Source organism: Moschus berezovskii, chromosome 27 (genome assembly GCF_049115385.1).
Source record: "Moschus berezovskii isolate FMDL1 chromosome 27, NW_MosBer_1.0, whole genome shotgun sequence".
NCBI lineage: Eukaryota > Metazoa > Chordata > Mammalia > Artiodactyla > Moschidae > Moschus > Moschus berezovskii.
The window spans coordinates 6,692,386-6,750,762 of NC_142486.1; the positions used below are offsets into that span (position 1 = coordinate 6,692,386).

The following is a 58,377-nucleotide window of genomic DNA, read 5'->3' on the forward strand; positions in this document are numbered from 1 at the left end:
AAGAATTCGCCTGCAACACAAGAGTGTCAGGGGATGCGAGTTTGATCCCTGGGTCAGGAAGATCCCCTGGAGGAGGGCATGGCAACTCACTCTAGTGTTCTTGTCTGGAGAATCCCATGGACAGAGGAGCCTGGTGGGCTCCAGTCCATGGGGTCGCAAAGAATCAGACACGACTGAAGCGAATGAGCACTCATGGATGCACTGCTTTGGGACAGCGGGCCATCAGGCTGCCCCTGCAGTGGGGAAGGTCTCCCCAGGGCAGACCGGGGGGGAGGTGAGGCCATTTCACAGAGAGGAGTGGCAGGGACCACAGTCAAATCTGAGTTCAGATCATATGGTGGCCCCAGCTGCTCAGAAAGACAAAAGGACACCATCAGAAAACCCAACATGGGACCCAGTTCCACTGGACTTTGCCTCCGCTTCTAATCCACACCCAAACACTTAGAAGGTTTCCCTGGTTTGGGAAACAACCCCTTAGTAAGTCAGCCCTTTCTGTTTCCAAAGTAAAAATGTGCCCCTTCTTTCCCCAGCAGGACTCAGAGCTGCTCCCAGTCACTACCCTGGAACAGAATGGCTTTTCTGGAATGACCTCAGAATCATTCAGGTCCAGGGATGGGGACAGAAGTGGTCACGTCCTCGGCAGGGCCCAGGTGGTCCCAGAAAACAGCAGGGCCTTTGTGGCCGAGACCTGGCAAGGAGAGAGCAATAGCCCACGGAGGGAGGGATGAGACTCAGCTGAATGGCTGGAGAGAGGTCAGGCAGCGGGGCACCTGGAGGGCAGGTCCAGAGTCCTGCCGTCTCTGGACCTGCTGCTCTTCCAACTTGGGGCTTGGCATTCCCAACCCAGACTCCCAGGACCTTGTCCGCCTGTGGCCCCCAAGGGTGGAGTGCAAGTCACTGGGGTCTTTCTGGTAGTCGGAGATAGCCTGGGGACTGGACTGCTTTCTGCATCCAAGGGACAGCAGGCATAACTGCTCTTCCTCCCCGCGGCTAACCACTTTCTCAGGGACTCTGGACCAGACTAAGAAAGAAAGCCATAAACAAGAAGCAGTGACAGATGAACAGTCTGGTCCTGGGAACGGGTCGGTGACCCTAACTTTCCAGTTGAGGTTTCCCCTTCTCTCCCTGTTACCCGCACCCCCACCTGGATCCCAGGAGCAACGGAGAAAACAAAGGCGGAGGCAGAGTGAAAATGGGAAAGCCCTCCAGCTGTGGTTGCCCTTGGTATCTGTTTACTGAAAAAATCCAAAACAAACATCCCGACACATCCACCCACTTCAGCTTCCTATGAAGCTGCTGGCGGCTGTCTCTATGGATACCCCCAGTTGAATCCCACCACCCACACAAAACATGACAGTGTGTGGACCCTCAAGTCAAGGGCACCCAGTCCCCCAGGACCCCTTCAGCCCCACCCTGTCCATGACATCCAGCTACATAGCCAAGGGTGCCTGACCCCACCAGAGTCCTAAACGCAGCAGCCCAGTCCTACTCACTAGCCTCCAGCCAATACCCATCATCTATAGAATTTCTTGGGTCATTTTTCCACCCCAAACTCCAGTGCCTTAGCAGCACACTCCACACACCCTGCCATGAATTAACGTTCTTTATCTCATCCCTACTCTTGCCACTCCAGCCCTCCCAAAGTCTGCATCTGGAGGAAAAGGTTAAGAAGTATTCCTCCGCAGCCGCAGCAGGCAGTTCATTGAAATGAAACCTACACACTGAGCTCCTGATCCCCTGCCAAGGCTTTACCCTTCTGCCCCGGTAAGCCACCACCCCACCCAGCACACCTCAAAACCCAGCCAGACAGAGCTGTTGACACAAAGAGAGCCCCAGGGGCACTGGGAGAGTCTGGACACGTGGGGGAGTCAGCCCTGCATCACCCAAAGGCGGGCAGGCGGGCAGGCACTTGGCAGAAAAGAGAGAAAAGACGGGAGGGAATCCTCATGTCCTAGACAGTCAAAACCCAGACAATCAACAAGGCATGCTCTGTGCCCTCTGGCTTCTGGGATGCAGCCAAAAGGAGGGTGGGGTGTTCTTCCCAGTTTAACCAGCGATGGACAAGGAATTTGCAGGCCCTTGAGCTTCTTTGATAATTATGCACTGATCTGATTCTCCCAAGGACAAAGAGGAAGTGTAAACTCTCCCCACTCTGAGCTCTGGGGAAGGTAAACACCGGGTGCCAGGGGTCAAACTGGCTTAACATCCTGAGACCGAGGGCAGCAAGATCAAGGGTGGCCCTGGGGCCCAGGCAACCAGGGTTGGCTCAGTTGTTCCAGAGCCCTCTCTCTCTCTCACGTACACACACGGATGCCTCAGCAAGTCCCACAGAGGGAGGCGCTGAGGGGGCCCCCCCGGGCGGCCCGCCGATCAGACGGACTTCCCCAGCCAAAAAGTGGGCGGTGCCGAACCATGAGTTAATCGACTTCCGGCTCGCATCTGGTATAAAGGGAGGCAGCAGCCTGCCGTGGAGTAGAGCTGCTTCTGCCTGAAGGGCCCAGAGCACCGTCCAGAGAGCCACACCCCCTCTCCAGTGGAGGAAGGGCTCCCACCGTCGACACCCGCAGCGGCAGCAGGAACAAACCGTCCATCCCAAGGCACTTTGAGAAGTTCAGGTAAGAGCAAAGCGAACCGTCTCCATCTCCGTACCTCCAGCTAAGGCAGAGAACTCCCGTCTGCAGAGTCCCTTCTGTCCGTGGTCCCCAGTGTTCCTCTTTCTGCCCCCGACCCGGAGACCTGCAGCCCTGAGTTGACCCCCGTTACAGCGGTGATCACAGGGGAGCCGGGAAGGTGGTCAGGACGCCCCAACAATCCCACCACCCAGAAGCAAGGGCCTCGCCTCTCTAGGACCCTCTGCATGGAAAACATTACCCCCTTCCCAGGTCAGGAGAGGGGTTTTTCACACCTGCTAACTTGAATAAAACAACAATTGTGAAAGCATTATAAAAGAATTAGGAAGGAAGCATCATGTAAATCACAGATATTATTATAAGTTAGCCTTTCAGCCTCCTGGAAGGGAAGGGAGATGCCACCGGGCTCCAGATTCCCACAGGTGAAAACACACTCAAGATTCCCCAGGGCTGAGACAGAGGGGGAAAAGGCTCAGGATCTAAACCCACTGCGGTTTCTATCTTGCCCGCTTGTTCACGTAGCACATGCCAGCGGCACACATGGGAGCCTGGCCCTGGCTGAGCTGCCATCACCCTCCTCCCTCTCTGTCCTTTCAGAACTATCCACTTCATCCAGTCTTTTCCCACTGATTCCAGGATGCGGATGTCTCCGGTGTCTGCTTGCCTCGCCCTGGGCCTGGCTCTCATCTGTGCTGAAGGGTCTGCCTCCTACCAGCGCCAGTCTCCGGTGGCCAGCCTGGCCACAGACTTTGGAATGAAGGTGTTTCAACGGGTGGTGCAGGCCTCCAAGGACCGCAACGTGGTTTTCTCACCCTATGGGGTGGCCTCAGTCCTGGCCATGCTGCAGCTGACCACAGGAGGAGAAACCCGACAGCAGATCCAAGAGGCAATGCGATTCAAGGTTGAAGGTGAGAGATGACGGGGCAGAGTGGGAGGCAGGCACTCAGGGAGTCTTCCCAGGACAGGGGTGTAACGAACCAGAAGCAGAGGGAGGTCTCACCCCGGCTTAGTGAGCCAACTCCTGTCCTGCCACAGGAATGGACCACTGCATCTTCTTCCCACCACTTCCTGTGTCACTTGGCTCTTGGCTAGTCACAAGGTGTATGAGCCAGTGGATCTGGTGTAAAGTGGCCCTGCCTCACTACTCCTGCACTTTGTGATCTTAACCCTGCTGAGCCTCAGTTTTCTCATCTGCAAAATGGGGACAGAGTATCCACCGCATGGGGCTGTTATAAGGATTAACTCCAAAATGATGCCTGTGAAAGGCCTACCTAGCATAACTATTACTGTTAGTAAAAGAAGAAGGTTAGGGTTTATAACTTAAAAGCACATAAAAATATTCTAAGCCAAAGCAAGGGTTAGGACTCGTGATTTTTGAGGAAAAGAGGGAGATGCAGGAGGGATTAAGATTTGGAATGAAATCTCCCTTCAGAGACCTTTGGGGGAGCAGAATAGTCCTGTCCATGTGGTCAGGTTTGGGGGAAGTTGGCCCTGCTGGGAGCCCTGGGTTCAAGAGGAGCTTAATGTGTCTTTCCCTCCCTGTTTTGGCCCAGAGAAGGGCATGGCCCCTGCCCTCCACCGACTGTACAAGGAGCTCATGGGGCCGTGGAACAAGGATGAGATCAGCACGGCCGATGCCATCTTCGTGCAGCGGGACCTAGAGCTGGTCCCTGGTTTCATGCCCAACTTCTTCAGGCTGTTCCATACCACGGTCAAGCAGGTTGACTTCTCTGAAGTGGAGAGAGCCAGGTTCATCGTCAACGACTGGGTGAAAAGACACACAAAAGGTGAGCAGGCAGAGAAAGGAGGCCAGTCCTGAGGGCCTGCAGAGATTGGGATTCAAGGCTCAAGTGTCCCGACCCCTCCCTTCCAGCACCTTCTGCTCTGTAGACAGAAGGTCAAGTGCTTTAAGAATCAAATCATCTTGTGTTTTCCATAACTAGACTTGCCCTCTGAACCACCTCTAAAGGCATCCCTAAAAAGTACTGTGAGATGTTACAGGACCAGTAATAACCCATGGTGTGGGGCAAACACAGTCCTTCAAGATTACAGCTTAGGGAACAAAGTAAGGGGAGACTTACGTTTCCAGGTCTGATCCTAGACAGGATCCCAAGACCAAGACAGTATGGTGAGCCGGAAGGCTTTCTGGGACACTTAGGAAGATGGAATGGGTTGAAAGCAGCTAGACCGGTTCATTAAACCTTACCCAGTCCATCTTCGGACGGGATCCCTTCTGACACACGTCCGTTTGAGGACTGGGAGCTCAAGGGAACCATCTAAAAGGATTAAAACAATATCCAGCCTCCTGATCACCTCGATTTCCCATAGGCATGATCAGCGACTTACTTGGTGAAGGGGCTGTGGACCAGCTGACACGCCTGGTCCTGGTAAACGCCCTCTACTTCAACGGCCAGTGGAAGATGCCCTTCCCAGAGTTGAGCACCCACCACCGCCTCTTCCACAAGTCCGATGGCAGCACCGTCTCTGTGCCTATGATGGCTCAGACCAACAAGTTCAATTACAGTAAGTGCAAGACTCTCCCTTCCCCAGGTCCCACAGTGACTGAACCTCATCCCTGGGGTGGTCCCCTCCAAGGGAGGAGAAACCCTAGAACACACCCCAGCTGCGACGAAGACTTCCCAAGTAGGCGATGTGGGGATTATCGGAGCGGCAGAAAGTAGCTTGTATCTTGTGCAAGATGAAGCTGAAATCCAGAAATTACCTTAGGATCCCACTTGACCACTTGATACCATCTCTCATCGTCATGTGGTTCTGCTGTGATAACCTGGGCTTCCCAAATCCTCCTTGGGAAGAGCTGTGTGAAGGCTGAGATTCAGGAGTTGGGGATCGGAATGAATCCATAGCTGGAGATTGGGGAGAAGGGTGTGAAGGTAAAGAAGGCCAACCAGAGACAGAGAACTCCCAGGAGACACAGTGAATTGGCAGAAGAGAAGGCAAATGGAAATAAAAACACTGAACAGGGCATGGTGGTGGGGGTGGGTGGGTGGGGAGCCTCAAAAGCCAGGATGGAGAGCAGGCTTCCAGAGAGGATGGAGGGGCCAGGAGGACTAGTGGGAAAGCCATCTCCGGGTTAGAATCAACAGGAGCCGGGGCTATTGCCAATGCTCCATCTTGGGATCTTTCCCAGCTGAGTTTACCACCCCCGACGGCCGTTTCTACGACATCCTGGAATTGCCCTACCACGGGAACACTCTCAGCATGTTCATTGCCGCCCCCTATGAAAAAGAGGTGCCGCTGTCTGCCCTCACCAGCATTCTGGATGCTGAGCTCATCAGCCAGTGGAAAGGGAATATGACCAGACTGACCCGCCTCCTGGTTCTGCCCAAGTAAGCCACTCCTCGCACTAGTCCCCTCTGCCTCCCCCTCCCTGCTCCTCTGGCGCCCTGCTGTTGCCACACACTCCCCCCCACCCCCCGCCCACGTGGAGCTTCCCAAACCTGACCTTTGCAGGGCAGCGAGCTGCTGTGTGGGTGTGGATGGGACACGCTCTGGCCTGGGTTTGATTAAGATTCCGCTCATCTTCCCTCTTGCAGTGGAGGGCAGCGGGGGTGGGGGGGGAGCTTTTCGAGACCATGCCACGCCCACCACCCCCTGAATACCCAGCAAAAGCTAGCCAGAGGAAGAGCCGGAGAGATGATGAGAGGTGGGGGCCGGGGAATACATTGGTCCTCACCCTTTTATGAACAGCCCTCACTCCCACCTCCATCTCTTCAACATCCACACGATGGAGACAAAAGAAATCACTTGTGCAGATGAAGCAAACCTGAACTCTGGCTTCTAGCTGGCTTGCCACGAAGCAGATTTTAAAAACTCTTCTGCAGAAGTGAAGAGGGTGCTGGAGGCTGAGGCTGGGTCCATTCCAGAATCATGGGGAAGCCTCCCACTATGCCGACCCCACATTTCCAGATGCCATAATGCCAGGCTTAGGGAAAGAGGACAATTTAGTTGGTTAGCACGCCCTCTCTTTCTCTCTCTCTCTCAAAGAACGGAGGTAATTAGTCGTGCCCTGATGGGAGGCAGAGCGAGCTCCCCAAAGCCTCGCTGCTGGAGTCCTCTTTGGGCTCAACTCTCAGAAACACAAGCTACAGACTAGGTTTCTGTTCAGCTAGCCTTTGCAGGGGAATTTGCCCTTCCCCACTCCCACCCCAGTCAGACTGAACACAATTGTGCTGCAACCACTGCCTCATTTGAGGAAAGTAATTAGTCAGAGGTTTGAGGGGGTGGGGAGCTTGCAGAAGAAATGTTCATTAGTATCAGTACCTTCCCAGCAAGGAGAGAGACCTTGCCAACAGATTTGAAAGAAAAACAAGCCTCCCACTTCTGCGTTCACATCAGTCCCCCTCCTGTCGGTCTATGTGTGTGTAGGGGACCAGGGATACCCAGTAAGGCTAGAGGTGGCCTGAGCTGGAGCTGTCTGCTGTCTGCAGGTTCTCCCTGGAGACTGAAATTGACCTCAGGAGGCCGCTGGAGAACTTGGGAATGACCGACATGTTTAGGCCAAGCCAGGCGGACTTTTCCAGTCTTTCAGGTAAGAGGTTTCCTTTTCCCTTTCTTCCCCTGGTGGACAGTGGGGTCCCCCAGAGGACAGAGGAGCTTCCCCTCCCCACCCCCGAGGACCAAGGCTAATGCGCTCTGGCGTCCACCTCCCTTTCAGATCAAGAGTTTCTGTACGTGTCGCAGGCGCTGCAGAAAGTCAAGATCGAGGTGAATGAGAGTGGCACGCTGGCGTCCTCCTCCACAGGTGAGCCAGGCTCAGCTGAGGCCTGGCGAGTCTCAGCCCCAGGCTTCCACAGGGGCCATGATCTGGTACTCACACCCGGGGTGCACCGGGAAGACCCCACTGCCCTGGTCTATCTACCAGGCCTCTCCTGGTAGAACAGGGCTTCCTGTGTGGAGAGCATTACCATTACCTGATCCCACTAGAAAATGGGCCTGCTTTCCCAGGACCCCTTTCCCTCCCCACTGGCTCTGAGGTCCCCCTGAATGGGAGGTCCTGGCTTGCTCTCAGAGTGGCCAGTCGACTTAAAGGTGCTTGCTTCTGACATGCCTTGAAAGAGTTTAGATGAACCTGCCTTCGAGTGAGCGGGCTTCCCTTATGGTTCAGCTGGTAAAGAATCCGTCTGCAATGCAGGAAGCCTGGGTTTGATCCCTGGGTTGGGAAGATCTCCCGGAGAAGGGAAAGGCTACCCACTGCAGTATTCTGGCCTGGAGAATTCCATGGACTGTATAGTCCTTGGGGTCGCAAAGAGTCGGACACGACTGAGCGACTTTCACTTTCACTACTTGAGCGAATAGCTGCTAGATCTCTACCCAACTGCCTTAGAGGACATCCTGACACTGTTAGGGTTCATATTACGGGCTCAGTAGTCATGGCATATGAGCTCAGTTGCTCTGAGGCTGGTGGAATGCTCCTGGACCAGGGATCAAGCCCGTGTCCCCTGCTTTGGCAGGCAGATTCTTATGCACTATGCCACCCAGGAAGTCCCTCCTTTGATTATTTGGCTTCCCAGGTGGCACAGGGGTAAAGAATCTGCCTGCCAATGCAGGAGACGCAAGTTTGATCCCTGGATTGGGAAGATCCCCTGGAGTAGAAAATGGCAACCCACTCCAGTATTCTTGCCTGGAAAATTCCATGGAAACAGGAGCCTGGTGGGCTACAGTCCACCATGGGGTTGCAAAGAGTTGGATATGACTGAGCACACACGCACCAGGAAACAACAAAGCCTCCCAAACCACCCACCCCCAGCACTTGTGACCGATCCAGGCGCCAGCACCCGTGTCCCTCTGTTCTAAGATTCTGTCCTGTCTCTTCCAGCCCTTATGGTCTCAGCCCGAATGGCCCCCGAGGAGATCATCATGGACAGACCCTTCCTCTTCGTGGTGCGGCACAACCCCACAGGTGAGCCAGGGACCCGAGAGACCCCGCCACTCTCGGCACCCCCTCCCCATTTTCCTGGACTCGGGTACCATCCACACAGGTGTAGACGCCCCCACTTCCCCCAAGAGGACTCCAGGCAATGAATCACGGCTGTGTTCCCCTTCCACTTCTTGGAGGGGAGTGCTGTCTCTCCAGACAGGGTGCTCGTCTGTCCCTCAGTCCCAGCTTAGTCACTGGAGCAGCTGTGACTCTGAACACTCACTCACGTCCCCATTATCTCCGTCCACCCATAAACACCGAGCTGGGTGAGCTGTCCCCCGCCTCCCCCCAGTTCTCATCTCCTGTGATGCTTCCGCCTTCAGGAACCGTCCTGTTCATGGGCCAAGTGATGGAACCCTGACCATGGGGAAGGCAGCCCTCATCTGGGACAGAACTGGAGATGTCCAAGAGGAAGAAAGTCTGGAGCAAAGAATTTTTATTAATTCATTTTTCTGGAAAAAGAGAAGATGGTTTTTTTTTTTCCCATGGTAAATTCTTTTGAATCTGCCTCTTAGACCTAACTTTGGGCTCTCTCAGGAGGGGCAAAGAGGACCTTTGAGTTAAACCCTCCAATGGAGACCCTGGGAGAGACTGGGAGGCATAACACCCAACCGGCCTCCCAACTGGACTGCAGGACTCCCAGGATCGCTGGCCCAGCTGCTTCTGCCCATTGCTCTGCCTGTTCGGGTCTTGGGTCCTGGATCCCATCCGAGGCCCTGGTAGGATGGATGGCATCACAAGGTTTACACGAAGGAGCTTTTGTGCGCTCGCTAGAAATGTGTGTCCGGTCACATTGCCGTCACTCTTGCACTGTCTGCCACTGCTGAGAAGGCTGGCAGCAGGCCCGAGAAGGCCAAGGCAAGAAACACCTTTTCATGCCAAGGTCCATCCTCCCCCAGCTCTGAGGTTCGAGACCCACCCAGGCCTGGCTGCTCCCTCCCCAGGAAACAGTGTGCATATATTATTTTGGAGTGCAGGTGACTTGTTTACTCAGAGAAGCAGTTTTCTGCTTCCCACAAACTTTATATCGCAGAAACGGAAGGAGAGAGACGAGGTGTGTGCCTGGTTCTTGGCTCCCATCTCCTGGTGGGGAGGGTGAGATGCCAGGGGTGTGCCTGGATATTTATCACATCCTTGTCCTTGCGCGCTTGGGAGAGAGAAAGTTCTACCGAGAAAACATGGTATTTAACCTTGTTCACCGTGTTCCCTTTGGGGGAGTTTGTCACTGCCTCTCAGGAGAGGCCCCTTGACTGGTCCTCCCCTCCACCAGGTGGCAAGCCTCACGGGGCTCACACTGCCACCTGGTGGTGGCCCAACGCCCCCGCGCCTCTCCTTTGCTCGATCTTCCACCCGATGGAGCCGCAGTCCCTGGCAGGACCATCCAACTTCGGCTCACTTTTAGGGACCCAAAGGATCTGGCGGGTGAAGGGAGACGGAGTGGTTTCAAAATTTTCCAATATATTTAGGAGCAGGAGTGCAAGGGGCTCCACGACCTAGCAGGACAGAACTTTCCCCAATTACAGGGTGACTCACAGCCGCACTGGTGACTCACTTCAATGTGTCATTTCCGGCTGCTGTGTGTGAGCGGTGGACACGTGAGAGAGAGGGGGAGAGACAGCGAGCTCAGGCTTAGTTACCTCCGGCAGATGATCTTTCTGAAAGCCAGCTAGCTGAGGGGGTACAGACAGGACCGATTTATTGAAGAATTGCACGTAGATGTTGAATGGATGTAACCTAATAGAACCCTAATCATCCCGCTGTGCCCTTCAGTGAAAAATCTTCCTTCTTTGTGTGTATGGTTTTTTTTTCTTTTTTCATGATGCACTGGACAGTGACAGCCACACTCAGTACCCCCACTTGTGGGGTCCATGGCTCTTGAAATTGCTTTTTCACTTTTGATATAGAAGCAAGTAAAAAAAAATGTTTTTATTTAAAAAAATGATAAATAAATAAAAAGAATATTCCAAAATAGTCCCTGGCCTTGACTTTCCTTGTTTCGCAGAGCATAAAATCCAGACCCTATCAGTTCACAGACCTGATGAACTGGGATCTTTAGGAAACGCATACCCACAAGGGGCAAGGCACACTGACCTGTCCTGGGTGAATCTGCAGGGCTGGCCACCGGGGCCTGCAAGAAGACCCCGAGGGACACATCGTGTAGGATGTGCTTCTCCTTTTGGGCCTCATCCTCAAAAAGAAAAGAGGGACTTCCTTGGTGGTCCAGTGGTTAAGACTCTGTGCTTCCACTGCAGGGGGGATGGGTTCGATCTCTGGTTGGAGAAGATCCCACATGCCACCTAGAATTGGCCAAAAAAAAAGGAAAGAGTGTTCCCCAGACACCTGCCACCCACCCAGACACCCCTTTTTACTGTCCCTGTCACTTCCTATTCTGTTCATTTTTTTCCCCCACCAAATGTTCCCATCCTCCCTGTACCTACCCTACTCCCCATGTCTCAAAACAAACCAAATCCCTTTCCTCCACCCTGGATTCCCAGTGGATCCAGTCAACATCGTCACTCTCTACTTGGCAAGCACTCCCCTTCCTTTTTCCTGGCGTGTAAGAGTGCGTGCATGCATGTACGCTCTTTAATTCGGGGTATGTTATCCTCCCCACCCCGTCGACATACCAGGTTTTTTGAAAAAAGGCTCTTTTGTTACATAGATTGTTAATATCCTCCTTAAAATGTTATCCTGAACAGTCCTTTACTGTCTTCTTCCAATATCTTGAAGGCTCTTGCCAGGGGACTTTCTTCCCCCAATTATTTTCCATTTGTATATTCCACAGGAATTTTTAAATGGAAAAAATGCCAAGAACTAGCTGTCACAATTGTGTGCTCTCCAGCTCCAGAGCCCTAAAGATGGGACTGATAGACCCAGCCCCCCTGGAAGCTTGGATCATGTCTTAATAGGAACCCATTCTTGTCCGGGGGCTGTTGGTCAAAACATTGTCTGATAGTTAAGCAGTAGTGAGCCTTCCATCACCGGATGTGTTCAAGGACAGCCAAGATGGACCTGCTAGTGGGCATCATTCAGCAGTCAGGGTAGAGGAGGTGATTTTTTTTTTTAATGATAAGGAATTCCTGCTCATACTAAGACATTTGAACAGTTTGAAGGGGTAGAAGTGGACTACTGATTGACATTTTGTTTGCTGGCTTAAAAAATATATCATTGTTGTTACCACCAATGCGGAGATGGACATCCTTGTACCTTCATCCCCGTCCATGTGAGCTCCCACATCCATAAGATAACTTCCTAGCAATGGGATTAAGTGTCTTTTAAGAACCTCCCAATCCCACAAGTGTGTGATTCTGGTCACACAAACATCTTCAAATAGTATACAAAACAACTTAAAGTGACCATTTTGCCTGGTACGAATCTTACCTTTTCTGAAGCTTAAAAAATCCTTCACAACTTTTCTAAATAAGTGCACTGCCATGAATAAAGACAGACTTTAGGACTTTCCTGGTGGTCCAGTGGCTAAGACTCTGAGCTCCCAATGCGAGGGGCCTGGGTTCGATCCCTGGTCGGGGAACTAGATCCCACATGCCACACCTAAGTTTGCCTGCCGAAACTAAAAAGATCCTGCATGCCGCAACCAAGACCCAGCGCAGCCAAATTAAAAAAAAAAAAAAGATAAGACTTCAGACCTTGAACTAAAAGAAGCGTCACATTATAATTTTCCCTAAAATTATGTTCGCCGTGGAGCAAACTTTGATAATAATGTTTTGGAGAGTCAATCCAGAAAGGGTCTTTATTCATCGCCTTCCTCCTCAATCATTCAGTATGTACTAAGGCTTTCTCGCTACCCTTCCCCTGCCTGTGTCCCTCCCAAGGGTCAGTCCAGGGGCATCCTTGGGTGCCTCCAACACAGTGTACTAGCATGTTCCGAGGAGATGTGGTTGTCACGTCTCCTCCTTGTGGATCCCTCTCTTTACATTTCAGGCTGTCTTGTCTCCCATGAGGCTGTTGCAGTAAGAGGGGCCCCACAGTGCAATCGAGCCTGGAGGGGAAGTCTTCTTTTCTCTTAAAAAAGCCAGCGGGAATCAGGGCAAGACCCAGAAGAAAGAGGCCAAGGGTGAGTAGCTCCCCAAACCTACTCTCAGCTTTATTCCTGTTTTTTATTAAAATTTATGTTACTAATAAACTTGTTATTTCTGGCTATGCTGGGTCTTCGCTGCTGTGCTCGAGTGGGGGCTACTCTCTATTTGCATAGCACAGACTCTAGGCACTCATTTAGTAGTTGTGGCACGTGGGTTTAGTCACCCCAAGGCATTTGGGATCTTCCCGGACCAGGGATTGAACCTGTGTCCTCTGTACTGCAAAGCAGATTCTTAACCATGGACCTACCATGGAAGCCCTTAAAATTTATTTTGTCATTTATTTGGCTCATTGGGTTTTAGTTGGGACTTCCCAGGTGGTGCTAGTGGTAAAAGAAACCATCTGCCAATGCGGGAGACAAAAGATGTGGTTTTGACCCCTAGGTCAGGAAGACTCCCCCTGGAGGAGGGCATGACAACCCCATCCGGTATTCTTGCCTGGAGAATCCCATGGACAGAGGAGCCCGGCGGGTTATAGTCCATGGGGTCACAAAGAGTCGGACACGACTGAAGCGACTTAGCAGGCACGCACCGGTCTTAATGTGCACGCCCATGTGGCACATGGGAGCTTTCCTTGTGGTGTGCAGGCTTCTCTTTACTTGTGGCACATGGGCTCTAGAGTGGGCTGGCTCAGTAACCCCATGGTATATAGGATCTTAGTTCCCTGACCAAGGATCGAACGCGCACCCCCTGCATTGAAAGGCTGATTCTTAACCAGCTGGACCGCCAGGGAAGTCCCTACTCTCAGTTTGTATGAGAGATTCTCTCTTTTAACCTCACTGACTTCTCCATCTTTCCTTTCCTGTTATCACCGTGCAATTGACAAGCCTGGCAGGGCCGAGATATGACTGCAGAACTAGCAGGGAGAAAAGGCCATAGAGGTCATTTGGCCTCTTCCGAGCTGGCTTAGACCACAGACACAAAGCCTAGACGTGGCGTCATTTAGTTAACAAGATACTTCTATAATGAGACCTGTGCCCCAAACTTCAGCTGGTGCCAAAGCATCCCTCCTACTTCCTGCCTCCTAAACAGATCCTGCTTTGGGCTCACAGTGGGTAGCTGCGCTCATGAAGGCAAAAGTCCAAGAATTCAGGGCACCAGGATCCAGATTTATCTTTTGTCCTCTTTATACCCTGAAAAGATGACCGATATCAGGCGCTGGGCTAGTTGTTGAGGAGTTACCCATCTGAAACAGATCTGCTTAGAAACCACACGAGCCTCCTTTTTCTGCACAAGATGCTGCTTCCAAAAGCAGGACACACTGTAGCCTTAATTCTGCAGGATGTAGTTCAAACACTGTCCATACACGCTGAGAAGGCTCAGAAGAAAAGAGTCCTTCAGAAAGGACCTCTTCACCACCAAGGGAGTTCGCTCCAGGAAGTGCCCCAGTTAACAGCCCCTTTTGCTCTTCTTGGATATTTTGAGGACAAAGAGGGGATGCAGCCTCAGAGTGCAAAGCCAGCCCTCCTTGGCTTCACCTGGGCCCCCTCCGTGGCTCTTCCAACCCACCCTTCCTCTATTTCTAGGGATGAAAACCCACAAGACCTGCCCTGCCTCCATCGTTAAACTGCCGATTTCCTGCTCATCTCACCCAGTGGAAATTTTGTCTGCCCTCGTATAGGCAATGGCTATGGATTCTATAAATCCCTCAAAAGTAAAATGACTCTGTCAGCGGGAAACTTGTCAAGGAGACACCATCTGTTTTCCAAATCATTTTTTAAAGGCGGTTCCTCAAGTGAGTTTCCTTGTGCTAACCGTTGCAGGCACTTCTGAGAGAAACAGGAGTTGAATCACTCGCCCCAGGCTTCCGGGCATTACGCTGCACCGCCTCTCTGTGACATCAGTGAACCCAGGTTGTCCTGAACACACAGGAGGGCTCAAACACAGCCAGGGTCCAGGCTGCTGCCCTCATGTGTCCGTCACCAGGGCATCCCGCCGGCACACCTGTGCCTTTCCAGCTTGAACACCAGCGTCCTGAATGCAGCCTTTTGTCCCCTGGCCACCAGAGGTCGCTTTGACTCCAGTGGAAAGTTTCTGAAGCAAAGCAACTGTGGCTTCCACCATCATCTTGCCAAGTTTGAACTGCAATAAATTTAACACGTTTTTCTTTAAACGTGTCTGTATACTGGGGGCTATGAAGCACTTTTTTGTGTGCGAAGCACTTTTAAAACTGAGCACTTTTAAAACTGTTTCTTATTATCAAGGTACAGGCATACCTTGGAGATACACACCGTAGGTTCCAGAATCTCGAAATAAAGCGAGTCACACAGATTTTTCCGGTTTCCCAGTGCATGTAAAAGTTATAGTTATACTGTGCTGAAGCCTATGAGGTGTGCAATAACATTACGTCTAAAAAAATGTATGGACTTTACACAGTTAAGGACATCTTGCTGTCTGTGACAACACGGACGGCAGGAAGTTGAGGGTATTCTGCTAAGTAAAGTAAGTCAAAGAAAGACTAACACTGTATGGTTTCCTTGTTTGTGGAATCTAAAAAACAAAACCAAGAATAAATGAAAGGAAAGAAAACAAAACAACACTCACAGACACACAGAGCAGATTATCTATTTATGAGAGGGGAAGGAATTTGGAGGGGAAAAAGATTTAAGGGGGTCAATTTTATGGTGGTGGGGCATTAACTAGACTTATTGTAGGGGTCACTTTGTCGTGTGTGCCAATATCGAATATTATGTTGTACACTTGAAACTAACATAATGTTGCATACCAATTCTACCTCAAAATAAATAAGAAACATGTATGGACTTTATAAATACTTTATTGATAAGAAATACTAACCATCATCATTTTAATCTCTCTGCTGGTGGTAGGTCTTGCCTTGATGGTGATGGCTCCTAACTAGTCAGGGTGGTGGTTGCTAAAGGCTGCGACGGCTGTGACGATTTCCTAAAATAGGACACCAACGATCAACTGCATCGATTGACTCTCCCGTTCACAATTTCCCCGTAGCATGCAATACTATTTGACTGCACTTCACGTACAGCAGAACTTCTTTCAGAATGAGAGGCAGTGCCCTCGAACCTTGCCGGGGCTTTATGAGCTAAGTTTATGTAACACTGTCATTGCTTTCTTGTCACTTCAGCCTTCTTCACAGCGGCAGCACCAGGAGTAAATTCTGTCTCAAGAAACTATTTTCTTTGCTCACCTGGAATAAAAGACTCTTCATCCATTAGTTTTATCGCAAGATTATAGCAGTTCGGTCACATCTTCAGGCTCCGCTTCTAGTTCTCTTGCTTTTTCCACTGCATCTACAGTAATATCAAAGGTCGCAGGTCACCAAAACAAAGATCATAGTAATTTAGAAGTTTAAAATATTGCAAGAATTACAAAAATGTGACACAGAGACGCGAAGTGAGCAAATATTGTTGGAAAAATAGTGCTAATAGGCTTGTTCAACATGGGGTTGCTATAAACCTTCAACTCATTAAAAAAAAACCTCAGTATCCGTGAAACACAATAAAACAAAGCATAATAAAATAAGGTCTGCCTGCATCTACAGAGAACAGACACCTAAAAGCTGAAACGTTGCGCGTGTACTGTGTGATCAGTCGCTCAGTTAGTCGTGTCTGATTCTGTGCAACCTCATGGACTGTAACCCACCAGGCTCCTCTGTCCGGGGAATTTTTCCGGCAAGAATACTGGAGCGAGTTGCCATTTCCTCCTCCGGGAGATCTTCCCAACCCAGGGATGGAACCTGTGTCTCTTGCATCTTCTGCATCAGCAGGCCTCTTTCAACTGTGCCACCTGGAAGTCACTGCAAAAATGGTTGAAAGGAGCATTGTAGAAATAGTCACTGGGGTCTAGACTGGAGTGCAAAGGGTCATCAGGACTGGCTGCTTGGTTCAGACTTATAGGAGGAATAAGAGGGATTTGGGTCTGTTGGGAGGGAATGGCAGGGCATTCCAGAAAACAATGTGAACAAAATCACAAAGAAAAATAAGTAATAGCAAGGTAGGTTCAGGTCACCTGAGAATGAAGTCCCAAGTCACCAGGGTGGTTTTCAGACTGCTGCCTCCCTCCTCTGATAACCTAGCCAGTAGATTTCCCTTTTCTTCATACACATTCTCATAGTCTAACCAAGCAGTCTGATCTTTGTCCCTTGAACAGCCATGCTTTTTGTTACCCTTCATGTCCAAGGCTTAGAGTCTGCAAATTGAGAAAAAGGTAGCTGGGAAAACAAGAGATGGGATGGTTTCAGGGGAAGGGAGAAGGAAGGTACTCATTTGTGGCAAAGGAAGTTTGAGATGACAATGGAACTTTTCGGTGGGGGAATCCAGTACATTTATTCAAAAAATGGTGGCACCTGCTGCGTACCAGGCACTGTGCTCGGCAAAGGAGAAACAGAAAATGAAGCCCTGGTGGTCCAGTGGCTAAGACTCCACGCTCCTAATGCATGGAGTGGAACCGAGGTTCCACCTCAGGTTTAAGGAACTAGATCTCACCTGCTGCATCTAAAAATACTGCCTGCCATAACAAAGAGCTGGTGCAGTCAAATAACCATTTTTAAAAGAAAAAGAAAATGAAGACAGCTTGTCTTCCAGCGGGAATAATAGATATTAGATAGGTACTACTATTTAGAAATTAGAATTTAGCATATTTGGGGTGAGAAGTAAGATGTAAATGTCTAGGACTTCCCTAGTGGTCCGGTAGTTAAGAGTCTACCAGCTGCCAATGCAGGGGACTCAGGTTAGATCCCTGATCTGGGAAGATCCCATGTGCTTCGAGACAACAGCCTGCGCACCAAAATTACTGAGCACGAGCTCTGGAGTCTCTGAACCACAACTGCTGAAGCCCGAGGGCCGCAACAAGAGAAGCCACTGCAATACGCACCACAACGAGAGGAAGCGCCAGCATAGACAAAAATAAGTGAATAGATGAAAAACATTTTTAAAAATCTAGATGAGGTAACCAGGCACACCAGTCATAACTGAAGTCAGTCAACCAGCACTGTGACAGGTTGTAAAGAAATAAGAGATGAGTAAGACGCCATCCCACGAGGCGCTTCCAAACCAGCTGAACAGGTGGGGCCAACTCACATGTGTGGTCAGCGGACGATACAACCTGATTACCAAGTTTACCAATCAGAGTCCTGGGTTACCGGGGACTGAAACCAACTCTGGCTAAATGAAACACAAAAGGAAACTGGGGAGCTCAAGGAATTGTCAGGAGGGCCAGAGAACCAGCAGAAGGTCTCATGCTAGAGACAGTGGCCCAAATCACAAATCATGGGATGCCTACGTGGTACCCCTTGCTAGCACAGGACGCTGCCATCTATGCCACTCCACCTGCGCCCTAGGTTTTGTCCTCTGACCCTCTGCCAGAATTCAGAGGTATTCAGGACCCTTCAGAATTCAAATTCAATACTTTGAATTCAGAATTCAAAGTATTCAGGACCCTAACCTGTCCTCATTACCCCATCCCCACCTCATTCCCTCCTAGATCAAAGTCCAGGTTGGTGCATGGATTGGTCGAGTCCAGCAGACAGGCTCATGCTGTGGGCACAAAAAGCAAATTCAAATGCTACACTGCGAGGTTGTGCTGTTTCCCCAGGCATCATAATGTGAGGATTCCCAAACCCTAGGAAGGGGGTTTAGAGCCAGGGAAGTGAAAAGGAATGGCAAACATCTACCACACAAAGTATTCAGGACTCTTAGGAACAGCATACGATAAGGTCCCAGTTGCTTAGTTAAAAAAAGAAGAAGTTAAAAAAAACCCCAGAGATGACTCCAAATGACATCATCAGAGAACAATGACTACTTACAGAATGAGCCAAAAATGGTTGCAGGGAGCATCATCATAAGACGGAGACAGACAGATCACAGACTCAGAAACGAAAGGCTTCAGGGGCCATCTGGATCCGCCTTACACCCACTACAGGAACGACTTCTACAACCAGATGAGGGAAGGCTCAGGAAGGTGTCAGCATGGGCTTTGCCAGATAATAATACAAACACCAATCATACCTATGAAGGAGAATCTCACCTCTTCTATTTTTCCATTTATATAAATGGCACCACTAATCCTTCAGATTCATCTTTGATTCTTCTTCCTTCTCTACTTAGATGAGTTCGCAACTTCAATTGATTGGCCCATTACAGGTATCTCTCAAATTTGTCCAACTCCATGGGCTTCCTTCATAGCTAAGTTGGTAAAGGAGACCCCGGTTCTCAATTCCTGGATTGGCAAGATCCACTGGAGAAGGGATAGGCTACCCACTCCAGTATTCTTGGGCTTCTCTTGTGGTTCAGCTGGTAAAGAATCCACCTGCAATGCAGGAGACCTGGGCTCAAACCCTGGGATGGGAAGATCCCCTGGAGAAGGGAAAGTATTCTGGCCTGGAGAATTCCATGGACTGTATAGGCCATGGGGTCCCAAAGAGTCAGACACAACTAAGTGACTTTCACTTTCACTTTTCATTTCATCTTTGTGTCTAGATTTCAAAAACTGCCTCCTAGACTGGTAGTCCCCAACCTTTTGGGCACCAGGGGCCAGTTTCATGGAAGGTAATTTTTCCATGGATGGCTAGGGGTGGTTTCGGGATGATTCGTGCACGTTACAATTACTGTGCACTTTATTTCAATTATTATTACATCAGCTCAATGTAATGTATTATTACATTACATTAAATCATCAGGCATTAGATCCTGGAGGTTGGGGACCCCTGTCCCAGATGATCTTGAAGTCTTCCATTTGTTCTTTCAAATTGTCCCTATATTCAGTTCAGTTCAGTTCAGTTGCTCAGTCGTGTCCGACTCTTTGCGACCCCATGAATCACAGCACGCCAGGCCTCCCTGAGTTCACTCAAATTCATGTCCATCGAGTCGGTGATGCCATCCAGCCATCTCATTCTCTGTCGTCCCCGTCTCCTCCCACCCCCATTACTATAAGATTAACCTTTTGAAAATGTTTTTACCAAGTTATTCACCAGCTTGGACAATCATAATGACTCCCAACTTCCCACTGCATCAAATCCAAACTTAGCTGCAGATACAAGTTTTTTGGAGCCACTAACTCATAGATTATCTATGTATATCATTCACTAACAATGAAGAAACGTAGTCCATCTTCTAGCTAGTTTAAAACACTTAGGTCTATGATTCTACATGAGCAAAACCCATATGTCTAACAATTCTCTCATGAATCTTATCTTCTCTGAAGCTAGGCACAGCATGTTGAGATAAGGAATTCTAGAAAATGCCATCTTTTCAAGGAGTGTCGGAGCTTACATCTCTGGGTCTTCCCCACTTCTTCGGGCTGTTGCCTAGATCTCTTCTTTGCCTTATTGCTTATTACTTCTTTATAAACAGCCTTCTCTTCTCCCCCATGAGCGCATTTTATTATTTTGCCTTCTGTCCTTCTTACACACTCTCATCCCTTCTTTTCACTCTGTAACAAAGTACCCTTTCTAACTCTAACAACTTACCTTATTGATGTTATTTCTGACCTAAAAAAATAACACCAAGATAGTTCAGCCAACATCTATGCCATTGGCAAGCCTATGACATAGGCAGAGGAGAAAAGGACATGAAAAAGAAAGGATGACGAAAAAGTACTAGAAGAAAGAAGTTGGGAAAAGCAAATAGTAGTAATTACTACTTTTATTGATATTACAATATCAACTATTGACAATGTTTCAGATACTTTCTGCTGCTGCTGCTGCTAAGTCACTTCAGTCGTGTCCGACTCCGTGTGACCCCATAGACGGAAGCCCACCAGGCTCCCCCATCCCTGGGATTCTCCAGGCAAGAACACTGGAGTGGGTTGCCATTTCCTTCTCCAATGTGTGAAAGTGAAAAGTGAACTATCCAGCCTCAAATCAGACCTGCAAGGTTGGTATTGCTATCTTCATTTTTTAAATGAGGAAATGGAGGTTTAAATGACCCACCTGAGACTGTACATCAGGTTAGGGTCAGAGACCAGATTGCATCGCAGGTGAATTAAGCCCACCCTCTTGCAACTAAAGCATATGACCTCCATAAAAAAGAGTAAGAAGAAAAGAACACAAAGTGGAGACAGATAGGGCCTCACCAACAATTGCTTCAAGTGCTACTCAAAAATAATAGCATCATTGCTGCTGCTGCTAAATCACTTCAGTCGTGTCCGACTCTGTGTGACTCCATAGACGGAAGCCCACCAGGCTCCCCCTTCCCTGGGATTCTCCAGGCAAGAACACTGGAGTGGGTTGTCATTTCCTTCTCCAATGTGTGAAAGTGAAAAGTGAAAGTGAAGTCACTCAGTCGCATCCGACCCCCAGCGACCCCACGGACTGCAGCCCACCAGGCTCCTCCATCCATGGGATTTTCCAGGCAAGAGTACTGGCATCATTAGTTACCAACAATTGTCTAGAAATATACCATTAAGCTTTTGGCATGACAAAATTTAAGATTTCCTCTTATCCATGTATATGCAAAGTCCTTTAGCGTGTGGACACAAACACTCACACTTGCAAATCCTCTCAAAACACATGTATTGCAATTTACCTCCATCTCATCTTTACACTCGTGTCTGGGTTACACTGTCCCTTTTTAGCTTTGACCCAAGCTAACTTTTCAAGATTTTCTTTATTTCTTCCTCTTTCTTTCCTCTTAATCATGTTTCTCATCCTCTTCCTTCCATCACTTTCTATCAGCTTCTCCTCTTCTCTTTCTATTTCTCGTCTGCCTCATTACCTACACCTTTCGCTTATTTTGAGTGTTGTTGCATCTAGCAGGTTCTCAGTAGATATCTATTTTGAGCTCCATACTTTTCTCATACCTGCCCCAACACCACCTTTTGTCTTTGCCTTCCTCGTCATTCCTCCTTCTCTACAGATAGTTTCCACCCTGCTCCCTCTCAATCGCCCACATCCCTTCCATTAAATCGCCCTGCTGCTGCTGCTGCTAAGTCACTTCAGTCGTGTCCGACTCTGTGTGACCCCATAGACGGAAGCCCACCAGGCTCCCCCGTCCCTGGGATTCTCCAGGCAAGAACACTGGAGTGGGTTGCCATTTCCTTCTCCAATGTGTGAAAGTGAAAAGTGAAAGTGAAGTCGCTCAGTCGTGTCCGACCCTTAGCGACCCCAAGGACTGCAGCCTACCAGGCTCCTCCATCCATGAGATTTTCTAGGCAATAGTACTGGAGTGGCTTGCCATTGCCTACTTCCTCACAAACTCCAGGGATCATCTTATCCACCTCTCACCCCTTTTCCCGCCTTTTTCCCCCTAGGTTCTAAAGCTCGAGGACCTCATTGTCCTCCTCCCCCATCTTCCAACCAGCCCACAAGACAGCCTTGTTACCATGACGACAGGGCTACTCGAAGCTGAAGTCAAGGACCTGGTTGCCATGGCCACCGCTTCTCCGACTCCGGCCCCGCCCGCGCGCCCCGCAGCGTCGGCGCCTGCGCAGTACGCAGCGCACGGATTCCCGGCGCCCCGGCGGACGGGGCGGGGCTTCAAGCGAGAGGGAGGGAAGGAGGCGAAAGGGTAAGAAAGGGAGTGGAGCTGGCGCCTACGGTGGCCGAAGAGGGACGCGCAGGGCCGGAGGCTGCAGGATGGTAGGCTGTGCGAAGAGGGAGGGGAGGGGGGACCGAGGGGCGTGGGCTGTACCTGCAGGGGTCCTTGGGGGCTGCCCTCTGTGTGAGCCGCTCTTTTCCTTCCTCCAGTTCTCAGAGGCCCTGACTTACCTGGGCGGGTGGGCGAGCCAGCCTCGGAAGGAAGAGCAGCTGGAAATGGCTTTCGGGAGAAGCGGCGGGGAGTGGGCGCATTTGTAGGGCCAGAGGGAGGTGACTAGAGGGCAGCGGGACCATCCGGAGCCAGGGGGAGCGCGCGAGTCGCGATCTCAGGGGTCCGATTCACTGCCGCAGGGAACTCGCGCGAGGAACGGGGGCTCGGGGGCCTGCTGGCGGACGGAGGCGGCGGGGTCGCCTGTCTCCGAGACCCTCCGTCCACGTGCAGCCCAGAGTGGAGCGGCGGCCGGCGGGGAGGGCGGTGTGTGGGAGGGGATCGTTCCGGGTGCGAGGAGTGGACGTCCTGCCTCGGTTTGTCGTCCTGCCCACCTGGAGGCGGGGATGAAGTGGGGGAAGCTGGGTGGGCTCGAGTTTTGCTCTCTGGGACCCAGGCTTTGGCTTCCCGGCTCCGGTGCTCTTGGCTCTCCGCCCCCCTACCCTATCGTCTCTCCGGAACGCAGGCCTTCCGTCTTCCTGCTCCCTGGCCCACCCTCCCATCCTAGCCTCCTTTGCACCACTCTTTTGCCCTCCGGCCACGCTAGCAGCGCTTCCCCTTCCCCGCTAGCAAAAAATACAGTTCTCTTGAATTCTGATCTGTAGCCGTCTAGACTAGTAGTGTTCCACACACCCAGGACTCCAGCCCTGGTGGCATACACGGAGAGAAGAGCTACAGGGGGAGGGAGATGACTCCAGGATGTGGCCTGGAGCCCCCACCCCCTAGAAATGGGAAACTGGGGGTACACGGGGTAGTGAGAGCTCTGCACGTCTCCCCGCTCCACCTCCTGTGCTTGTTCCAGGAACATTCCCTAGGCGAGCCACCCAGAATGGCTGGGTCCAAACTGAAGAACTGAAAGGGAAATTGATCACCTGGTATCTGGGAAAGTGTGGGCGTGTTAGGGAGGCACCCTAAAAAGAAGGAAAAAGGAATACCTCTGGCTGTATGCCTGGATGGCTGAGTAGAGTGGAGGGTGGTGGAATCTAGGGGGTCCTGGTATCAATTGCTAACATGAAAGATATCGCTGGGCATAGGAATGGAGGGCAGAGTGTTGGGGACATTGGCTAGGGTGTATGGCTAGGATGGGGCAGAGGGCTGAAGTAGCTTCTTGGAAAAAAAATACCTGATTTTAGGATGGTGTGGGTAGAAAGAGCAGGAAAGAAAGCAAACATTTTGGCATCAACTAAGGGGTTGCTCATCACTGTGCTAGCATTTTACCCACCTTTGGAGACCAAGTTTAGGAAACAGTGGAGTCAGGGAATAATAATGACATCATCATCATCATAATCATAATAATAATGACATCCAAGGTGTTATAGTGCTTATTTCGTGCCAGGTGCTATTTCCTATGTCAGTTCCACCTAACAACTCTGTAAGGTGGGTACTTTTATTATTTCCATCTGACACACAGGGGAACTGAAGCCCAGAGACATGAAGTAATGCCCAGGGCAAATTTCTCAACTAGTAGAGCCAGGATTCAAACCCACACGACAGACTCAGAAGCTCTGACGCCCCCTCCAAGGAAAGGCACTTGCTGATGGGAATACCCAGTTGATCAGAAGGGCTGATGTTTTGAAGAAAGTAGGGTCTGTGAGGAGAGAAGAGTTGAATGGGAAGAGTTTGGGACTCTGATTTTGGAGGAAACAAGCTCAGAGAATCAAAGCTCTAAACCTTGGCTCTGACTCCTCCTTCCTCTCCCTACCCACCCCCCACCCCCACCCCCAGATGCGATTCATGCTGCTGTTCAGCCGGCAGGGGAAGCTGCGGCTGCAAAAATGGTACCTGGCCACCTCAGACAAGGAGCGGAAGAAGATGGTTCGGGAGCTTATGCAGGTGGTTCTGGCTCGCAAGCCCAAGATGTGCAGCTTCCTGGAGTGGAGGGACCTCAAAGTTGTCTACAAGAGGTGACTCCTCACCTACTTTCAGACCTGCCTGGATCCTACCTGATTGGGGTCTGGGATGGGTTCACCTGGCTGAGAAATAGACAGTCCCGTAGTCTGGCAGAGGTTCCCTGGTGGCTCAGACAGTAAAGAATCTGCCTGCAATGCAGGAAACCTGGGTTCTATCCCTAGGTTGGGAAGATCCCCGGGAGAAGGGAATAGCTATCTGCTCCAGTATTTTTGCCTGGAGAATCCTATGGAAAGAGGAGCCTGGCAAGCTACTGTCTAGAGAGTCGCTAACACTAACTAACTAGGTCTGGGAGAGCTGAGAGCTAAGGACATCTGGAAGGCAGTGATGAACTCCAGCCAGCCTTTACTTTCCAAATTCACCTTGAAGAGAGTCTTGTTCCCTGTTGGTTTTGCTCAAGCCTGGTGCCTACTTCATGCACCTACCTCTGTCTCAAAGGCCCGATCGTACTGATTGCACACACCCCTTTGCAGCCTCACTGAACAATCGTGGACCCTATGCCACTTTCCCAATACACACACCCACAGACACACCAACCCTTTGTGGTTCCTCCTCTGAGCAGGTGAATTTGTTGGCTCAGGTTTTTGCTGAGTCAAACTGAATGGGTCAAAGGTCAAGAGGGAAAGAGCTTGTGTCTTTGCCTGTGTTTATGAGAGGCACTAAGAGACACAGTGGGTTATTATTTGCTTACCCTGGAGCCACCCCGCCTATGTCCAGTAAGGACACAGATCAAGAATGGGGGAAATGGGAGGTTCGGGCACAGAATGCCTGGGTCCCGAAGCAGCCCCGGCTGCACTCCCAGCCATCCATCCCTCCTGTGTCCCTGTCCTCAGATACGCCAGCCTCTACTTCTGCTGTGCCATCGAGGGCCAAGACAATGAGCTCATCACGCTGGAGCTGATCCACCGATACGTGGAGCTCCTGGACAAATACTTTGGCAGCGTAAGTCTCTCCACCCACCCCAGTTTCCGCGCCAGCAATCCCCTTTTTCTACCAGACTCTGGGACCCTTCCAGTCTCTGTCCTGACTCGGGAGAGGGGAAGTTGGAACAGTGAGAACAGTAATTAATCTCCCTCTTTAAGCCTTAAGCCTATTAGCCATGCCTCTTAACCAGCCCCCCTCGGGAGAAGGGTGGGAACCAGAATCTGCCACTTAAGCAATCCATCAAGAGCTCAGCTCAAACTTTCCACACAAGGACAGAGGCCACGTTCAGATAGTATCAGTGGTTCCTGACCTTGAGTTTGCTTTGGAGTCTTCTGGAGAGTTTTTTTTTAAACAATAGTGATGCCTGGGTATCACCCCCAGAGATTCTGAATGAACTGATCTGGGCTACAGCCTGAGCACTGGCAGTGAGCTCATATCTTAGACGGGGAATAGTAATAACTCCGTAATTTGTGTTTCACAGAACAGTTTACAAAGAGCTTTCAGGTTCTCCTGTTTGCTCCTCATTCCATGAGTAGGTGTTGGTGTCTCCATTTTTGGAAGAGAAAACAGACTCAGAGAAGTTAAATGGCGTGTAGAGTTAGCTGGTTTCCTTCTAGACTTTCCTGGCTCAGCAGTAAAGAATCCTCCTGCCAATGCCAGAGATATGGGTTTGATCCCTGGGTTGGAAAGATCCCCTGGAGAAGGAAATGGCAACCCACTCCAGTATTCTTGCCTGGGAAATCGCATGGACAGAGGAGCCTGGCAGGCTACAGTATATGGGATCACAGAAGAGTCAGACACAACTCAACTAAACTAAGAGTTAGCTGGTTAGTGTCAGAGTGTGGCCTAGAATTGAACTCATTTACTCTGTGGTCCAGAGTCTCCTTCCCTGCCCTGTCACAGCACCTGGGGGTGCGGGGAGTGGGATGGGGATGGGTGGGGAAGCTGACCCAACCTCTGGTAGGATTTGTGTCATAGATTTAGGGGAGAAGGCAACAGGAGTCAGGGTCAAGTGTAGACTTGAGCAACGAATATCTCATGATCACAGAGGAAGAGGCAAGAGAAGGAGAAGGAAAAGCCGAACCCAAGACGAAAGCCTCGGGGTCGGGAGGATGTAGACCTGGGGCAAGAATCCAAGGTGGAGAGAAGTGGTCATGGAGGCCACAGAGCCAAGGTGGGGCAAGAGCTGGGGAGGCCGGGGTGCAGGTGAGGGGGGAGAGTGCACCTTGACCCTCACCTCTGCCTCCTCCCCTGGCCCCCAGGTTTGCGAGCTGGACATCATCTTCAACTTTGAGAAGGCCTACTTCATCTTGGATGAGTTTCTGATGGGGGGAGACGTCCAGGACACCTCCAAGAAGAGTGTTCTGAAGGCCATTGAGCAGGCGGACCTGCTGCAGGAGGTACGGGTCCCGGACAGTGAGGAGGAGGAAGAGGACCGTGGCCGAGGGCACCCTCCCTACCCTGGACCCCTCACCTGTGGACCCCAGCTGCCCCCTTCCCGCCGCTACCAAAATGGCCCCCCTCCCTGTGGCATCTGGCCCCCACGCTGCCAGGCAGGCCAGCTGGCCCTCAAGCCCTGACTGCTCAGGGTAGGAGGTAGTGGGGGTGGCAGATAGCCCGCCTGGACCAATTCCTCCCCCTCCTTCTCCCAAGACCCAGAGTGTCTCATCCCAGCCAGATCGCCTTTGTCCCACACTTCTCTTGGCGTTTAGGGTTGCCCGGAGAATTGGAGAAGGGGCACACAATAGGTCATTCTTTTTCTTCCCTGGTGTCTTCCCTTTTTTTAAAGCACACACACATACTCAAAGCCTCTGCTGCTGAGAAGCAGGGTTTTTCCCTGGGGATTTGCGGTTGGGGTCGAGGGCACCTGGTTGTTGATTCTTTCTTCTATCCGACACCACCGCCCTCACCCCGTTACTGCCTGCCCCCTCTCTGCTGTGCCACTGCTGAGCCTTGGTGCAAGGAGATGAGTCACCGGAACCTGCAGTGATGAGCAAGCCGGCCTGAGCTGGCTCTGAGGAGGGGGAGAGGGGGCGGGGCTCATCTGTGCAGCAGCAGAAAGGGTAAAATCCGACTTGCCACCTCACTGGTCTAGCTCCCCCATCACACACACACACACACACACACACACACACACACAGGTGCCCTGGCACTCACACACCCACCCTGATACTAGTGCTCTGCTCAGACCCTTATGACTCATCTCTCTGCAGTCTGGTCCACCTTTCCTCGGGGACCGATTCCAACTTCTTACTGCCTCCCCCCGACTCTGGAGGGGAAAAAAAAAAAAAAGGTCCCACCCAACCATCTGCCACCTGCAGCCCTGGGAAAGCAGGTTTCCCAGCCCCCCAGCCCCCATCTTACTCCCTTCCCTTCAGCTAGTAAGGTCGAGCCCCCTGCTCACCAAGCTCCTGGCTTTGGGTTCTCTGGGCGGTGGTGGACTCAATCTGGTTGCCTCAGTTGGCTCTACAGGGCGGTCTCAGGAGACTGGGGAGCTCCCCTGAAGGGTCCCCAGCCATTCCAGCCTTGGGCTTACTTGGGCTTCTCTCCCCTCTCTCTCGTGTCTCTCTGTGTCCCCCACCCCCACCCCGTCTGCCCTTGTGGTTGCTGCCCTCCCCACCCCCCACCCCCACCCCGTCTGCCCTTGTGTCTCCCCATCACCCTCTGCCTGTCTCTGCTTTAGGAGGATGAGTCGCCACGCAGTGTGCTGGAGGAGATGGGTCTGGCATAGCCCTCACCCCGGGGCCGAGTGGAGATGTGGGGATCTGGTGGAGAGGTGGGGCATCGGTGGCCCTTTTCTTCTTGGTGGGACCCAGCTGCGCCTGCTCTGCTGCCTCACCTTTTCTGCAGTGAGCTGTGGGCTCAGGACCCTCAAACATTCCCTTCCTCCACCCCCTACCTCCTGTTTCCCTTTTTCCCACTGAAGGTTTTAAGGAGCTAGGAGGCAGGAAAATGTGACCAAGTCGGGGGTGCTATTTGGCTTTCATTCCCTGCCTTTGAAGAACCAGTGTCACCCCAAACTTTACCCCCCCTTATAACTGTAAATATATAAATATGTCAGGTTAAAGGGAAAAGGTTTTCAGGGCTCTTCTCTTCTCCCTGCCCCATAACCTACCTCCAGCCCTCCCCGCAGCCAGCTGGGGGTGGCCTCTCTGCCTGGGAGGGGGACTTCTGTGTCTCCAGAGGGAAGTCCTTTTCCCTCATCTGCCCCTCCCCTTCCTTCTTGCCTGCAGTGAGGCCTCTGTCCAGTGCCAGGGGAGGAACAGCATAGTTAATTTTTTTCTAACCTTGCTACTTTGAGGGAAGGGAGGGCTGGGGGGAGGGCAGGCTTTACAGAAGACTGGGCCCTGTCCCTCCTTCACTCTTCTTAAATTCTGGGTGAGGCAGGAGCTAAGGGGGTGGGGTGGGGAAAATGTCTGATTCTTTTTCCTTCTCTCTGAAATAAAAGGAAAAGCATTTCTGGACTTTGGCTTGCTTAGGCTCTGTGAAGGAAGGCAGGGCTGCTGGGATCAGTGAGGACAGAAACGGAACCCTGCCCATTCCATTCCACTCTTCCCTGGAACTAGGATTGCCAGATTTAGGGCAAAAAAAAAAAAAAAAGGAGGACACCCAGTTCAATTTCTTATAATAATGAATAATGATTTTTGAGGATAAGTATGTCCTATGCAGGGCTTCCCTCTTGGCTCAGTGGTGAAGAATCCGCCTGCCAATGCAGGAGACCCAGGTTCAATCCCTGAGTCAGGAAGATCCCCTGGAGAAGGGAATGGCTACCCACTCCAGTATTCTTGCCTGGGAAATCCCACGGACAGAGGATCCTGGTGGGCTACAGTCCACAGGTTTGCAAAAGAATCGCACACGACTGAGCATGCATGTATATGCTTAGGAAAGGTTTGACAAGCGGCTAAAACCAGGATGTTTCTTTAGCTGCCAAGGTGTTGATCATGTGAAGTACATAGGACCAGGGAATTTAGGGAGCAGTTAAGGAAGGTGGGTGGGGAAGGTGGAGCAGGGGCGGTGGGGAGCCACCCACACTGCCTAAGTGGCCCTGAGATGATTCCAAGATCTTACTAGGTGGCCCAGAGCGCAGTTCCTTATTCACTCTGCATCTCTGCCCAGGCCGTGGGGTCTTGTGACTAATGGTCAAGCTGGTAGTGGAACTTAGCGCTTTCTAAAGGATGTTAACCTATTCTACCGCCGCCCCTCAAATACGGTTGAAAGAGGTTCTATCACTCAACCCTCGCTTTTGAGCAGGAAGGAGGTGGCTGGCGCTTCCCTCACCGCCCCTTGGGAAGGACCACACAGGCCCAAGGGGACGGGTGAATAACCGAGAACAAAGTCCTAATAAAATAGTCACTTTTATTTCTTAGCAAAACTATTTCCTCCGTGAGGGGTATTTACAACAGAGTAGGGAAAGAAGGGGTAAATTCACAGCGATCCAGAGAGGGCAGAGTGGCTCTTGGGAGGCCCAAAAGGCGGGAGACAAGACACTTCACACAGTTAACTGAAAATGCTTTTTCCGGTTTCAGATCGGGACATCCCGAGAGAGGGACTAGGTGGGGACAGGGTCCCGCATGGGGAGTCGGGGGGAACTCGCACAAACGACCCGCCCGCCTGTGCTGGCCCCGAGATCCCCGCGAGTGAGTTTGAGGATTTCGGGCTTCCCACCAGCGAAGAAGTCTTGGGTCTGGGCGCAGCGCGGGGGCGGGGCGGGGGCGGGGCTGAGTGGCGGCCGAGGGCGGGGCCGGGCGCATGCAAACACCGAGTGGTAAAGGAGCGACACGGAGGGGGGCGCGCGGGGGCGGGGCCGGGGCGCGTCACGGGCGCCGGAGCAGCACGTGCTCGATGTAATTCTCCAGCTCCTCCTGCTCCTGCAGCCGGCGTTCCTCGGCCTCCGCCTCCTCCTGCGCGCGCCGCGCCTGGGCCTCCCGGTCGGGATAGTGGCGCGAAGGCGGCAGGGCGTGGTGGTAGTGGCGGCGGCGCGAGGCGGCAGGCGGCTGCAGCGTCCGCGGCCGGATGTAGTTGGGGAAAGGGTGGTAGGGCCCCGGGGAAAACACCTCGTCCTCCTCCCGATCCCAAGGCGGGAGCACCTCGTTCCAGTCGGGCAGCTCTTCCCGGGCGGGGGCGGGGGCGGGGGGCGGGGGCTGCGGGGAGCGGGCGTGAGTGGGGGCGGGAGCGGCCCGGGGGGGCGGCACAGGCTCGGGAGGGGCGTTCTTCTTCCGCTTCCGCTTCTCTTCCACCTCCTCGATGATGCTGACCACGTCGTCCGCGGGCAGGTGGAGTTTGGTGGACAGCTCAATGAGGCTATCGATCGTCTGCGGGTCCATCTCTTCGTCGTCGTCCTCGTCCTCCGCCCCGCCCTCCTCTGCCCCCTCGGCCTCCTTTCGTCGGTGGCCGGGCGTCTCCTCCTGGGAGCGCTTGTCTTCGGCTCCGGCTTCTCCGTCCTCCTCCTCGGCGAACAGGAGCGCGTTCTGTCGAGCCCTCTCCGCCTCCTCCGCCTCCGCCTCCGCCTCCGCCGCCTCTTCATCCTCCTCCCCCACCCTCTCCTCCCCGCCGCGTCTCTCCTGCTCCGCCTCCTCCTGCTGCCTCGCTGTCTCTCGCCCGCCCCCCTCCTCCTCTTGCAGCCCCCGACCCCCCAGGCCGCGCTGCCGAGCCCCGCCCTGCAGCAAATACTGGAGCAGCAGGTCGGAGGCGAGGTCGGCCAGCCGCTCTTCCTGCGCCGCCGCCTGCCGGGTGGCCTCCGCCTGCCGCCGCCCGGCTTCTACCTGCGCCAGCCCTTGCTGTAGAAGGCGCTCCCCCGCCTCAGTGCCGCTCAGGAGGGAGGTCTCCGGCCGGCGTGCCTTGGGAAAGGGAGCGGCCAGGCCTTGGTACGCCTTGGATAAGGGTGCCAATGCCTCACCTAGGTGTGTTTTGGGGGAGGACCCTCCTTCCCCGAACTGGTGGGCTTCGGGAAGGGGTCCGCTCTCTGGCACACGCGCCTGGAATTGCGGGGGAGCAGGGGGCGGCAGGGGCGCGCGCTCCGGGACGCGCGCCTGGAACTCTCCCCAGGAAGCGCGCCACACGCGCTCCGGCCCGGGGCTCTCCAGGTTGACTCGGGTCAGCGTGTGCGTGCGGGTTTCCGTCTCTGCTGCTGCCGTCTCTTGCTGGCGTTTGGCGCTGCTCGGACTGAAATCTCTCAGTTCCTGAAGCAGGGAAGCTAGCGCCTCGAGCTCCTCCGAGGGGTCGGCCGCCTCGGCACCATTCTCCTGAGCCTGAGGGCGAGGAGGGGCCGCGGCCGCCTGGGTCTCTGGCGCTGGGAGACTGTGGGTCTGGCTGCGCACCGTCTCGGTCAGCAGAGATTCTGCTGTTTCTTCCTCTGGCCGCTGCTGAGAGCCTTCGGGCGCCGGGGGCGAGGCCGGGCGGTCGAGTGCCTTCAGCAGCACCGCGGCCAGCGCCCGGGGATCCACGCCCTGGAAAAGCTCTCCCTCGTCCTGCGGCTCTGAATTTCGAGCGGCTCGGACCTCTGGGACGCTGACATCCTTCGGCCCGAGCACTGCGTCCCCAGCTACCGGCTCTTTCTGCTCAGAGCTGGGAGGAGGTGGCTGAGCCTCAGGGTGCCCGGGGGGCGCTGCTCCCAACCCCTTGATCAGTAGGAGCAGGCAGAAGAGAACAGTAGCCGGCAACCTGAGCGATTTCATGACCGAAGGACTGCCAGAGACTGTGGGGGGGAAAAAAAAATAGAAGGGACCAAAGAAAGAAAGGGTTTCTGTAAGAATTTTTCCGCTCTCTGATTTTATATCCCCTTCCCCCATATTTAATCAGGAAATCCGGGGCTTCCCTTGTCTCCCTAACCTTACCCAGAAAAAGGACGTTTAGGAGCAAAGGAGGACGATGTTGTGCCGATCTCTGGAGTCGTGTAAATGGGGAAACGCCTGCAACCCTTGCTCCCCCAGTGCCTCCTCGCCCCCTTCCCTGAGCCATCTCACTGCCAGCGCCCACATACTAAGCAGCAAGGATGCAGGGGAAAAAAATCGGCTCCCTCCCCGCAGGACTCCCCGGATGGTGCGTGGGCGACTTCAGCAACAAGAGAAAAGCGGCGACTCCCCCATTTACAGGGACCCTTCCCGGGGGCTCCCCGCTGTGTTTTCAACACTCCCATCTGTGGGGAAAGAGAACCCTCCCTTCACGCCCACGACTGCCGAGGGTTTGAGGGACGGACAGCAGAGTATTTACCAGCTGATGCCACGACGCGAGAGGTGGAGAGGAGGGTCGGGGCGGGGTGGGGACAGGGGAAGATCGGGACGCGTCCGCCTCGGCTTCGAGTGGTGGCTAGGATACGAGCGATGGTAGAGGTCTGGCGTCCAGCGCGCTGGGTTCAGCTGGGTCTGCGCGGCTCCGGGAGACTCTCTCTCTCAGGCTTCAGCACGCTGGACAGCGCCCGCGCCGCCACCGCCTTATAAAGAGGAGCGCGCGAGGTCACGTGGGAATCGCCCCGCCCCATTGACGTCAATGTTCATTCATGGGGAAGCGGGCGGGCGCCTAGAGGCGGGAGGACGCCCAACGATTGGAGGATCCGTGCCTCTCCCGGCCCGCGCCTGCGCGCTGCGGGCCTTGGTTGGAGGGGCGTGCGCTAGCCTATAACCGGGGAAATGAATGAATGAAGGAATGAATGAATGAAATGCTGAGGCGGGCGGGGCAGGGGGCTATGAATGAATGAAGGAGGGACGAGGAGAAAAGGATGAATGAATGAATGGAAGGTTGAATGCAGAGCCGCTACAAGGCGGGAGGGTGGGTTACAGAGCGACCTGCAGCGGCGGGAACCCGGCGAGTGGAATGGGGGGGGCACTCCCAGCGTCTGACTGGGCCCCTGTAGGAGATCCATACTGGGAAGGGGGAAGATAAGACTCCAAAACCGAGGAGGGAGCCAGACTCCCCGTCTCCTGACTGCAGGGTCCATGGGAAACACGCCCAAGGACGGCATGAACCTGAGAGAGGAGGCATGGTTCTGCGCGCCTGCGGGCGCTGTCCGCGGATCTGCGGTGCGGGGTGCGTGCCCTGGGCTGGGGCACATGGGTGGATCTTGCGGTTTGAGTGATCTAGGCGGAAAGGATCCGAGTTGGAAGAGACAGGGGAAAGATTGAGGATATGTGTGCCTCTGTGTCGTGTCTGTCCATGGTCGGTGCGTGTCTGGAGAAAAAGGTGTGTCTGTCCTTCTGTCCAGTTGACTCTGTAGCGTATGTTGGCGCCCCCGCTGTGCCCTTTTTCAGACCACCTCTCCCCACCACCTTCCTGCTTCTTCCCCTCCCTCTGCTACCCCCCAAAGGACGTTTAGAGGACGAGAGCAGACCTGGTGGGGAGGGGGTTGTGCAGGTGTGTGTGTTGGGGGTGACTCAGTTCAATCTCTCTTCGTTAAAGGGAAGATTTGAACGTGATGCGGGTGGGGAGGTGGAGGGTGGGAGTACAACGTCAGAGATCACCCCCTATGCCACCAGACCCCTCCTCCGAATCTCCAGTCAGAGGGGTTGGGGCTGGGGGCTTGGATAGTTAGAGGTTCGGGGGAGGGGACGGTGGGGGGCGATGACGCACAGATTGCGCAAAGAGAATCCATCAGCGAGCCGGGTCCAGTGGAGGGAGACCGGCCGTAGGCGGGGGTGCGGGAGGACGGAAATGAGGAGGGGGCAGGGAGAGGGGAGGGAGGCAAGGGGAGCAGCCACTGCGGGAATGGAGGGGAGGGAGGGAAGCTGGAGGGGGGCTGCGGTGCAGGCAGAGAGCTGTGCGGGGGTGTGGGCAGGGAGAGGGGGGAGTGGAATGACACATGCCAGACACACAAGAACTGCGGACACAGGGCTGCCCGTGGGCACATACAGGGCACCCTCGCCCTGAGATTCTGGAAACCAGGATTGGGGCTGCCTGCCAGGAGCTCAGAGACTCTTTCAGAGCCAGTCCTCAACCCCTTCCTCATCTTCCTAGTATTGACCCTCATCCTCTCCTCTCTCTCTCTCTCTCTCACACACACACACACACACACACACTCACGTGCTTTCCCTCTATAGCCAGCAGTGGCTTCTCGGGTCCATCAGTGGCTCCAGTTTCCCAGAAGAAAGGCCATCAGCTCTGCGGGGGAAAAAGGTGGGGAGGAGTAGAGGGAGAGGAAAGAGAGAAGAGATGGGGACAGGAGAGGGAGGCAGGCAGGCACGCATCTGGAACAGGTAGAAGGATCAGGCTAAAGAAAAAAAAAAAAGAAAGGAGAACCAAGGTGACTGTGAAGACGCCAAAGAAAAGAGGGAGAGGAGGGAGCAGCAGACCTGAGACTGCTTCATCCCCCTCCCCCCAAACTATCTAGGTCCTCCCCCTACCCCTAAGGCGCCCCCTCATTCCTCTTCCTCTGCATCCCACCTCCCCTTTATCCTCCCTGCCTGGTTACTGAGAGCAGCGGAATGGGGAGGGGGGTCACGTTACCTTCCTGAGGAGGATGAATCAGAGAGAGATGGCTCAGACATCTGGTGGGGGGAGGGGAAGCCATCCAAGAGAGAAGGAAAGGGGGAGGGAGGCAAGGGGGACAGACCGAGAGGCTGATGGGGCTAAGAGAGCAAGTATGAGATGAAGGAGACAGGCATCTAGAGAAACTGTGTTCCCGTGGGCTTGTGTATGTGTGTGTACATATGTATGCATTGTGTTTGTGTGTATAGAGATTAATGAAACACGGGTGGAAAGAAAGGGAATGGGGAGGCCAATTATGTATGTAAGCAGATAGAGAATGGATAGGCATGGGAGCGCTCCAATACATAAATTCTCTCTTTCAATCTGTGGGGCTGTGTTTTCGCTTGTTTCCAGGTGTCTGTGTGTTACTATTAGTGTCTGTGGGCCCTGATTCCTCTGAGTGCCTGTATACCTGTGTGGTTGGGAGTCTGAGCGCGTCCACTCCGGGCATCTGCTGGTGTCTGAAAAGCGTCAACTGGCTTGGTGCGTCAACAACGTGTGTGTACCCCTGTGTCTTTGTGCATTTCTCTGGATCCTTCCGTGCTTGTTGATATATGTTGTTATGTGACTTCTTCATGCCTTTGATCTTTCCTACCCCTCCCCCACATTTACCTTCATCTCTAAATTTCTGTGCAGGAAACTCTCAGTATCTTAGTCACTCTTCTGTAGCCCCCAAGTTCAAGCTTTTCCCCTTGTTGTTTTTTTTTTTTTGTTGTTGTTAGCGTGTTCCCTCCTTCCTCATTCTTCTCCAACCCTTTCTTCCTCCACTCAGCCCAGAAGTCCAGGGGAGCTTCTCAGAAATCTACATCCCAAGAGTCTCAGTCATTATGGCATGGGGGAGGGGACAGTGAGAGGTGGAAGCCAAGGGCAACAGCATTGGTGATCCCGCCATCTAGATTATGCCTGCTTGGGCTCTGAATCTCTGGGTCTGATTGTGCCTCTCTCCACCCCAGTTCCCTGCCTGGGGTCAGTTCATTCACACACACCCCACCTCTCAAAGATGTGCTGTGCCTTTCACATCCTACTGCCTCTAGGGGCTTCTGGAAAAGAGCTGGACTGGGGACAGGTTCCTGGGATTGGAGAGAGGAGGGAGATGGCAGGAAAGAAGGAGCAATGAGAGAGACAGAGCTGGAAAAGGCAAAGCAGAGATGGGGAGTAGGAGGAGATGCCTGTTTGCTCTGAGATACTTGTACGAATCCATCTCTGTGTCTTGGTTTCTGAATCTCTCATACTCTCCAGGAGGGTGTTAAGAGAAGATGGGGTCCAACCAAGTAGAGATCCAAGCTGAAGGTTTGGAAAACCAAGGAAGAGGGACAGAGCACTGGGTCTTTTCCCTGAGAAGGTTTGGGAAAGAAGAGGGTAGGGGGTTGGGTCCCTCTCCTCACCATGCAGCTCACTCCCCTCTCTTCTTCCCTTCCCCCCAACCGGTGACTCACCTCTGCAGCCTTTAATGCGTCAGCGATGGTGGGGGGGGACCGGCAGGGAGGGGCACTTTATGAGGGAGGCTGGGGTCTTCACTTTGAATTGAAGGAAGGTGCTTAAGAACCCCCTAGAAACGACCCCATTAGAATGCATCATTGCCTATCCCCTGTCCACCCCAGTTCAGGAGGGTTTGGAGTCCTGGGAAGGGGACTGAAAGAGGGCTAGGGGCTACTGGTGGGTCTGGAAAGGATGAATAATAGGAAGGGGGTCCTCACCCTGATTTTTAATCCCGGGGTCCTATTACCTCATACCCCTACCCACTCCTTGGTGGGGGAGGGGAGACCCAGCAAGACGGGGGAGGGCAAAGCCGCAGAGATGAGTCACCAAGACAGGAAAAGGGAGAGAGGAAAAGAGACAGAGATGAGGAGAGACACAGAGAGAGACAGGTCCTGGAGAGACTGAGAAAGGAAGCACACACACACACACACCATCACACCATGAAGATGGATCCACAGACTAACGAGAGAAAGGAGACTGTGTTTCCATAATCCCGAGCCAGACTTCTCCAACATCCACTTGCCACACACACCACTATCATTCACAGTTACACTGATATCCCGAGACACACCCTCTTACACAAACACAATGTCACACCTAGTCTAGTGGAGTCACCCAGACACATGTTGAGGATGTAACCAAGACAGTGCAATGGAGGTTCAGGTTGAGAGCCCTCGATTTCTTTTACACGGGATGATGGGAGGGGGTAAAAGCCCTAAAGGGATATAACTTCAAAAATCTAAGACTCACAGGCTATGCCTTGTACACGCAACAATACAGAGTCCCCCACCTCCCCATGCACACATACATGGTAACCTATCAAGAATCCTCCTTATCAAGAAACCACTTGAAGTGCCTGGTTCTGGTGTACGCCAGGCGCGTAGCCCCGAATACATCCCACCCAGACACCCCCTGACTCGTACACACATGTACAGAAGCACAGACACACAAAGACGCCCATGGACACACTCACACGGACGGAAACCACCTTGCGCTGCCTCGCCCGCGTCCGCGCAGGTCCTGGCGCCCCCGCGTGGTACTTTTCGGGATCGCAGTCCCCGCCGCTCCGGAGCTCGGCTCCCGCGGGGCGGCGCCCAGGCTCCCTCCACCTCTTGCCCCTCCGGTGCGGTGCCCACCCAGGAACGGGGAGAAGGGGAGCGCGCTGGCCACGAGAGAGCCGACAGCTGGGAGTTAGACCCCGGAGTCGTGTGGATGAGGCAGGCTGGTTCCGGATGCCACGGGGAACTTGCGAGAAGAGCAAGAATTTGAAACAGCAGTGGACCACCTTTCCACCGCTCCCCCCTCAACACACACACACCGCCCCCGGGTCCAGGGGAAAGCGAGCTCCGGGGCCGGTCCAGGCGCCGCGCCGCTGCCCGCCTCGGTTCTGAGCAATCACTTCTTTCTGCCGCTTGGCTGGGGTGGGGGTGGGGGCGCGCCACGGCCAGCAGCCCTCCCCAGCTCCCCTCCAGGAAGTCATTAGCCCCGTTGCCACAGGGCTTAGAGATCCTCTCTAATACAGGCTGCTGGGGAAGTGGGGGAGGACAATGCATCTCAGCCCTCCTCCCTGAGAAGAAGTGAAACAGACTCAGAAGGTGGGCTAAGGGGCCCGTTTTATTGCAACACGGCCATGGCTGAAGTGTCAGGGAGGCTCGGCAGCTCGACCAGGCACAGGAAGCAGCCAAGCAGGTCAGAGCAGCACAGCCGGAACGGGGGCAGGTGGGGGACAGAGGCTGTCCCCTTGATCCACCCCCCTGTCGCCCTCCTCTGTCCATGTCTTTGATTCCATCCCCCCACCCCCACCCCTATGCCGCCGGGCCGGCTCTCAGTGACTCCTTTTGGACCATGACTGTCCATTGTCCAACAGGAAGCTCCAGCTACAATGAGGTTCTGACCTGTGCTCTGGTCTGGGGACACCTGGTTTCTAGTCCCTGCCAGGCTCCCAGCTATTGTGAGCCACTTGGAAGTCACTCGGGTCTTTCGGAGCCTCCGTGTCCTCCCTCTGCGGGAGACGTCAGGATCCCGTGTTGGAGACAGCGCTGTGCAAATGCAGCTGTTACTACTCGCATTTAAATAGAAGACTGTCCAAGTCCACAGAAAGCGCAAAGAGGATGGGAGGGGTGTCCAGAAATATCTGGAGGTGGGGGTTCCAGTTGTGCTAGAAGGCAGCCCCGCCAGAAGGACGAGATAGATCAGCACCAGGCTCTGGGACCTGCCCTCCGCTTTGCCGGCCTCCCCACCCGGAACTCTGATTCACAGGCCTGGTTCAGGCTCCTGGCTGGTGGCATAGGGAAGGGAGCCAGCAAAGTCCTGCAAAGCTGGGGGAAACCCCAGTCAGGGGAGGCAGCCTCAGAAAGGTGCATCGCCAGAGCATAAGCAGGGGCCAGATGGAGGTGGAGCATTATAAATTTATTTCCTTTGCAGAGTCTGTCTCCATATTACACGCAGGTGAGGAAGGGTTCATGGGGAAGGGGCAGGCAAATGAGAAATGCAGAACTAAGAGAGGTCCAGGCACAGGAGGCTGAGAATGGGCGAGGGAGGCGCCTGAGGCAAGCTCTGAGGGCCTTAGAAAGATGGGGAGGAAGAAAAATAGTATGAATCGGGCAGCTGAGCTGTCGGCTGGGCGCTGGGCATTAAGCGTACTTCGGCCATCTTTCCTCCACGAGGGGGCAGAAGGGAGAAGCCCGAAAGGGCAAAGTACATTCCTAGGCCAGGGCACCAACTGGGAAAGGCTCTGAAGCTGTGAAGGAACTCATTCCTTGGCCGGGAAAGGGGAGGGGTGGACAATAGCAGTAAGTGGCTCCCCCAAACTCGGCGGTTCAAATCAGGGTATGGGCAACTGCGTTTTGGGGCGCTAGAGTCCAGATGGCAGAGAGGTAAGGGGAAAAGGGAAGGGAGGAACAGACAGCGGCTAAGTGTAGGCATCAGAGCCGAGGAAGAATTGATGCTTTTGAACTGTGGTGTAGAAGACTCTTGAGAGTCTCTTGGACTGCAAGGAGATCCAACACAAAGGAAATTAATCCTAAATGTTCAATTGGAAGGACTGATGCTGAAGTTGAAGCTCCAATATTTTGGCCACCCGATGCACAGGGCCGACTCATTGGAAAAGACCCTGATTCTGGGAAGACTGAAGGTAGGAGGAGAAGGGGAGGACAGAGGACATGATGGTTGGATGGCATCACCGACTCAATGGACATGAATATGAGCAAGCTTGGGGAGATGGTGATGGACAGGGAAGTCTGGCCAGCTGCAGTCCATGGGGTCGCAAAGAGTCGGATAAGACTGAGCGACTGAACAACAGTCTGAGGACCAATAGCAGGGGGAAGGGGCGGAACTTGAAAACAGTAGGGGAGGGCTTGGTGGGGCGGGGATCCGCGGAAGGAGGTGGGTCTAAAGTGCATCTTCTCTCCTCTCCGACTCAACTGGAGAGGGCTCCAGCAAGTCCTGTTCAGTATAACCCTTGACCAGCGCGAGCCCCCAGCCAGCGTGGTGGAGTCAGCCACCTGTGACCACAGCTGGGGCGCCGGGAAGAGTTGGCACACGACGTTGAGGCTGCAATGGGCTCTGGAGCTGCTGATGCTACAGAAGCTGGCTCTGCCTCTGCCCACCGTCGCTGCTGAAGCCGTCGATGCGAAGGTAGCGCCACGTGCTGTCGCTGCGGTGAGGGATGCGGAAAGGGCGCGTGCACAGCGCGAGCGCCGTGCGGGCGCGCGGCTGTCCACGCGCCACTCCAGGCCTTTGGCCGCCAGGAGGCGCAGGTTACTCTCACTCTGCCAGTAGGGTGGCCACTCCTGGGATGGTTCCTCCCGTCGCGCTGCAAGGAGGGCGACAGCAGGAGGCGTGCCAGGTCGCCGCCAGCCTCCCATATGGCCTCCCCCGGCAGCTGCGAGAAGACGCCGGATGCCTAGGAGCGCCGACGAGTTGAATTGGACCAAAAGGATGCCCTGAGTGGGGCACAAGCGAGCACGGCTCTGGGCGGCCGGAGGGCTGAAAGCCTGGCGCCTCTTGGCATCTTCACTTCCACAGTCACACCCATGGGCTCCCATTTGGGTCCCTGAGGAGGGCCAACGGTGCGAGGCCGGGTGGGGTAAGGTATGTGAGAGCATGGAGGAACCAGGGGCAAGGCCTCCGAATACCTGGATCCCCGAGGAGAGCGGGGATCGACGTGGAGTAGTCGGGGAACTGGGGATGTGGGCCTCAACAGTGGAAGCAGGGGAAGCCTGATCGCAGTAGGCCCCTGATCGCGGTAGGACGCGGGAGGCGGAGGTAAAAGACAAAGGCTCAGATTAGGATGCTTCTGTCCCTGGACCGAGGCGGGATCCATGTAAGGGAGCAGGGTCACGAAGCCTGGACACCTGGGCTCCAGCCTCCCAGAGTAAGGATCGAGGCTTTAAAGACTGGAAGTGGAAGCTGTTTGATTTTCCCTGGGCAACAAGGCCTGGGTAGGGACTGGGATTCCCAGGGCAGGGCTCATGGGCGCCTCCGCTGGGCAGAGCGGGCAGCGACAGAAAGGCTGTGACTGACCGCAGGAGAGGGGACAAAGCCCAGAGACCCCTCGAGGAGAGGCCCGGCCCTCCGCGCTCCTCTGTTCTGCTTGGTGATTAGGCGGAATTTCTCAGCTCCCGGGGCCCCAGCTGATCGTCCCTGGTGAGTCGTGCCACTTTGATATCCCGGGTGCTGTCTCTTACCAGCTGCGAACAGAAGTGCTCTAGCAGCCGGGCCACCCTCTTGCCGCGCTCCGGGGGCGCCACTGCGCAGTCCCTCCGCCAGCGCGGTCTTCCCGCCGTCGATCCCTTGTACCGGCTCCCTCGCGATCTGCGACCGAGGCCATTGTGTGTGTGGGGGGGTTGCTCTCCGACGGGGCTCTCCGTTCAAAGGACTCGCCTCTTCTCATACGCCGAGCACTCCGTCGTCATTCTCCTGGGGCGCCACGCCAGACCCGTGACCTGCCCAAGGAGCTCTCCTCAGCACCCGGGTCTCGGATTCGAGAGCCTGCAGAAAGATCGTTCCCGGGCGTCTCTTCCATCGCTTGAGACGCTCCAGACCCGGGGCGCATCAGGTCCCTGCCCGTTCGCCACGCCCCCTCGCATTGGCTCCGCCCCCAGGCGCTCGCCGCGCCCCGCTGCCTCTTAGCCCCGCCCCCAGCCCATCTCTGAGCCAACGCTGCATCCAGGCTGTCTTGCTGGGAGAGTTCAATCTACTCAGGGGTCCGGACCACATTCTAGCTGCTCCCATCCCCAGACTCCTCCCTCTTGACTGCTCCCCTCTTTCTGTGTTCTTATCCCCAGAAACCCCTCAAAAGAATCCTAAAATACTGAAGCTGTCATCCTTCTCTCGGGCTCCTCCGCCATTCCAAGCTCTGCACATCCGCCACCCACCCTCACTGACCAGGCCTCTGGATCCACAGCCCTACTCTTTGGTTCCAAAAGCCGATTCTGTTTCCTCAGCAACCGGACCAGGGCCGAGGAGAGGCTCCATTTGTCCTCTCCCAAAGATCTATGCACCCAAATCCCTTTTCACCTGCCTCCCAAACCCTCGGCTCTCACCTGTTCCTCCGTTGCACTTGGCCGGCACTGCTCTGTGGTCGGGATCCTAGAGCCAGCTGTGGAAGCGGCTGGGAAGGTAGTCAAGGTCACCGTCGATGCCCGCCCTCCTCCCCCCACAACACACACACACACCCGAGATAGCCAACACCTCTTCAAATTCCCTTTCTGTGGCCACTATGAAGTCCAAAGGGCCGGCCTTGGCCTCAGGCCTCGATCCAGAACTGAGCTTGGACCCAGGGACTTGGCCTTGGCCTCAGGTCCTGACTTGGTTCCCAGCTCTGGGAGCTTGAACTCAGCATCAAGCCCTGATCTGGGACTGGATTCGGCCCTGGCCTCCTGGGATCTCTGAGCATACCTCTGCATCTGGCTCCATGTCTTTTTCGGGCTTAGAAACCTCTGAGGTGTCTCCATCACTGCTGGCTTCCAGCGTCATGATCCTGCAAAAAAGAGAGAACCCAGCGCAGGGGTCAGAGCCCCCTGTTTCCACAGCAGGCCCCCTCCACGCAATCCACACAAGCCCTTCCTACTTAAACACCCCTTCTCTTCTCACAGATCCTGGGAATAGAGGGCCGGCAGCTCCCCTCCCACCACTGGCTCCCAGAGCTCCCAACCTTGTGGTGTTCCACCCTCTGGGATGCTCTTTACACACTCAGGACCCCTTGAATTCCTTCATCCCTGGTCACCCCCAGAACTGAGATTAAGAATAGAAGGCCCCTGGGGGGATAATAGAGGGACCCCACCCCCCTTCAAGGGCCACACCACCTCTCTGCAGAATGACAGGTGAAGAAATTCCCATCACCTCCACTTCCCCCAGGAGGGTTCCCAGAGCCCTCTTTCCCCGCTGGTAGAAAGAGGGGAAGGAGAGGGTTCAACTGCCCTGACTCTCACTACTGCTCATCCCAGAGCAAAGAGTGGAGGTGTAGACATCAGATTTCTCCATATCACTGCCCCGGCACCCTCCACCCCACATATCCAAACATAAACCAAGGAGCGGACAGATGGACAGTTCTATTAGAAAATGTCAAGCTGTTCCTCTCAGGGTAATCAAAACCGCCCTTTCCTTCCTCTTTGAGTCTGTTCCTTCCTTTTCCAGAGGGAGACTTGGCTCCATTCCAGGGCTAGGTGATTATTTTGAAAAAAGCTCTGTTGGAGCTTCAGCAAACAAATATCCACCAGGATTACCTATGCCCTCTCCCCACTGACTTCACCTCTACAGATGTAGTCCCTTCCCTTCTCTCTCTCTTCTTTTTTGGAAATTTCTTCCTGTAATCCTTGCTTCATGTCCCACTCAGGCTGCCCCTGCTCTTCCCATTCCTCCAAGTCTCCTTTTTAGGTCAGTACCCTGTGGATCTGCTACCCCTGTGGCATCCAGTTCTTCTTTTCCCCTGTGCTCAGAGACAGGGCCAAAGAGAAAGCTCCCTGCCCAAGCCCAGATGACTCCTCAATTCTAGACCTCTCTTCTCCAGACCAACAAAATGAACCAATCAAATCCCCTCCTCTCTCTTTCAGCCAGGTAGAATTGTTCCCTCATGTAACCTACATAAGCCTCAGTAACGACCATCCCAGGGGACACACATGCCAGCTACTTTGTGTGTGTGGGGTGATATTAATTTGATTGAGATTGAGAGAATGAATACAAGGATGATAAGGAAAATGCTGCCCCCTTTCCTGGAACCTGGCCCAGGGGGTGCTTGAACTACATCTCCCATAGTGCCCTGGGGCACAGGCCTGCCTCACCCTTGTAGAACATGACATGGGTTTGGGAGATGGGACCAGCAAGGGCAGCAAGGGGTGGCTTAAGGATGATTTCCTGGTGGCTCAGCTGGTAAAGAATCCGCCTGCAATTCAGGAGACCTGGATTCGATCCCTGGGTTGGGAAGGTCCCCTGCAGAAGAGAACGGCTACCCACTCTAGGTATTCTGGCCTGGAGAATTCCCTGGACTGTATAGTCCATGGGGTCACAAAGAGTTGGACATGACTGAGTGACTTTCACTTTCAGTTTAGTTTCCATATGGCAAATATGGCTTATGTAAACACAATGTGCTTCCTATACCAGCAAGTTTCAAACAAGGGCTCCATCTCCTTATTATTATTATTTTTTCAGTCTAATGTTGATGCTCAAGGCTCTCCCATGTAAGCTGGGGTGAGGTCAGATAGCTCAGGCCAGTATCGTCAGAGGGGGAGGGGAAGCACAGGCTCAGAGGATCTTAGAGCTGTCACTAGGGCCATCAGGGACTGTCTGGCTCCATCCTTTCATGGAGATGAAATCAGTCAAGGCCCAAGATGGTTAAGATCTTGCCTAAGGTGACTCAGCTTGGGCAAAGCCAGGCAAAAAGTTCCATTTTCCTGGCTCCGAGGCCAGTGGGGAGATCTCTGACCCCAGCCTGAGGAGCAAGGATAGGAATGACTGGGTCCTTGGCAGGAGTCAAAGGTTCCAAGTGCTAAGGGCTAAGCTGACTCAGAACCAGAGAGGAGCTTGCGAGAGGAACCCCCACTGCCATCTCTCCACTGTCAGCAATTTCTATGCCAAAAATGAGCTCAATCAGACTCCTTGTGCCAGCTCTAGGAATGACGGGTCCCAGAGATAAGTAGGTTAGCTTGAGACTCCCATTTGGATTTCCAGACAACCTCACCAGCAGTTCCTGAATCCCTGGAAGATACAAGCCACACATGCAACTAGACGTCGGTTTCCCTCTCTCTTTCAAGATGGGGAGACTATTTCCAAAGAGTGTGTCTACACCTCAGATACGGATATGTATAAGGGGAGGGGATTCCCAGGGTCACAGGAAAGAAGAGGGAGCTTGCCAATTCACCCTGCATCTTTTCTTCCCCAGCACTCTCTACTCCTATTCCCTTTGCGGGAGATGGAAAGGTTCCAAATCCTTAAGCCGTGGGGGGAGGTGGGTGCTGGGATCAAAGTATGTTAGGGGTTCCAGGCCAAGCCAAAACAACCAGCTGGCCCCCACAACCCTTGTTACACACTCTGATCCATTCCCACCCTCCAACCTGGCTCCTTGAATTATAACTCCCATTAGGGGTCGAGGCAGAGGCGGAGGCAGCCCTATGCCCCAGGGCACTATGGGAGATGTAGTCCAAGCACCCCCGGGCCAGGTTCCAGGAAAGGGGGCAGCATTTTCCTTATCATCCTTGTATCCATTCTCTCAGTCTCATAAATATGAATGATCCACTCTGGTGAGAGGATAACTGTAGTCATCCCTGGGCATTCCGGGAGCCCAACCCCCTCTCCCCTCCTCCCTCACCCCCCACACCTGAAATATTAATGCCCCTGAGGTCGCAGCTTCTCTGAGCTGGAAGACAAGCGGAGAGAGGAAAGGCGGGGACAAAGAGACGGCGGCTACCCGAAGCGCCCGAAGAAGAGAGACAAGGATCAGAACTGAGGCAGAAGGGAGACAAAGGCCATCAAGAGAGGACCTGGGGGCACGGACAATGAGGCACAGACATGACACCTGGTGGTTCAGAGCCCGGTAGACGCCAAAAAAAAAAACAAAACAAAAACACAAAACTTCCTAGCTTGCACCCTCTCCCCAAGGAGACCAGAAAGAGAAAGCAGAGTGACACACCCCCTTCTCCCAGCGGAGAAGAAAACCAGGGAAGAGACTGGAAGAGACTTGAGAGCAGAGGCAGGGGAGACAAGGTGAAGTGGGGCAGAGGCAGGGGATGAGGAAGACCGTGGAGCTGGGAAAAGGGGGTGCCCGGGGCCCCAGGGGGCCAGAATCACGGAGAAGGGGTGCTGCACTGGAGGGGCGTCCCGGTCCGCTGGGGAAGCAGGAGGTAGGGAGATCCCAAAGGAAGCTGTCTACTTGGCAAGGGTCCCCCCGGACACTGCCAGACTCTGGGGAACGGTGGGAGCCAATGATGATGGGGTGAAGGAGGGAAGGCGCCTCTGAACATCTGAACAAAGTCGGGTCTCAAGTTACTATCATCCCCGGGACCGGCAGGGGTTGGGCCGTAGGGGGCGCGGCGGCTTGCTTCTCCTGGGCGGGCGTGGCCTTCCGCTGTCCCCATCCCGCGGGGGAGGAGCACGCCAGCCTCCCGCCCCCAGGCCCCGCTGCGCCCCCTACCTCTCCCGAGCCAGGGCCAGGGCCGGGGTGCTGAGAAGCCGATCGAGGCCGGCCGCGCAGAGAAGGGTCACCTCGGAGCTCCGAGGGTCAAATTCTGATGAGGCGCGGGGACCCGGCCGCGCCGTCCGGTCCCGACTCGGAGTTCTGATCGAAGGCGGGGTCAGCACCGCCGCTCAGACCGGCTCGCGGGCTCGGGCTCCTGGCGCTTCGGGATTCGGGCGATGCGAGCGGCTCCCGCCGCTACGCTCCGGCTCGGCCCCGGCGGCGGCGCTCGGAGGGGCGGAGACCCCAGCGATGCGGAGGAAACCCGGCGCGGATCTGGAGCGGACTGTGTTGCGGCTGGGGGCTGGCGGGGGCGCGGGGCAGGAGACGGGGTGGCGGGGCGCGGGGGAGAGCGGAGCCGCCCTGGGCGTGAGGTGGGCGCAGCTGGGTGGCCTCTAGCGTTGCAGATGAGACCCCTCCCCTTGTCCCCGGTGGGGAGCGGGACTGAGGGTGGGGAGGTGTCTTGAGTTTTGGTGGAGTGGAGTGACGGCTGGCAGAGTTATCGCATCGTGCCCGCAGCATCTTTAAGTTCAGTCCCGGGAGTTCGCCCCGCCGCTCAGTTCCCCTTCTCCAGGGCCCCCAGCAAAGTCAGCCCGGCTCTCCGACCTCCGGCCGCCAGCTGGAAAGGGGACCCGGAGCCGAACACCCTGCCCCGGTCGGAGAAACTGATAGGAGAAACGGGAAACCCAAGACGGTTGGGAAGCGAGGAGACCCCAAGAGGCAGAAGCGGGACACTGAAAGGAGCAGAGCGAGGCCTGCTCTGGGCCAGGTGACCCCCGCGCCCCGGGGTCGCCGAGCAGCCTCGCTCAGCTCCGCTCAGCCGCGGGCATCTCGCCCGCCGTCAGGCCGCGAGGCCCCCGTGGGCCAGCACGAGTGCCGGGGCCGTACACCTGTGGACTTCCAGGGACACCTGTTGGCATCCGAGTACACGAACACAGACCTCTGTGCACTCGGCCGGGCTCCCGTGCTGACCCCGGTGGGTGGAAGGAAGGGCCCAGCGCGCCGACCCGGACTGGAGGGACTGCAGGGCCGCCTCTGACCCTAACAAGCTAGTGGCCCAGACTCTTAACTCCTGGTGGGGGGCTCCCCACCCCCATGAAGTGAGGTAAAACACCTGCAGTTGTACCTTCAAGGAGCCAGGAAAGTGATGCACGTGAACGTCCTTTAAAACCCGCAAAGTGCTACTGAGGCTGGGACACCCTCCCTCGTCCCCCCTCCCACCGCCTGCCCAGCTCCCATGCTCCCTCTTCCCACCAAAGCTGACCCCTCACCTACCTCTGTCTAGTTTTATGCTTTCTAAGGTGTTTGCTCCACAACCTGGTAATCGGATCCCATTGGCTGAGCTAATGTGACAAGATGGAGGATTTGAAGGAGTTCCTGGACTCCCGCAAGCAAAGCCACCCCAAGAGTTAAAGGGATCAGAGTCATCTCTTCAGTTCAAAGCCAAGCAGGCCAATAGGTAAGTCTCCCCCCATTTCTGATTTTTGAAACTGCTAACACACTATGCATCTCATAAAGCTGCGGTTATGGTGGAATATGTTCACTCATGGGAAAGGATCTCAAAAAGCTAAAAGATGGAGGAAAAAGTCACCAGTGGCCGAAAGGAGAGGCAGTTGTACTCTCATTTCTCGCCTTTCTCCGGAAGCCTCCCCTCTGTCATCAGAAATGCTTGGACTGGTCCAACTTTCACCCATCTCCAGTTCTCTCAACCAATCAGAATGGAAAATTTCCCAAAGTTTCAGTTCTCTCCGGTCCAATCTATAGGTGGTGCTGCATTCTTCTGTAAAAGGCTCAATTATGGTTGCATTGGAGAAGGCAATGGCACCCCACTCCAGTACTCTTGCCTGGAAAATCCCATGGAGGGAGGAGCCTGGTAGGCTGCAGTCCATGGGGTCGCTAAGAGTCGGACATGACTGAGCAACTTCACTTTCACTTTTCACTTTCATGCATTGGAGAAGGAAATGGCAACCCACTCCAGTGTCCTTGCCTGGAGAATCCCAGGGGCAGCGGAGCCTGGTGGGCTGCCGTCTATGGGGTAGCACAGAGTCAGACACGACTGAAGCGACTTAGCAGTAGCATGGTTGCATTATTGGAATTTTCTCAGATATGAATGCTCAAGATTTAAATCCAATCAGTTGTTAGGGGCTGCAAAATAGTGATATTCTTGCTCTTTCGTTTTTTTTTTTTTTTTCTTCTTTTTTCCCTAACTGGAATATGCCTATAAAAGAAAACTTGTTCTCTTCTACTATGATTACTCTCAGAGATAGTTTGTGATGGAAAGACCAAATAAATGCTTGAATTTCCCCCTTTATTTGTTAACTTTTAAAATAATGTGATGGTTCCCCAGCATCCTTCAATGGTGATCAATTATTAACTTTCAGGACCATTATGAACTCATGGATTTTAAACAAGCTCAATGTAATGCATTAGGGCTTCCCAGGTGGCTTAATGGTAAAGAATCCACCTGCCCATGCAGGAGATACGGGTTTGATCCCTGGCTCTGGAAGATCTCCTGGAGAAGGAAATGGCAAACCCACTCCAGTATTCTTGCCTGGGAAATCCCAAGGACAGAGGAACCTGGTGGGCTACAGTCCATGGGGTTGCAAAGAGTCAGACATGACTTAATGACTAAAGCACAAAATAACGTGATGTAATCCAACGCAGTTATTGTTCTTCTTAATGCTGAAGCTATCCAACTCTTTTGATAAATTGATGTTTTAAAGCGACATAGAAGACAGTGCTAGATCTTCAGGAAGTGTGGCATGGATGCAGAGGGGAAGGTGTCCTGGACCGGCTTGGCAGATTGGCAGGTCAAAGGATATATCCTGGAAATGAGACCCACACTGAAACTCAAAAATTTCTCGCCAGATAACAAAGAAGGGCAGGGTCCCTCCTGCGGGAGGGGAAACCTGAGCTAAGCCCAGAGCTGAGAAACAGCCTGCTTTGCAAGAACAAGCAATTCTGGGTTGCACCCATCCTGTAGATTGGGGCTGGCCAGTCAGCCACGGGCTTTAAGCAGGAAAGTGACAGATTTGCCTTGTGAGTAGAGGTCGCCCTCTGGTGGCTATATGAAGAATGGCAGGGAAGGAAGACGTCCTGCCAAGAGGCTGTGCTTACAAGACAAGCCTTACAAACCAGTCAATCCTAAAGGAAATCAACCCTGAATATTCATCGACAGGAATGCTGCTGAAGCTGAAGCTCCAATACTTTGGCCACCTGATGCGGAGAGCCAACTCATTGGAAAAGATCCTGATGCTGGGAGAGACTGAAGGCAAAAGGAGAAGGGGGCGGCAGAGGATGAGATAGATGGTTAGATAGCATCACAGACTCAATGGACATGAATTTGAGTAAACTCTGGGAGACAGTGGAGGACAGAGGAGCTTGGCATCCTCCATGGAGGACATGGACTGTTGTGCTGCAGTCCATGGGGTTGCAAAGAGTCGGACGTGACTTAGAGAAAGTAAACAATAAGGCTTAGATTCATAAGTTAGACTTGCAGATTGGAGGAGAATTCACACAGTTCAGGGAGTCGTTATTGAGATACACGGGAGGAGAGATGGTGCAAGGAAGCTCCTTAATGGGTCTGAGAATAGATCCTTTAGGAAGTCTAGTGATCCATCTTCTCTCCGTGCACCTGGCACATGCATTTCTCCAAAGAAATGCTCACACAGCAAATGTTTGTTATTGCCCAACCGGGAAAATTCTTTTTCTAGTTTGCACAAAGACCACGTCTCAGTGGAGGCAACTCCAGACACAAGCAGACAGTACTTTTGTGTGTCTGGGTTATGCTCTGTGGAGTGTCTCCGATGCTGTGCCGAGAAGCTCACCTTCTAACAATGAGGATCCAGCACCAGCGAGTGGGAACAATGGCATGATGAAAGCAGTGTTTTAAGAAAAGCCATCTCTCATCTTGCCAGAGTGAGAAGGTGTTAGATGGGAGATGAGAGGCAAGACCTCTGCTCGCTGAAGAGTGGTCACAGAGGAAGTCCATGGGAGGAATGGGGGCCTGGAGTAAGAGAAGAAGCTCGGAAGCACATGGAAGGAAGCCAGGAGTCCAGGAAGTGTGGCTGGGGTTCTGGAAGGTGAGGAGAGAGGAAGGAGGTGATTCTGGCATCTCCAACATGGATCCGGGGAATGATGCTGTCTGGTGACATCAGGTAGTACAGGATATGGAACTCGCTGGATACACAGATTCTAGGCTTTGCCTGCAGACAGGTTGGCTTTTTCCGCTTCCTTGATGGCTCAGATGGTAAAGAATCTGCCTGCAGTGCAGGAGACCATGTTCCATCGCTGGGTCAGGAAGATCCCCTGGAGAAGAGAATGGCAACCCACTCCAGTATTTTTTCCTGGAGAATTCCCCAGACAGAGGAGCCTGGCAGGCTACAGTCCTTGGCATCACAAAGAGTTGAACATGACTGAGCGACTAACACACACACACACACACAGGTTGGCTTTTCGGGGCCAGAGGGACGAGCAGTTGGGGAGGGCACACAGGGGCTAGAGCTCAGGTGAAAGGACCAGTAGAAGGAATGGGGAGAAGCCCACATCTGGGTCTGCACGCGCAGCGGTTGAGTGGGCCTGGCGCCGGGCGCAGGGCTGAAGTCTGACCCGGCGGGATTCTATCTGGGGCTGGAGCTTCCCAAACAGCTGTAAAGATGCTCTAATCTCCCTTAACCTCCTCCAGCCTCCTGGGTCAACTCCTCTACCATTTCTAAAGGCTCCGCCCCAGCCAAACCCTTCCCCATGCTGACCCATCTGCTTTCTCTCAAAAGGCTTCCAGATGTTTGTTCCTGGCTCCCTGCTGGGTGAGTGGGCAAGCACCCAACAGAGAAATCCAAGGGTTGTGTAGCGGGGGAGCCATTGGGTGACAGTTCTCCTCAATCTACACACAAAGACGCCAGAGCTGCTGTCCTAGAGGCTTGAGGGCATCTCATTCACTTCCCAGGACCATCCTGTGTAAGTTCAGTTGATGAAAAACTCAACTAGTGCCCTTGTGACACGGGTCACAAGGTCTCCCTGGTGAGGGGCTTCCTTGATGGATCAGATGGTTTAAAAAAAAAAAAAAATCCACGTGTAATGCAGGAGACCCAGGTTCGATCCCTCAGTTGGAAAGATCCTCTGGAGAAGAGAATGGCTACCCACTCCAGTATTCTTGCCTGGAGAATTCCATGGACAGAGGAGGCCTGGTGGGCTACAGTCCATGGGGTCTCAAAGAGCTGGACACTTCACTATCTTATGTTTCAGTAAAAGGTTTAAAGATCCCACAACTCTGAGGTAAGAGGCTCCATGGTACCAGGGGGAAACTGAGCTTGGAAGGTTAAGTGACTTGGCCAAGGTCACGGTCAGTGGCGATCCCAGGTCTGGGACTCGCTGCTGGATGCTCTTTCTGCGCTGCCTGCTCAGTGGCCCTTTCTCCCTAGTGCTCCCCCATCGGTGCTGAGAGGGTCCGTGGACCAGGTTCTTGGTCAATCCTCTCCTTGGAAATATATGTCACCCAACGCTGTCCTATCTCTGCTCCCCCAAAGTGACCAGTGTCACAGCTCCAGGGCAGCCATGTGGCACACTTCTCTTTGAGGACCCAGGACCTGGAGGCTGGAACCAGGAGAAACAGGCTGCCTCCTCTGAGGCCTGGGCTCAAACTCGTCCTGTTTCGTCTTGGTTCCTGTGAGGGCCTGGGTCTGGGTCTGAATCCATCAGCCAGGCCGACAGTTGAGTTGAGGGGGTTTAGTTCCAAGTTTGGAACCCACGTGACAGCAGCTGCTGGGACTGATGTGCAAAATGGCATTCTGGGGACTTCCCTGGTGGCCTAGTGGTGAAGAAGCCACTGTGCAGCACAGGGGACACAAGTTGGATCCCTCGATGGGGATATAAGATCCCACGTGCTGCAGAGCAGCTGAACCCACCCAACTCCCGAGACTTGCAGCTCTGGCCTGGCAGAGCTCGCGTGTCACAGTTGGAGAGCCTGAGTGACAGAACTGCTGAAATCGACATGCTGCAACTAAGGCCCAACACAGCCAAATAAACAAATAAACATGAATATTTTTTTAAGAAGACAGTGAGCACATCCATCACTCCCCAAAATTTTCTAAAAAGAAAGACCATTTGAAATGATTTGCCTGGTACCTCAGTCCAGCGGGCTGTGCCCCTTGCCCGGGTGTGGTCTGTGGTCTGCATGGACCAGCGGGAGGTTGTGCCCGGGCCCTGCCACAGGGACTCTCTACCCTTCTCCATGCCAGGCTGCAGCTCCTTAGACCAAGTCTCACCCAAGACAGATGTCTGCTGCGGGAGGACTAGAAAGCCAGATGACAGGAGGAAAAAGGGAGTGAGGGGACATTTCCTGTACCTTTAGAGAGTCTTGGGTCAGAGCATGGCAGCAGAGCTTGCCTGGGAAGGCTCAGCCATGGCTGAGAAGCATGGCTCATGGCTTCCTCCCAGTTTTGGACGGCTTCCTGGAGAGAAGTGCACCCTTAGAAGGGGGATGGTGGTGGGGGAGGCTGCCTGTGGGCCAGACACAAGGGACAGGAAGGATGCCAAGCTGGCAAGTCATCAGCAAGTGGCATTTACCTGACTCAAGTGGGTCCTGGAGGGACATTAGTGGGAATGGCACACATGTCATGTTTCCAAGTTCAGTGACCCAGCGCATTTCCCACAAACCTCAGCAGTAACAACACATCCCCTTTGGCCCACTCACCTCTGGATGCCAAGTCTCCCTTCCAGACCCAGAAGCCTGATCTTGACCTTCCTGTGCTTTTCTGCTTCGTGTGGCGGCCCCTCCCCAACCCAGATGCTTTCCATGGATGGTCACATCCCCTTCAGACTCTTGTCTCTCTGTTGGGATCAAATCTGGCCCCTTTTCTAAGAAACCTGCCCAACTGGCATCACAGGTCTTGGGAACACTTTTCCCCTTTGATTACATCTCTGCTTCCGGGGCTTATCTCACTTTCTCACTGGACTCCTTGACTTCTTCTACTCCTCTCCAGACTCGGGCCATTCCCCCCCCAACCCCCGCAACCCCAGTTTTGTTGGTCTTGGATTTCAGACAAAGAACTGATGGGAGATGACGTCCCCTCCTCCCTCCCCCACCCCTACTCCTATACAAAGGTCTCATGACTCACCTACCACCTGGCACAACCCCACTGCTCCAGAGAAAGCCATCTACTGCTCACAGGGAAGACGGGCAGGGGGCTTCTTGGAGGAAGATCTGATCCTCGCACCCCAGTTCTTGGTAGCTGGGTCTCACTGAAGAGGGTCCATCTGCCCCTCAGGGTAAGAATCCAGGGAAAAACTCACACAGTGCTGATCTTGAAGTCTGGGTTCTTCATGAACATACAATAACTAGGTCCTGCTTTCCAAAAAGGGCCAGACCAGATCACATGCAGTGTTTTCCAAGCCAATGGTTGAGAAAGCACCTCTTGAGCCCCTTCCCCATCATAAGATCAGAGTTGGGAGAAGAAAGAGAAAGGGGTTTGGGGAGGACTTTTAGAGCCCTACCTGCAAAGGGGAAGTCAACCAGGTTGGTGGCGAAAGGCTTCAAGACTCAAAGGACCTTGGGATATTCCCGGTGTTTAGGGGCTGTGCTTGTGCGAGAAGTGGAGTGGCTGACTGGATATGCCCATCCAAGAAAGAAGGGTGGACAAGTGGATACCCTCCAAGTGTATCCAGGTCAAGGATGCCCAAGCCTGCAGCTGTTTCCCCCCCCTCACCTTCCCTCTCTCCCATCTCTCTCCTCATCCTCTGACCTGGGAGAGTGATGGAGTTCCTACAGGGAAACCTACATGGAATCCATGGGCAGAAAATCAGGGCCCAATGCTGAGGTACGGAAGTTCCCAGGGGACCTTAGGGAACACTCTAAAGAAGCCATGAGAAGACTCACAAGAAAAAGAAATTAGCTTCAAAGACTTGGAGCCCAGAGAACACATTGCTTCCTTAGGACAGAGCAATCAAGAACTTGGGGGCTCCCTTTTCGCTAGCGAGTGAGGGGGTGACACGACATCCCTCCACTGCCTCTATTTCTGGCCAAGCAGGCGCCCCACCCCTACCCCCACCCACCGCTGGCAGCCAACTCACCCTGACTCTAGACGGGAGATTTCTGTCCTTGATGAAGACTGAAGTGTTGATTGCTAATCCCACTGAGCTTTTCTAGGTACCAACATTAGTGGATGTAGAACTTATCTATCACCTGAGAAGGGCCCAGATACGTTACAGGACTGCCAAGATTTTTATCTAGCGATGAAACAAAAATTCTTCCAGTGAATAAACTCTGAGATGGCAGAAGACAGAATTGCACTCAGTTACATTCCAACAAGTTCTTCTCGTTTAAGTTACGGATCCAGACAAAGCCAGTCAGCAAATAGGACAGACACAAGTCAAAGGATGCTATGACCTCGTGAGGTCGCTCAGACTGTTTCAGTTGGCCATCTCCTTTCCTTCATGCCATGACTGTGATGATGAAGATGATGATCGTAGTGAATTCAATGGCTCATATAACCAACCTCTGTACTAAGTCCTTAAATATTAATAATCTGATCCTCACAACAGTTCTCTGTATTTGAGCAAACGATTTTACATGGACCTAAGGCTAGGCTTGAAGTAGGGCTGCAAGCTGGTAAAATAAATCCCTACTCCATGTGGTCTCCCAGCCCCCAGGGAACATGAAGGATGGGAAGAGATGCAGAAGTAAGCTATGTACTTAACTCTATCTTTTCTATCACGGGGGATCGGTCCAACACTCCCTACAGTCAGGTAACCTTGACCTTTATCAGCTTTTGTTCATGGTATTTCACCATCTACCCTATTGACTCTTCCTACCTAACCTTGTTCACTCTTAAAAGCCAAGCCCTCTGGGGAGCTCCCCTCCCCAACAGCTCTTAGCTAAGTACATGCCTTTATTTACAGAAGGACTCGATGGACATGAGTTTGAGTGAAGTCTGGGAGTTGGTGATGGACAGGGAGGCCTGGCGTGCTGTGATTCATGGGGTTGCAAAGAGTCGGACACGACTGAGCGACTGAACTGAACTGAACTGAACTGAAGGGACCCCGCCAAAGAAAGAGACTTAAGCAAACTCATGCAGCAGAATTAAGTTTCTGGGAGGAGAATATATGGGTCTGATACTCGGTCAAAGGCAGAAACTGTATCTGTTAGGATGGAGGTGGATTACATGTGGGCATGCTCACACGCAGAGGGAGAGCCTGAGTTCTGCAGGCATCTGACTACCAAGCAGTGGTGAGAGAACTGGCTCTTACTGGCACAGAAGCATGGCAGTAGGTGGGGGGCTCAGGCACTGGGATCAGGGGCTGGGGGTGCTGGGAGGGGGGGAGGGGTGAGGCCAGGCCTAGATGAAGGTGAGGTGAGTAGAAGCCGGGAGGCCGCAGCGCTCCTTGTGCTCCTCAAACAGCTGCTCCAGAGCCTTCACGTACAGCGTGTGATAGTGGTCCACCTGCTCCTCAGTGGGCTGCGGGCGCTGGGGCACCGGGATGGGGCGGCCCACTGCAAGGACAGGGAGACACAGGTCAGGGGAGGGGCCTCGGCTGCACGCACAGCTGATAGTGGCCCTCTTCCCCGGACACGGGCACTCACCCACAGTGGTGATGGGTCTGGCGAGGGGCATCCTGAAGATGCAAGGAGAAATGCCCACAAACTTCTTGATGGTGAGCTGGAACAGATGCTGCCAGGAGTCTGGGGCAAAAGCCTTAACTCTGAAGACGTCATTCTCCCCAAAGGAGTACACGGGCACCAGAGAGGCGCTGGGAAGGAAGGGGAATAAGAGAGAGGAGGGCTGGTCAGATCAGCAGCTCTAGAGGGGCCCCCACATCCCTCCCCAACAGGTTCCCACTTTCCAAGGCCATCTGAAGCAATGACAGGCGCTATGAAGAAAGATCTGGAAGAAGGGACTTACATTTCTTAAGAGGGATGTGTACTGGGAGGTCCTATATACATTTTCTCATACAGTCTCAACAAGGTGGCAAAGTGAATATTAACTCTATTTTGCAAGTAAAGAAGCATGCAAGGTCTTGCCCGTGAGAAGGTGTCATAAAAGAATGTGAGTCTGAGTCCCAGGGTCCACCAGTTGGCTGTGATCTTGTCTCTCTCTGCGTGGGAAGAAGCCTTTGGAAGGGGCTCAGGGCTGGGCACAGAGCACACACTGAAGGGCTGCCCAGAGCGCCCTCTGGAGGTGGTCAAGGTGTAAGCTCTGGGGACACACAGTCCACCTCCAGGGGTCTGGTGTGTAGGGATGGAGTGTGGATCCCCAGAGACACTGAGGTTCCGACCATTGAAGGCAGCCCTGGCTGGGCCCCCGCTCATTCGTGCCTCAGTGCCAGGTGGACGAAGCCTTTATGATTCTAGAGAGTGAGATAGTGCTCCTTGCGATGGCATGCAGGGCCTTGTGGGTTCCCCCGACCAGAATGAACAGCCTGGCTCAGCTGGGGCTGGGACAGGATAAAATCCAGCTCTGGTGGTTTGCAGAACATAGTCCTGTGGACAAGAGGGGGTGCAGGGACAGTCAGTATCCGCTCCTTGGCTCCCTAGTCCCTCACCCCGCCCTTTAGCACACAAAGTATTAGACATCATCCCTTTCTTTCCAAACTCCCTACCCCTGTCCCCTGTCCATGTGCCCTACAGCACCCCTCCCAGCAAGAATACAGGACACTTGCTCCAAAGCCACTCCCTGACTCCCACTTGACAAATGTTCAAGCCAAGTGCCTGTGATGGGTGGTGAGTGGGTGCCACTCAGGCCGGGGTGGGGTTGAGTTGCCTTCTGTCACTCAGCTCGAGGCTTACCACAGGACATAACATGGTCTCGATAGCCTGGGAGGTGGATCAGGCCATTCAACCCGGCCACTAAGAACCAAAGCCTTGGAAACTCCTGAGAGAAGCCAGGGCTCTCTGTGGCAAAGTTACAGAAGCATCTGACGCCCGTGATCCTCTGTGGATGGTGACTAGCACACCGTTCCGCTCTGGGGACTGCTGTTTTCACCAGCTGTGGGGGCAGGAGGCAGAACGCAGGAAACAGCGATGTTGGCAGGGTACCCGCTGAAAAGACTTCCCTCCCGAGCAACAGGCTTCAGAGTTCAGGATCTGAGATGGGGTCAAGGGCACAAGGGTCCGGGGTCTGGGACACCACCCTGCTCCCTCCCCCACTGCTTGAACTTAAGTGCGGGGTCAAAATTCATCCTAGGGAGGGGTGAGTAGGTGGAGCAGGAGGGGTGAAGCAGCCTCGGAGGGCGACATGTTACCTTAATGGGGAAATAATCCTCTCAGCGTTTCCAAAGCTGCCAGTTTCTCACCCACTCATGACGCCTTCCTACCTGGGCAGAGTAATGAGGGTGGAAGAATTCCTGGAGATAACCACTTGTCACCTCTCACTACCTGGACTCTTTCGCGCTCACCTTGGTGGGGTGTGTCCCTGTCTAGGAATAACCATACCACGTAGAGAGCAGGGAGACATCAGAGCGAGGTGCAGAGGAGGAAGACGCCAACAAGGGAAAGCAAAGCGCCTGGAAGAAAGATGGGAAAGAAAAATGATTTAGGTCTTGAAACCACAGCGACTGCTCCGTTCCTTCTCAATGAGATCCCTGGTCCTCTCCCAGCTGGACCTCTGGGCCTTCCCTCCTTTTGCCCTGGTGTCCAGGTAAGTGGGGCTTCTGCCTCCCCCCACCAACCCTCAGTCTCTCCCCTCCCTCCTTCCCTAGAGGACCCCTGCCCAGCTCCCATCACCCACGAAGAGGAAACAACATGTATTGGAGATGCTCAATACTTCTAGCCGTTGTTTCTTCAGGGTTTCCATGCTGTGGGAGGGTGGAGGGGTGGTGGAGACTTTCCATTGCTCCCCTTCCGCCAGCAGGGCTCCAGGACTTGGGGAGAAAAAGCATGAAGGTTACAGTAGGAGCCCAGGAAGCCTTTCCGGTCTGAGTGGACAACTCCTGGGGCCTCCTGGGATGGCTTGTAAGGGACTGCGTGGAGGCAGAGACTCTTGATCGGGAGCCCCAGAGGTCTTCAGCCTCCTCACACACTGATTACTGAACCTCTCCCCTGAATGAGGCTGGGAAGTGGGGTGGGGGCTTGCCACCAAGGTGGCCCTGGGGTGCCTTAAGAATCTTATGGGAGAGAGGTTCCTGAAGGAGATAGACAGCCCACCTCCGGGGTCCCAGGTGAGACCATGTGATCTGGTGTGTGACCAACTGATTGTGGACATGAGCCCTGGGTCTGTTTTCAGATCTCTCGGAGTGTCTAGGCTACTGGGAGGCTCCTAGACACTTGGACCTCACCAAGAACAAACACATCAATACCACACATCCGTTCCCACCTTTAATTTCAGTCCCCTCCACAGTCATTGAAGGGGCTGGTGGCAACGTAGGTGAGGAGGGGGTGCCTGCTGGGGACCCTGTAGCAAGCCTCGTGCCCTTCAAACAGCTGTGTGAGCCGCTCCACCTGGACAGCCTGCAGTGCGCCCACCCGCCCTGGAGGGGACCACCTGATTCCTTGTACCAGAAGGGGGGCCGCACTCTGCGGGAATAGGAGGTAAGAGGTGTGGTTGCCATTTCTGTTGTTCAGTGGACA

General features: G+C 53.8%; 4 protein-coding genes, 1 long non-coding RNA gene and 1 pseudogene across 8 annotated transcripts; 2 read left to right on the forward strand and 4 right to left on the reverse strand.

Moving 5' to 3' along the window:
- Positions 1-2,456: 2,456 nt before the first annotated feature.
- SERPINE1 (serpin family E member 1) lies at positions 2,457-9,296 on the forward strand. 3 transcript variants are annotated; one of them, XM_055410130.2, is made up of 9 exons: positions 2,457-2,615; positions 3,267-3,538; positions 4,184-4,417; positions 4,959-5,153; positions 5,779-5,977; positions 7,079-7,179; positions 7,306-7,392; positions 8,467-8,550; positions 8,892-9,296. In XM_055410130.2, the coding sequence occupies exons 2-9, from the start codon at positions 3,268-3,270 to the stop codon at positions 8,927-8,929; spliced, it is 1,209 nt and encodes a 402-aa protein (XP_055266105.2). In that variant the 5' UTR covers positions 2,457-2,615; position 3,267; the 3' UTR covers positions 8,930-9,296. The 3 variants fall into 3 exon arrangements, with proteins under 3 accessions (XP_055266105.2, XP_055266107.2, XP_055266106.2); XM_055410131.2 differs by having other exon boundaries at positions 2,464-2,615; positions 3,228-3,538; XM_055410132.2 differs by lacking the exon at positions 7,306-7,392.
- A 6,136-nt stretch (positions 9,297-15,432) lies between these two features.
- On the reverse strand, positions 15,433-22,895 carry LOC129545660 (uncharacterized). Of its 2 annotated transcripts, XR_008683737.2 has the most exons (5): positions 18,666-19,760; positions 18,445-18,569; positions 16,284-16,437; positions 15,829-15,931; positions 15,433-15,569 (listed from the first exon to the last, which is right to left on the reverse strand). It is a non-coding gene; the product is annotated as an uncharacterized LOC129545660 (long non-coding RNA). The 2 variants fall into 2 exon arrangements; XR_016036581.1 differs by lacking the exons at positions 18,445-18,569; positions 18,666-19,760 and adding an exon at positions 22,345-22,895.
- AP1S1 (adaptor related protein complex 1 subunit sigma 1) lies at positions 22,089-28,616 on the forward strand. Its single transcript, XM_055410129.2, has 5 exons — positions 22,089-22,215; positions 24,107-24,285; positions 25,123-25,231; positions 26,476-26,613; positions 27,897-28,616. The coding sequence occupies exons 1-5, from the start codon at positions 22,213-22,215 to the stop codon at positions 27,942-27,944; spliced, it is 477 nt and encodes a 158-aa protein (XP_055266104.1). The 5' UTR covers positions 22,089-22,212; the 3' UTR covers positions 27,945-28,616.
- Positions 28,617-29,652: 1,036 nt separating this feature from the next.
- Positions 29,653-37,277, reverse strand: VGF (VGF nerve growth factor inducible). Its single transcript, XM_055410128.2, has 3 exons — positions 37,137-37,277; positions 32,423-32,642; positions 29,653-31,907 (listed from the first exon to the last, which is right to left on the reverse strand). Exon 3 carries the CDS (start codon positions 31,885-31,887, stop codon positions 30,028-30,030), a length of 1,860 nt encoding a protein of 619 aa, XP_055266103.2. The 5' UTR covers positions 31,888-31,907; positions 32,423-32,642; positions 37,137-37,277; the 3' UTR covers positions 29,653-30,027.
- A 1,094-nt stretch (positions 37,278-38,371) lies between these two features.
- On the reverse strand, positions 38,372-46,039 carry NAT16 (N-acetyltransferase 16 (putative)). The gene is given in 12 exon segments (XM_088833042.1): positions 38,372-39,639; positions 39,642-39,706; positions 39,708-39,846; positions 39,849-39,956; positions 39,959-40,053; positions 40,055-40,119; positions 40,756-40,899; positions 40,901-40,963; positions 41,088-41,211; positions 41,695-41,762; positions 42,050-42,131; positions 45,777-46,039. Coding segments are annotated over 11 exon segments (1,050 nt in total). The 5' UTR covers positions 42,128-42,131; positions 45,777-46,039; the 3' UTR covers positions 38,372-39,538.
- Positions 46,040-55,076: 9,037 nt separating this feature from the next.
- Positions 55,077-57,978, reverse strand: LOC129545032 (2-acylglycerol O-acyltransferase 3-like; annotated as a pseudogene).
- Between the last annotated feature and the right edge of the window lie 399 nt (positions 57,979-58,377).

Excerpts from the sequence above, each read along its gene's own strand:
- AP1S1 (XM_055410129.2), top strand. Across the intron at positions 24,286-25,122 it reads CTCAAAGTTGTCTACAAGAG|ATACGCCAGCCTCTACTTCT; the intron begins GTGACTCCTCAC and ends CCCTGTCCTCAG. Across the intron at positions 26,614-27,896 it reads AGGCGGACCTGCTGCAGGAG|GAGGATGAGTCGCCACGCAG; the intron begins GTACGGGTCCCG and ends TCTCTGCTTTAG.
- SERPINE1 (XM_055410130.2), top strand. The coding sequence starts at position 3,268 with ATGCGGATGTCTCCGGTGTCTGCTTGCCTCGCCCTGGGCCTGGCTCTC. Across the intron at positions 3,539-4,183 it reads AATGCGATTCAAGGTTGAAG|AGAAGGGCATGGCCCCTGCC; the intron begins GTGAGAGATGAC and ends GTTTTGGCCCAG. Across the intron at positions 8,551-8,891 it reads GGTGCGGCACAACCCCACAG|GAACCGTCCTGTTCATGGGC; the intron begins GTGAGCCAGGGA and ends TTCCGCCTTCAG.
- VGF (XM_055410128.2), bottom strand. The coding sequence starts at position 31,887 with ATGAAATCGCTCAGGTTGCCGGCTACTGTTCTCTTCTGCCTGCTCCTA.